The sequence below is a fragment of the Nicotiana tabacum genome, chromosome 17, assembly GCF_000715075.1.
Source record: "Nicotiana tabacum cultivar K326 chromosome 17, ASM71507v2, whole genome shotgun sequence".
Taxonomy (NCBI): domain Eukaryota; kingdom Viridiplantae; phylum Streptophyta; class Magnoliopsida; order Solanales; family Solanaceae; genus Nicotiana; species Nicotiana tabacum.
Genome location: NC_134096.1, coordinates 137,950,409 through 138,022,497, shown reverse-complemented (window position 1 = coordinate 138,022,497; position 72,089 = coordinate 137,950,409). Strand labels below are relative to the sequence as shown.

Below are 72,089 nucleotides of genomic sequence, written 5' to 3'. Positions count from 1 at the left end.
GGCCTTGGATCCACAATATGAGGGCAATCCTTTCGACTCTCCACCAAATGATAAAATCCCTGACATTGAACGGTGTAAAAATAGTATACGGGGAGCAGTATGCTGCAAAGGAAATGTTTGCGATCGATGAGGTAACATCGATATTGACACTATCAACCTCGGAAAGGTCGAGCATCAAAGGTAAACATGAAGTCAAATAGCAATCACAGCCACCGGCCTCGACCGAATCGGGGAAGCAGGAGATAGAAGAAGAAGAGGAGGATTTTCTGACCCCTCGGACATTTATTGTTCCCGAAGATTCTGACGCCACCAAATCAACGGTCGAAGAGCTGGAATAGGTTATATTGATTGAGTACCTGTCCCGAGCGAAAGGTATACCTGGGAACAGGATTAACCCTCGAACTTAGGAAAAAGCTTATTCAGTTTCTTATTAATAGCATAGATTATTTTTCTTGGTCCCATTTAGACATGAGAGGGATCCTACTGGAGATAATGACGCATCGGCTAAGCCTGGACCCTAGGTTCAAACCAGTGAAGCAAAAGAGAAGACCCCAGTCCGAGGTAAAGAACACATTCATAAAGGACGAGGTAACTAAACTACTCAAAATAGGGTCCATTTGGGAGGTGAAATATCCCGAATGGTTAGCCAATGTAGTTGTAGTCCCTAAAAAAGGAAACAAACTTAGAATGTGTGTAGATTATAAAGATTTAAACAAAGCGTGCCCCAAAGATTCTTTTCCACTACCTAACATCGATCGCATGATCGATGCCACGACCGACCACGAGATCCTTACTTTTCTCGATGCCTATTCCGGGTACAGTCAAATCCAAATGAACCCGGAAGACCAAGAAAAGACTTCATTCATCAACAAGTATGGAACATATTGTTATAATGCAATGCCCTTCAAGCTAAAAAATGCAGGAGCTACTTACCAATGCTTAGTAAATAAAATGTTCGAAGAACAAATAGGTAAAACAATAGAAGTTTATATTGATGACATGCTAGTTAAGTCCCTGCGCGCAGAGGACCATTTGGATCATTTGCAGGAAACATTCGAGATTTTAAGGAAATACAACATGAAGCTCAACCCCGAGAAATGTGCTTTCGGGGTCGGTTCGGGCAAGTTCCTTGGCTTCATGGTATCTAATCAGGGGATCGAGATCAACCCCGATAAAATCAAGGCCATCGAAGACATCACCGTCGTGGACAGTGTAAAAGCCGTGCAGAGGCTAACTGGACGAATAACTACCTTAGGCCGATTCATTTCGAGGTCATCGGATCGAAGCCACCGATTTTTCTCTCTACTCAAAAAGAAGAACGATTTCGCCTGGACGCCGAAATGCCATCAGGAATTAGAGGAATTGAAGCAATACCTATCGAGCCCACCACTGCTTCACACTCCAAAGGAAGATGAGAAACTTTACTTGTACTTAGCAGTATCGGAAATCGCGATAAGTGGCGTCCTAGTTCGATAAGAGCAAGGTATGCAATTTTCCGTTTATTATGTAAGTCGAACCTTAGGAGAAGTAGAAACTAGATATCCACACTTGGAAAAATTGGCACTTGCACTGATAAGCGCCTCTAGAAAGTTAAGACCATACTTTCAATATCACCCCATATGCATATTAACCACTTACCCACTTCGTAATATTTTGCACAAGCCCGAACTATCGGGCTGATTGGCCAAATGGGCCATCGAACTCAGTGGGTATGATATCAAATATCAACCCCAGACGCCCATCAAGTCTCAAATTTTAGCGGACTTCGTGGCCGATTTCACGCCAACCCTCATACCCGAAGTTGAAAAGGAACTCTTGTTAAAATCGGGTACATCATCGAGGGTATGGACCCTCTTCACAGATGGTGCTTCGAATATGAAGGGGTCCGGGCTAGGCATCGTTTAGAAGCCACCCACAGGTAGCACTATTAGGCAATCTATCAAAACTTCTAGGTTGACTAATAATGAAGCCGAGTACGAGGCCATGATTGCAGATCTTGAGCTAGCTAAAAGCTTGGGAGCAGAAGTCATTGAAGCCAAGTGTGACTCTTTACTGGTAGTGAACCATGTAAACAAAACTTTTGAAGTTCGAGAGGATAGAATGCAAAGGTATTTGGACAAACTGTAGGTAACTTTGCACCGTTTCAAGGAATGGACTTTACAGCATGTACCTCGAGAACAAAACAGTGAGGCAGATGCACTTGCAAATTTGGGGTCATTGGTCGAGGAAGATGAGATCAGCTCGGGGACTGTTGTTCAGCTCTCGAGATCCGTAATCGAGGAAGGTCATGCCGAGATAAACTCTACAAGCTTAACCTGGGATTAGAGGAATAAATATATTGAATACTTGAAGAACGGAAAGCTCCCATCGGACCCTAAAGAGTCGAGGGCCCTACAAACCAAAGCTGATCGATTCACATTGGCTGAAGATGGGACATTATATAGAAGGACATTTGACGGACCATTGGCAGTATGCTTAGGACCAGGAGACACCGATTATGTTCTACGAGAGGTCCATGAAGGCACTTGTGGGAACCACTCCGGCGCCGAATCACTGATTCACAAAATCATAAGAGCATGATACTACTGGGATAGCATGGAAAAAGACACTAAGGAGTTTGTTCAAAAATGTGATAAATGTCAAAGGTTTGCACCGATGATCCATCAGCCCGGATAACAACTTCATTTAGTCCTTCCCCAAGGCCATTCATGAAATGGGGAATGGATATCGTCGGCCCTCTGCCATCGGCCCCAAATAAAGCTAAGTTCATTTTATTTATGACTGACTATTTCTCTAAATGGGTTGAAGCACATGCGTTCGAGAAAGTGAGAGAGAAAGAGGTTATAGACTTCATATGGGATCACATCGTATGTCAATTTGGGATACCCGCCAAAATAATGTGTGACAATGGAAAACAATTTATTGGCAGCAAAGTGACAAAATTCCTCGAAGACCACAAAATAAAAAGGATATTATCAACGCTGTATCACCCTAGTGGGAATGGACAAGACGAATCGACGAACAAGACTATCATTCAAAACCTAAAGAAAAGGTTGAACGACGCTAAGGGGAAATGGAGAGAAATTCTACCCGAAGTCCTTTTGGCATATCGAACAACATCAAAGTCTAGTACGGGGGCAACCCCGTTCTCCTTAGTATATGGCTCCGAAGCCTTGATTCCATTCAAAGTCGGGGAACCCAGTGCCAGGTTTTGACACATAACAGAAGAGTCAAACCACGAGGCTATGAATACTAGCCTCGAATTATTGGATGAAAAATGAGAAGCCGACTCATTCGAATGGCTGCACAAAAGCAACGAATTGAAAGATACTACAATAGGAGAACCAACCTTTGCCACTTCAGAGTCGGGGACTTAGTCCTGAGGAAAGTCACCATCAACACTCGAGATCCTAATAAAGGGAAGCTCAGACCAAATTAGGAGGGACCCTACCAAGTCCTCGACATCGTCGAAAAGGGATCTTATAAGCTTGGCACGATGGACGGCAAATAACTGCCAAATAATTGGAACATATCGCTTCTCAAAAGGTATTATTGCTAAGGTATAACTTTATCCCCTTTTTTCATGTATATATTCGACACTAACCCACTGCAGGTGTTCGATCGAAGACATCGAGACCTCAAGTTTTAAAGCACGCATTGCACTCTTTTTCCCTTAGATCGGTTTTTATCCCAAATGGGTTTTTCCGGTGAGGTTTTTAACGAGGCAACAATTATGTGCTACCTGAGGACAATTCAATAGTATCCAAGGCTTCTTTACAGTCAACCTCGAAAACTGGGAGGCATCACCCTCGGATTCTACACTTTCGAGGAAAATACTTCGTGTCAAAGGGTCTCGATAGGGAAACTTTGTAATAGGCCAAACGGTCGAATGAACCATGTCCATATAGATAGCCCCGATGGCAAAACATGTACGCATGCATAAATTATACAAAGAAACATTCTTTCTATATCAAACATTTTGTGTCTCAAAGAAAATTTTCTACTATACAAGCTCCATACTTATGATTTTGTGAGAAATAGCTCAAGGGCCAAGTACAAATATACCTCGTACACTCCGGGGACTGCCGTCAACGATCGACATATTCGAGTAATCTAAACTCAAATTCATAAGACCTCAAAGAGGCACCCCTCGATCTATAGGCCAAGGCCATCATTCTCGGGGCTAACACTTCGAACAAGTTCGAAGTGTTATTGGGAAAAAAGCCCAAGAGGCATACCCAAAGGCTGCGGCCAAATTAAGGCGGCTCGGAGACGGCAAGTAATCAAAAGGGCTTCGATAAAATCAGCCCTCGAAAAACCTTAAAAGGTATCAAATTATCTTAATACAAACGTGCTAAGGCATAAAAAGCAAAGGGGTTTCAATCGACATCGAACTCTCAAAACACCCAATGGGTAAAGAATACGTGTTAAGGCATAAAGATTTTTTTTTACTAAGTCTTCTAAGCCGAAAAAGGGAAAGAATAACCATCTTTTAGAGGCCATATCGGCCCAATCTAAAGAGCCTAAGGGCCAATACACTTAGAGTTCGAGATTTTGTTCTCACTCAATTTCGGACTTGAGGGTTCCCCCATTCTGAGTTCAGATAAAACTGACTTGAATATAGCTCGAGGATTCATCATTATTTGATATAAAACCTTAAAGGGTCTGTTACTGTGAGTTCGAAACATACTCGAACTCGGCTATAAAAACAGTACAATTACGGCTTCGATCAAGCCATCCGAAATCAAAATCTTGAACATATTGTTGAGCTCGGGGACTCGCCCTCGCTTAACTAAAAAACCTAAGGGTTTGTTCTACTCTGAGTTCGAGCTATTGCTCACTCGATTATACAGGCTACAGCAACCCAATTGCAACAAAGTTTTCACAAGGCAAAGACAAAACAAAATTTATCATAAATTAGAAATCGGAGAAGAAACGGAAAGGAAAGGAATCTCTCATATATGCAAAGTATTTACAAAGACCACACAGGCTCTTACACAAAAAATAAAAGGAGAAAAAATCCTAAGTGCCTAGTCCACCTCGGGAGTCGCATCTTCGGGAGCTTCATATTTATTTCCTCCGCTCTCGGATCCACTCGCTGAGTCTTCATCATCAGAAAGCAGAGCTCCGGCCTCGTCCTCCAAAACCTTCACACTCTCGATATCAGCCGTGAGGTCGAAGCCACGAGCATGAACCTCCTCAAGAGTCTCCCTTCGAGACTGGTGCCTAGCATGCTCGGCAACACGGGACAATCTAATCTCAGCAATGTCAGAAATTTCCTTTGCCCGAGTGTTAGGGGCTTCAGCATCGGCTCGGTAGGAGGCCACGAGCGCCTCTGCCTTGGATGTGGCCCTTGCAAGCTCAGCGGCCAACTGAGTCTCGAGCTCCTTAACCTTATGGGCTCGGGCCAAGTTCTCCTCCTTCACACTTTGGAGTTGATGCTAAATCGAAGACAGTTGGGCTCGAACCGCATCTTCTCCGAGGCGAGACAGTCCACGTTCTGTTTCCACCCCAAAGTGTCCGCCTCTTTCATCTTGGCCTCCTCACGAAGCTGCTCAACCAATTCAGCCTTCTGCTGAACCTGCAGGATCAAAGTGTTAGTCGCCAATATCAAGTTAATACATAACAAGCTCCCAAAAATTTATATTACCCGTTCAATGACCTCGGTCTGATCTTGATGAGCTCCTGTCAGCTCGACTCGAATACTCACGATCTCCTCTTCTTTTTGCATATAGAGGAGTTTGAGGGCGTCTCTCCTTCGTAAGCTTTTTGAGATCAGCCTCATATCGGGCCAGCTCAGCTCGGTATTTGGAGGACGCTTCTCGATGGAGCATCGTAGCCTGTACAAAAAGGAAGGAAATTAGACTTAGTTAAATAAGAACAAACGCAAGCATGGTAACATGGGCTAAAACTCACTTGGTTCAGAAGTGGCTGAGCCTCATAAAAAATGAGTGATGTGTCCAGGTCGGGAACATCATCGACCCCCGCGAAGCAGCCGCAAAATATATCATCCCCTTCGAGGGTCGTCCCCACATCGGGGGTCCCCATGGACCAGGCATCCCGAAACTGCCCATCAGAGAACGTGTGGCCGGGCGGCGAATCATCAATGTTAATTTCCCCGAGTGAGTCACTTGGGGAATTCTCTTCTCTTTGAAGGGCCTCAGAATTAGACCCTTCGGGCACACCCGCCGGTTGCTCATCATGGTAGGAGGCATCATCAACACCCGATGACTCGGGGACTCTGCTCGGACCTTCCTCCGAGATCACCTCGGTCTACGGCTGAACCTTATTGACCATCACCGGCTCAGCAGTTCTTGCAGCTTCGATGCTTTCCCTCTTCCGAGCCACCAGCAGGCAGTCGACATTTTCTCCCTCCTCGTCTTCATATCGTAGCTCTTGGACTAAATCAGCAGGCAGAACGGCGGGATCGATCTTTGATTTTTGAGCCCTGCTTTTCCTGGGCTTTGGGGTATCTGGAGGCGAGGCCCTTCTCCTTTTCTTGTCTTTGGTCGGCTTCGGGACCTCCTCTTCCCCGGGGGGAGGCGGCCTCATGACGACATTATCTACGAAACCTGTATGAGAAGAAATTAAGTTAAAAAGAAGTATTTCACAGGAAAGCATCAAACATGGACATGGGAACTTACCATAATTTTTGGCCTCCCATCGACCCTTGGACAAATCGTGCCAGCGCTCAACATACGAAGAGGTTGAAACCAGTTGTCGAACCCAACCTGCAAGGTCCGGGACTGCACCAGGAAACCAGGGGGAAGTTGCACCATAAAGAAGAATATAGATGAGAAGAGGTAAAGGAAACATAACAAGTAATCAAACGTTATAGGTGAGGTTTTACTTACGCTTAATATTCCATTCTTCGGGGAAGGGCATCTTCTCAGCGGGGATTAAGTCGGAGGTCCTGACTCGGACAAACCGACCCATCCATCCTCGGTCCTTGTCCTCGTCTATGCTCGAGAACAGCACCTTCGTGGCCCGGTGCTGAAGCCTTATCAATCCACCCCGATAAAGACTGGGGCTGTATAGCCTAATGAGATGATCAAGGGTGAAAGACATCCCCTCGACCTTGCTCGAGAAGAATCTGAGCAAAATGACAATGCGTCAAAAATAGGGGTAGATCTGGCCTAGGGTTACCCGGTATTGGCGGCAGAAGTCGATTATGACAGGATCGACGGAACCCAGTGTGAAAGGTAAGTATACACACTTAAGAACCCTTTCACATGAGTGGTGATGTCCTCCTCGGGGGTAGGAATCACCACCTCTTTATTCTCCCAGTGGCAGTGTTTTTTTACCTGCTCGAGATCATCTTCGGTTATCGAACAAATGTATCTGGACATGAGCTCGCATCGGCCAGGAACTGAAGAGGGTTTTTCGACTTTAAAGTCGGAAGTAAGTTCACATGGCTCGGGGATGCACTCTTCGATACGTGGCTCCACCGGTGTTTTGTCACCGGCCGGCCGCGATGAGGAGGCCTTTTCTTCTTGAGGAACGGTCTTTGATGTTTTTGCCATTGCAATATGAGGTTTAAGGAAGAAGAAGGCAAAATATGTGTTTTAATAAGAGATTGGCAAACGAAAACCGGCAAAGTTGATGAACTTGAAGAAGATAAAAGAGCTTTTGAAGATTAGAAGAAGTTTGAAAGTAAAGTTTGAGAAGATTATGAAGGTGGTCTATTTATAATAGCCACTTTGATGGTTTGAAAGCACTGGTGGCCGACCATTAACTGCGTTAATTAATGACCTTGGGAATTGTGCAGACGCGACGCTTCAATCGCTTTTGTCGCTTACGTCACGATGTTGACGTCATAATTGATTGAGGTATTAAATCGAAGTCTCGAATTCGTTTCTTCTCATTACACTCTAAACCAACGAGGGGACTATCTGTATACGGTAGAAATCGAGTATACCCGATTTCGGTGGCAGAGGAGTTGCCTCGAGGGTAACCTCATAATAGATCGGGCTCGAGCTCGAAGATAGAACATCAAGCCTGGAGATCAAAGTGTTCATTGAGATCGAGGCCAGCAACAATCGAGATTAAGCATGATTGACTTCGAGTAAGGCGTAATAACAGAATGGCGAGATGTCAGTAATCGGTCGAAGATCACGGCGAAAATCTCGGAACAGATCAAATCAAAGCGGTTATTAGTACCAATCATGGGATCTATTTCCGTTATTAGAGTTGTACCTTATTTAGGATTCCCCTATTATATAAAGAGGGATCCCATTCACTTGTAAAAAAATGATCATTATTCACTGATAAGAATATACACATACGCTGCTTTCTTTGTTTTGCTTATTGTTCATCGTTGTTTGTTCCATCATCCACTGTTCTTATTAACTAATCTCGAGACTATCTCGAATCGAGGTCGAAGGCATTGTTTGCAGACCGGTTTGATTTATTTTATTGTCCAATTTATCTATTTAATTCGTCGTTTATCAATTGATACCGGTTCAAATCACATATCCTTAAAACCCCAATATAAGTTTAATTGAAACTCAATTTTTAGGGTAAACAAACGGTCAATCCCAGGCTTTCTTTTATTTATTTACTGTTTAATTTGTATGCATCGATAATATTAAATTAATTTATTTACATAACCAGATCACTAATAAAATATTACAAATAAATTTTTCTGATAAACATAAATTAGTAAAGATAAAAATAGTACTAATTGATTTGCTATCGCATGTTAAAATTCACTAGAAACTTCTTATACTACTACAACTAGTTATGTGTACTGAATGAACAAGCAAATTGAACTAGGAAAACAGGGAAGGGAATGGTAAAAGCGTTCTACTATTAAGCAGCAGTCTTCTGTCAAGATATATGAGTCATAGCAGCTGATTAATAAAAAAGAATATCTACTAGCAAGAATTCTACCCAAGACTCAGTCTTAGGTGTTTTCCTCCCAACTTTGTCCATAAAATTCATCCAAATTTGATTATTATAATATATACATGTAATGTGACCCATTGTGTAAGCAAATGTCATACTCAAAGATAAGTGGAAGTGTTGGAATTAAGCAGCCATAGTGGTATTTAATTACTAATAATTCCCTGTAAAACTCAGTTTGAAAAGCACACCCCTTCACTCTGCTCCCTATAAATAGCAACCTTCTCATCACTCCCAAAACACACAACTTTCATACATATCGCACTGAATTTTGTAGAATAAGAAGAATGAAGTTTTGGGCAGTGGTTTTGTTTTGTGTCTTGTCTGTAACAGGAGCATTGGCACAAGATGTTGGTGCTCTTGTTAGTAAAGACATGTTTGAGAGACTGCTACTGCACCGCAACGATGCCAATTGTGCTAAAGGATTCTATACTTACGATGCATTCATAGCTGCTGCTAGGTCCTTTGGAGCTTTTGGAACTACTGGAGACACCAACACTCGTAAGAAGGAAATTGCTGCATTTTTGGCTCAAACTTCTCATGAAACTACTGGTATGTATATTTTCTTCACATGCATTAGTATGACAATTAACCTTTAGTTATAAATTAATCTTACACAAGATATATACTAATGTTATGTTGATAAATAGGGGGGTGGGCAACAGCTCCAGATGGTCCATATTCATGGGGATACTGCTTCAAGCAGGAACAAGGCAACCCTCCAGATTACTGTGTCGCAAATCAACAATGGCCTTGTGCTCCCGGTAAAAAATACTTTGGTCGAGGTCCCATGCAAATATCCTAGTAAGTGCTCTAGTTTTAACTTGTTAATTTACCAGGTTACCTGCCTTATTTTTTAAGTTATTGAATTGTTACGTTACTCATATGCAGTTATCTTTCGAGTGATCTGATACTGTGAAAAAATCAGTTATACTGTAGGGTGTAGGCTAACTCAATGAGAACTTAACACTATCAATCTATATTTTACTTAACATTTTGCATGGTTACCAACCTTATTTTTCAAGTTGCTAATCTTACTTGTTATGGGCATGGTTAGTTGTAGTTATCTTTTATATATGTGACAAACATCTTCGAAATTTTCAGTTATGGAATCCTAATAACTCAACTATCAATATTATGACATGTAGTAACTACAACTATGGACCAGCTGGAGAAGCCATAGGAGTGGATTTGTTAAAGAATCCAGATGCAGTTGCAAATAACGCAGTGGTTTCATTCAAGACAGCGTTGTGGTTTTGGATGACAGCGCAGCAACCAAAGCCCTCGGCTCACGATGTCATTACTGGTAAATGGAGACCATCAGGAGCTGATTCATCTGCTGGTCGTGTCCCTGGCTATGGTTTAATCACCAACATCATCAACGGCGGAATTGAATGTGGAAAAGGTTCTAATCAAAATATGGAAAACAGAATTGGCTTCTACAGGAGATACTGTCAGATTCTTGGAGTCGACGCTGGCAACAATTTGGACTGCGCTAAACAAAGGCCTTTTGGGCAGTAAATACCTTAGTCTGCTAAGTTATACTTACTATTATATATATAGTTCTCTTTCTACAAATAAGTTGCTACCGTCTATCTATGTACTACTATCATGTGTGGCATCATGAGGTATAAATATAAATAATAAAGTTTGGCCCATCCAAACTAAGATCGATCTCTTGCCTATTTCTCTAAACGTTAAAAAGAGTGTGTGGTGAACACGAGTATACATGGATCGGGTTGGTTCGATTTTTATCACAACCAAATCAAACCAACTATATCGGTTTGGATTGGTTCGGTTTTGTCGGATTTTTTGGGTTTTTTGTTGCATAAATATTATTTCAATCTTACTTTGTTAAATTTTTTATAAGTAAATATATATTTCGTAAACATTGAACAAATTGACAAACGTATGATCTATTAACATATTCTTATAGGAGAATTTTCTTAGTAACATATAGTAGTTATTTTTTTAGTCGTCTGACAATATATAATTTTTCGTTGATGTACACTTTCAAGGTTAACTGAATTTAATAATTAAACATAAAATCAATATGATACCTATATAATAATATGTTCTATTTAATTTTAAATTATCAAAATACCACTTCAAATTCGAAAAAGATATAAGAATATAATAGATCTTGACATATGAATATGGAAGAACAAAGAGATTGACACATATCACTAACATTTGATAAGAAAGTGATCATACAACCCATTATTTAAAGCTAATAAAGATAGAGCACTTCATATTTTACTAAATATTACATCCCATAAGAGAATCTTAAATATTTCTAGACATTTTTTAAAGAAAATTCTATGAAAATTCTTAAAAGTATATATAAAAATTATATATTTATATGTCGGTTTTGTTCAGATTTTTTTACTCAATATCAAACCAAATCAAACCAAACCTAATCGGGTTTTTTAATCGGTTTGGTTTGACTTTTCGGTTTGGTGTGATTTTCCGGTTCGATTTGTACCCTAGTGGTGAATAACATATTCTCTCCAGTATTTTGTGTTTCATGTATGTTCTCTTCCTGTTTTCTTGTCTTGCATCTGAGAATGAGTTAATCATCAATTTGCGGCCTGGTGACTGGTGAGAAATGCATTATCAAAATTAATAATCAGTAATATTTTTTTGTTTTGCTATGTCACACGTATATATTCATAAATCATAATGACCATAAAACGGAATCCTTTTAATTACATGGAGGACAGATATAAAGTACTACCTTTTATACTTTGATACTGTTAAGAAATGTGTTGGTAAAATACCCACCGACAGAATTTTAAAGCACATCACCAGAAATATTTTGGAGATTGCAATGTTTTTGTGAATCCTGTTGATTACCATGAAATATTTTGGCGATTATTATGTTTTGTGGCAAATTCTAGTGGCAGAAGAATTCGAACAATTTATGTAGCAAATCCTAATGAGCACTATATAAAAAATATTTCCACTAGAAGCCTTTCCAAAATTCTCGTAGAGGTTCTTTTCCCAATGTTTTCTTAATAGGGTTAAAAAATAAATAGTGCCATCAAAGTATCCTATTTGCGCAAATCTGCCATGTCCGGGAGGCCCTTTTGAAGGCTTATTAGTCGAAATGGGCTGTTTGCAGTTCAAGAGGCCTTTTAGACTGGCAGTCTAATCTCTGGGCTAAGCTCTTTGACTCCTAAGAAAGACATCCAATTCTGTACTCCGTAGTTCACTTCTCTCCCTCGGCATACATACTGTGTACCTACCGAAGCTCAAAATGCTAAACCCTTGCACAACCCTAATCTAGTCCTTTTAGCAGAAAGAAAAAACTGAAAGAATCTGAACAACAAGCTCAGAGAAAATGGGAAAACTACCACCTTCCTTAAGGTCAGCTAACTTTGCTGTAAACACTCTCATTAAAACTCCATCTTCTTCTGTTCCTCACCCAAAAATCTCATCTCCACCCCCACCACCAACCTCAAAACCCCATTATTTCCCCAAAATATCACAATCACCCAAGAAAAAAACCACATCAGTTACTCAACAACCCCAGCTTCCTTCTATTGTAGCCTTTGATTCAACAACTCTTTCTGATGCTAAAACCCTTTTCAATTCCCTCATTTCCAATCCCCAAAAATGTACCTTCAGACCCTAAATTTTATAATTCAATCCTTCAATCATTTTCCTCCAATTCTACCCTCCAAGATTCAATCTTTTTCCTTAATCACATGATCAAGACTCACCCAACCTTTTCTCCAGACAGATTTACATACCATGTTCTCCTCATCCAATCTTGCAAGTCAGTTGACAATTCTCTATCCCCTGTTCATCAGGTTCTCAATCTCATGACTTCCAATGGTTTCCCACCAAATAAGGTCTCCACAGACATTGCTGTGAGGACCCTTTGCTCTTCGAACCACGAAGAGCAAGCCATTGAGCTGGTGAAAGAACTTTCCTCCAAAGACTCTCCACCTGATACCTATACTTACAATTTTATTGTCAGGCACCTGTGCAAGAACAGGTCTTTGAGTAGTATGAATAGCTTTATTAAAGAAATGAGGGAGGGTTTTGATATAAAGCCTGATCTTGTTACTTATACAATTATGATTGATAATGTTTGTAACAGTAAGAATCTAAGGGAGGCCACTCGGTTGTTGGGGGTGTTGAGTGAGGAAGGCTACAAGCCTGATTGCTATGTTTATAATACAATTATGAAAGGTTATTGTATGTTAAGTCAAGGGGGTGAAGTGTTAAGTGTATACAAGAAAATGCAGGAGGAAGGAGTAAAGCCTGACCTTGTGACTTATAATACTTTAATCTATGGATTGTCGAAATCGGGAAGGGTGAAAGATGCTAAGAAGTTTTTGAGTGTTATGATGGAGGAGGGCCATAATCCGGATGCAGTCACGTATACTTCGTTAATGAATGGGATGTGTAGGGAAGGAGATCCATTAGGGGCGGTGGCTTTGTTGGAGAGAATGGAAGCACGGGGCTGTGCTCCTAATTCATGTACATATAATACATTGCTTCATGGGTTATGTAAGGCAAGGTTGTTGGATAAGGGGATGGAACTGTATGATATTATGAAGAAGAATGGTATGAAGCTTGAGACGGGGTCATATGGGACGTTTCTCAGAGCGCTCTGTCGGAATGGCAGAGTAGCAGAAGCTTATGACGTTTTTGATTATGCAGTAGAGAGCAAGAGTTTGACGGATGTTGCTGCTTATACTACATTGGAGAGCACATTGAAGTGGCTTAAGAAAGCTAGAGAACAGGGACTTGTCATTTGACCTCCATTGCTGGTATTCTGATTCATATGAAGTGTTTTACTTATTCATGGGCATTTTAAATCTTGCTTAGAGATTTGTCAACTCTTCAAATGCTCCTCTATGGGCTTGAGAAGTCTAATCTTCTCATTGTTTGATCCTTTTTATGTACTTTTTCATGTTAAGAAATACACAGGAGAGTGTTTGAATTAATTGTACATATGGCAGGGATTATGTGTTTGATCTAATTGTAAATATGACAGTAGTTATCAAGCCGGGAGAGTGATAGAACATTAACTATTTTCCAAATTATTTAGAAAATTAACACTAAGTTTCTCTTTGTATCCAGAGTACGCCCTGCTGAGCTGAAACCCTTATTTTCATCAGATTAGAAATGTAAAAGGTCATATTAGTGTCTAGAATTGTTTAGCGCTTTTTCATTGGAGCTATGAGAGATGAAAAGACAAACTTCAATATGATATTTTTTCTGTTTGTTGGGAAAAGATTTATTTCCATTTATGAACACAGAGTTGTGTACTCAAGGCTGTTATATTCCTAGGGATCTGTCTCTTGTCATATGTTATTAGTAGTTTGGGTCCTGAAATTTCTCGAACACTGAAGTAATAACTTTTTGGCCTTTCTTTAACATGTTCCTATCTTTTGCCTCTTCATAATTTTCATATTTATCTTCATCAGAAAAAAGTAATGATAATTATAATTTTCATTTTTACCTGAATGGTGCTAAATAAGTATAGCCCCTTCCTTTATCTTTCCTGAGCCGAGGGTCTACCGGAAACAATCTCTCTGCTTTCTTAAAGGTAGGGGTAAGGTCCGCGTACACACTCCCCTCCCGAGACCCCACTTGTGGGACTACACTGGGTATGTTGTTGTTATTGGTGGTGCTAAATGAGTATATATTCCACTGAAGAATAGTTCACAATGGCATGTATCTGAACTTAGATTCTGTAACCAACAAAAGAGTATTCTTTTGAAGCACTTTGCTGTATACTGACCCTTTATTTCCTGCCAGTCGTTCTGCTCTGTTAACCATTTGAATTATGTGAACAGTGGCTCTCTGCGTAAATTAGCTTGGCCTGGCATGAATGGAGAAAGTCCTGATTGAATGAACGCCTTGCCTACTGGTAAGGCTTAGGCCATGTCTTCACAACATTCTGTCCTGCCTGTGTTTGGAAGCATTTCATAAGTTTTAGTTCTGTAAATTGTCCAATTTGGATCTCTGTTGCTTAGAATAACTGTGGATATTGCATGCAAAATGGCAGTGTTATGGCTCTTGGTATCTGAAATTTGCTGCTTCTCAATGTCTTATAGATTAGTTGGGTGAGATAGGATTTCGTGACGGCAAGTATGGCATGAAATCTTTACCAAGTACATGCCATGTAACTTTATAATAATTACCTTATTTTCGTTTGCAAAGTATGGCAGGGTATGTCGTCAAATGGTGTCATGTAAGGTAGTTGGGTGAGATAAGATTTCAGTACGATATGCCATGTGTAACATATTAGCTAGCAAATTTTTGATAAATTAACATGGGCACTGGGCAGATAAAATAAGATTGAGAATTACTCCATGTGATTGTCATTCAACTGTTAGTCTGTTACTTACAGAGAATAAAGCAAGTTAGTCTGAATTAAAATTGCATCATTTTAAACTAGACGAGATTCCAATATTGGATAGGACCAAATCTAATTTTGACATTAAATTCCTATACAGGGTCCAAGGCCCATTGGTTGGAGCAAGCGGCTGATTGGGCTGGATATAGGAGTAAGTCTACAAATGACTTTCGGGCAGGTCAATTTGCCCATTGGTGGCGACACTTAAAAGTTTTAACAATGGGTAAATTTTTTGACTATTGATCTTGAAGATTTGTCATTGGTTGGATCGACTATCCCTTATGGTAGTTTTTTGCATTATGTCCGACCCCCACTTTATGATTTTATTAAAAGGGCGGTCCACATAAATAAGGCTACATCATCCTTGTTGCTCCATTTCATGAAATTCCGATCTCCACTTTAGTGGGAATTCTTATGATTCTCAGTCACATGTTAATGTCTTCTGCTTTTATAGAATTTGCGACAAGAAATCTGCTTGATTGTCTCATTGGTTCCTTTGCAGAACAAGTGTAGAAATTCAAAATTGCAGTATGTACATACATGGATAAGGTTCTATGCTCTGTATTTTCTGACACTGAAATCACATGTTGTGTTAATTATCCTAGATTTCAGTGTACCTCTGTGCCAATGGAGTGTCTTGGTCCCTCATCTTATTTCTTACTAGAGGCAAATTTAAGAACAGTTCGGCAGATTCAAGTATTCAAGACATTACTCTCAGCTCGAATCACCTATATGCATGCAAAATTAATTAAAAAATATAAATATATAATAGATCATATTCGTCCTGAATTTATTGACTCTAAATTTAAAAGTAACACTTTCGCAAATGAAAAGCTGTGATTGAATTAATTGACAAATTGATTCAGTCACAGAAGCATGAATAAGAACAAATATTTAACCTTTCTTTATTTATTCATGTGCTCCATAATCTTTTTAAACCCAGCTCAATTTTCAAGATACGATAATTACGTAAATAAAACCTAAAGTTATTCTTTGTCTACCCAAAACACAACCTATTACCCAATCAAAATAAATAGAGTAATTCTTGTTATCAAAATGTTTTCCAGCTAAATGATACGTGTTCACCTAAAACCCTATGTCTAGGCTCTTTCTCAATTGTAACCCTAGGCTGTTAACCAATCCAAATTTGTTAGAAATTAAGAAACGACAATGGGTTCAGTGTATTTTTCCTGATTCTTTGTGGATTAATAATGTCTAGAAACATCAACATTTCCCTATGTATGTTAAAAAAGGTTATTTCAAAGATACGATTAAAATCCAAAAAAGGGAATCTTGCAGAAAATTGTTGTGAGGAAACAAGGCAAATACAGCTCTAACGCACTCTCTGTAATCAATGATTGAACTCAGAATTCGTTCGATTTAGTAATGAATGCGAAAAAATGCGAAACGTTGCTAATTCTGAGGCCATAAGATGCAGGATATAAAATTATAAAATAATTGCATATTGTTGGTAAAGGATGTAACAAGATTACTAAAAAAATATTTGGTTGCCTATGTTGTTGTCGCATGCAAATTAATTCTACAAAAAGGTCATGTTCCTATAAGTACATTCTTGAATCATTGTTACATCCAAGCATCACCTCAGAAATCAACTAAACCTTTCTTCCAAAAACCAATCAAACCATGGCTAAATCTAAAAATCTACCTTGTCCTGTTAGGTCCATTAGCTTGCCTTCCAGATTAAATCCTAATGGCCTAAAAATTGAAGCTGAATTAGACAAGCTGAAAATCTTGGAAATTCCTGTAAGTGCAGAGAGAATCCAGACTGGTATTCTTGGGCTTGTAGAATTATACAATTGTGTGCAGGAACTAATTCAATGTCCAAACACACAAAAAACTCTTGCCCAACATCAAAGTGGAGCATTAGTGGAAGAGGCACTAGAGGGATCTCTTGAGTTACTTGAGTCATGTGACACTATTAGAAACTTATTTTGTATGATTAAGGAACAAGTGCAGCTTCTTCAGTCAGCTTTACGACGAAAAGGTGCAGATTCAAGCATTGAGAAGGATATTAGCAATTATTTTAACTTCAGGAAGAACATGAAGAATGAGATAGTAAAGAACTTGAGGAGACTGAAGCAAATGGAAAACAGAGTTGGATCTTCTGTTTTCTGGGACATTGAACAACACTTATCGATGGTGATTCGAGTGCTAAGAGAAGTAACATCTGTTACTATATCTGTCTTTAAGGCCCTGTTAGTATTTTTGTCATACCAAGATACAAAAATAAAGCCTAGAGGGTGGTCTATGATTTCAAAGTTGATGATCACTAAATCAGCTTCTTCTCAAGGTGGCCAAATTTTCAGTGACATGGGAAGTGTTGATATAGCTCTTGCCTCACTTCGCGAACATATTAAGTACAATGAAACCAAAGTTGATATTAATGTTGTGCGAAGGAAATTACAATCACTTGATTCGAGCATCGAGTGTTTTGAGGCTGGATTACAGAGCTTGTACAAGCAATTGATCCAAAGTAGAGTTTCATTTCTTAATATTTTGGCAGTTTAATTAGAACAAAATCTTGTACATATATAAGGGTTTGGCTATATATAGGCCAAACACCAAATTTTTGTTATAGTGAAGAAGTATAGTTGGCACGAAGTTATAATTAAATCTTAGCTTAAACTTTTGCACCATACTTGTTCATCATTGAAGTCCAACAGAATTTAATGTTTGGCAGCACTTCTATGAATACAATGGACTTACTCTACATGTTTTCCAACAGATGCAATTGTGAGATCCTTCCATTTTAGTTTCCTCTTTGATCTTAACTTTGAGATCTGACTAGTACGTCTTTTTGAATATCATGTCTGAAATACTTATAGTACTAAAAAGACAAAAAATTAGATGAATATCACTCTTTTTCGTTTAGTTGTATGTATGATTAGAAATTGATAAAAATGTTCTTATAAAACAAAGTTAGGGCTCACCTCGAGATGATGGCGCCCCTAAACTTCTAAGGCAATCATCGGGGGCTAAAATTGTTAGTTAAATGTGAAAAGGTGTCTTTTGATTTCATGGGCTGCATCTATTCTTTGAAGGGTGTAGTAGTTATTTTCTCCACTCTTTATAAATACCAACAGTCTGTCAATTTTCAACAATGAAAACTCTATTCTAGCATCTAAGTATTCCATCTCAAAACAGTTTCTGCAGTGGAAATAAATTCCAGCAATTAAACTATTCCAAATCCTGCACTCTTTCAGCACCCTCTAAATCTTCATACGGTGGTTCTTTTCAAGAATCATTATCTTCATCCCTCCAAAATTCAACAAAAGCAGTCAAGAGATTTTGGAGTTGGTTGGAACTTCTAGCTATTTGAGTGCACACTAGAAGTTCCTGAGTAGTTCGTTGTATTTTTGGAGTAGGACGTCATTCGGCTGTTGCACCAAGGTAGCGGCGGATATCTACTCTGAAGAGAATATATACCTGCCCTATAGCATGCATTTTTCACTTCCTAAACTCTCTTCTTTTTCGGTGAATTGTTGCTATTTGTTCTTCTGTTTAGTTAACCACCTTCACTGTTATTAATTCCAACAAAAATCTGATAGAGTGGAGTGAGCCATTAGCTCATGCATGCTTTACTCCTCAAATTGTTCGTCTCCTACATCCTAAAATTCTCTAAATGTACGTTTTTACGTGTTAGATTATCCGTAATGTACGCTCTATCTATCAGACTAGTGTTCATGGTTCGGTTTGGATCGGTTTTTTCCTAAAAAGAAATCAAACCAAGTAAGTCGGTTCTTAAAATATTGGAACCAAACCAAACCAAACCAATTAATTAAGTCGGTTTTTTAGCGATTCGGTTTTTATCAGTTTTTCGGTTTTTTCGGTTATTTATCGGTTTTTTCTTAAATATGAGACATACACTACCAAACACATATTCCGGCGACTACATTTTCAACGTAACACTATCAAACCAATTGCTCTTTGAGAAATCTATCACTTACCATGATATATTGATGATAATTGAATTGAATAGTGATGAATAATTTAAGTACTCAATTAAAAATCGATTATTTTTAACATAAAATAATTCTTGTGATTAGCAAAAGCAAACTACCAATCAAACTAGAATGTAAAGACAAAAAATTAGATTATTGTAATAGCAAAGAACTAGACTTAAAATACAAACTACTAATATGTACCATAACATTTTAGAAACTTTATATAAAAATATACATATATATAGGTATAATAATAAATTTAAATAGCTACTTCTATAGTCAGTTTGGTTCGATTTTTTCGGTTATCTTTTGATTAAAACCAAAACCAAACCAAATTTGATCGGTTTTTAAAATTCAAAACCAAAACCAAACCAAACCTAAAAAGTATCGGGTTTTTTCGTCGGTTATAGGTTTGGTTCGGTTTTTTTGGTGTTTATGAACACCCCTATATCAGACTATCATTAAGAATATTTCATCAACAAATTTTTATGTAACACATATATTAGTATCCTAGATAGTTAAATCAGTTGAGCTTTTTTCGGTTTTTTACTACATATAATTTTTAATGTATTATCTACATTTTTTATTTTCGTTATATTTTTGTTGTTTACACCTATTAATTAAAAATTATAAAAGTTAATGGGACTACGCTCAAATCACATGATATATCCTCGACCTGCGTCTCCACTTTTATGAAAAAATTATAGTAAAAGTTAATGGGACTAATCAACTTAGATAATATATATTTCGTAGTATTTTATATTTTTTATTCATGTTCCAGAATCCATAAATTCGAAGTATTAATAATTGTCATCATGCTGTAAAGCAAGCAACTCTGCACTGACAATATTGGAATAAGATATACTCCAAGTAGTAGCGAGCAATGCTTCAGAGAGCGAATCTATAATCAAAATTCATTGAATTAAGCTCAAATTACCAACAATTAACACCAAAACCACATGCATGAATTGCGTTGGTTGTTTGTAACAATTTGAGTAGAATCCTCAATATCTATAATTACCTGCTAAAGGACAATGTCTTGTACGATTATGTGAGATGGAAGCTATGGCCAAAAAGAGAAGACAAGATGTTTTTGGTTTAATTATTTTCTTGTCTTGTGGAAAAAATTAGCACTTAACTAGCATTACTAATTGATTACAAATCACAACGTAATCATAGCCACATGGGAACATGGATGACCATTGTTGATAAAACATGTTCAATTGTTTCAGCTTTTTCTACCCAAATTGTTTAAGGTTCATGGTTTACGGTTAATGCCGCTTCATTAGTCGTCATTTTATGTAGGATTAACAATTGGAGGGACAAGAAATGACAATAAAATTTAATTTGCAAACCTGATCAATACTAACACTGAACCTGATCACCTGGACAAAATTTCATCTTTGCAAATCCACTTCTATTAATGGGTTGTTAGATAGAACCTAAGCTATGGTGCTCCCATTCTTTCATAATGACAATGGAGGGAGCATCATTAACAGTAGCGGCAGGGCGGACTTATAGATTATAAGTTACAGATTCATGTGAACTAAATAATTTTTATCCAAACCCGATATATATATTAAGAAACTCCCAAAATATATATAAAAATTTGACTGTGAACCCATTATCATTAAAAATTATATTGAGGTTGTGGTAGAAGCTCATAAACTATAAATCGTGGATCCGTAGAGTCATTGAATCTAATGACAGGGTTAGAAAAATACAAGGATGTTACGTCTGGGATTCAAATTACCCACAGCCTAAAAAGAATTTGAAGATATCTTTTCCACTATACATTAGAAGCTTCTATTTGCAGAAAATTATTCATATCTTATTAGCATAATTTATAATTTTTGGACTATGTGGACCATGTAGTTCCACTCCTCTGTATTACAGTAATGAAAAGAAAAAGAATTTTGCGTCATGAATATCTTTTTGAAATAAAGTAGCCAGATTAAATGCAGGAACTAGGGAATTTGTTTTATAAATAATGTAGAGTGTCGCCTGAAGCAGCTACATCATCTGTAACCACATGCAGTTCATGGTAAAATATTGCCAGTGGCAGTGATCCCTCCAGCAAGTGTATCTTTCCGCATAAAGAGGTCCTAATAAAACTTCTTGGGCCATATTAAGAGTCCTTGCTTGAAGTTGGCTATTCAAAATGCACTGTTTAAAATCTCAACAACAACAAACAAACATAGTGTAATCTCACGAGTCAGGTCCGGGGAGGGTAGTGTGTATGTAGACCTTACCCTTACCTTATGAAGATATGGAGAATGTTTCCAATAGACATTAAATGTAGTAATGGAGAAACCATAGAAAAAGAAACAGTAACAACAACAAAATAATAAAATATGTGAAGCAAAACAAACAACTGGTAGTATTAGAAATCTAAGTATGCACGATTTAAAACCATAAGCCAGCTAGGGATATTAAAAGTTCAAAGTTTCTGTCCGGACAAAATTACAACTTGCTAGAATCTGCCTCTTGGAGTATAGAGTAGGAAATTAATCTTTTCAGTGATGATTGGGGTGGCAAAAAAGGCATTCTTCTGTCCTGTTTCCCTCTGTAGCTGAGATGATGTACCCCAGATTGATTGAATCAATTTGTTAGTAGCCTATTTGGTGACAGCAAGATTTATAAAAATTAAAAAAACAAAAAAAAAAGGGCTGCTTACGGTTGGCAAATGGCTCACTATTAGAGAATTTTACTGTCGCTTTATTAGTTGGCTATTTAAACTTTTATGGTGAGGATTTCATCCCCACATTGTAATTACCTCCCCATTTCCCTTCCAAAAAGAAAAGTGATAACTCATGTGTACTTTGTTTTGATGATTTAAGATACTTCATGTGATAATCGATGGAGAACCTGATATATTTGGTTTCTTCGCGTTAAAAGCAACAAGTTAAAGGTTTGGCACAAGTCTCAATAAAATCAGATAACGAAACAACAGAGGAAAGTTCTTACTGCACTGCACACGTAACAGTACAACAACACTATTGAAGCATTGTGTGTACCGGACTCTTCCTTGCATCAGCTTTGATGACCTCACTTATATATTACCAACATGAGACAAGTGATTACACATACTTGCAAAACCTAAATGGAGTATCATTTCATTTTCCAAAGGCATTAAAGAACAAAACAATAACATAACAAAGGACCAGATCCCAACATTGATTACTTCATGTGTTCTTTAGTATTGTTGTGTCTTTGTTCATGCTATTCACTTGTAACTCTTACTCAGCTTAATTAGAAACATCTCGTAGGACACTTTGTAAACCATAAATTGTGTAGTTGTTTTGACTAGAGTTAGTCAAGTGGTTAGCTTTGTAATAGAATTATTATAAGTAAGTGAGGGAATAAGAGTTTAATTCCTAGGTTAAAATATGTTGTAATCTAAAGCTGCTCAATTAGTGAAGTTGAAATCCTTCGAGTATAGGTCGTGGTTTTTAATCCCGTGAATTGAGAGTTTTTCACATAAATATTGTTGTGTTATTTATTTACTGCTATATTCTGTGGAACTGATAGCGATTCTATATACAGTATCACGGACTCTTAGTTTACGTAAAAAAAAAAAAAAAAAAAGACTATCACTATCACACAAAAACAAATTAGATAGTGGAAAAAGAAAAGGAGACCACAGTGCTTAATTTGCATGGGTTCTGTTTGCTCAATGAAATTGGATTCACAAAAGTAGACCTAAAGCTTCATTTTGTCTTCAGCATTCACTTCATCACTGAGTTATTTTAGTATCCAAATAACTCTAAAAATGAGGCGAAACTAAAATTTGAAGTTTATGTGTTTTGAAATTATCACGGAACCTATACCTCATTTTAAGCTCTTGAATTTCAGTGTCAAGTTAGGTCCATCTGCTTCTTTTTGGGTTAATTTCATCAGACTAGTAAAGTCATAAAATGATTTGTTATCATATTAATGTAACTGAATTTATTTACTTTAATGTTGTAGAGTTTATACAGTTGAGGACTCTGTTGCTTGTATAGTAAGCACTATGAGAATTGGTGTCACAATTTTGGGCTAGCACATCCTATTCGAAATAAAATGCATGAAATTTTGGTGATTCATTATAATTACCACTATGAAGAATCGGAATTCGCCGTGAATTAATAACAGTAGGTCGCCTTTTCTATATGACCTACCTTATTTTTGTAAGTCGCTGGAAAAATGCATTCCAAAAGCTCAATTGTCCATTGTGTGTATCATGTTTGGAGAAAAGCGTTCGTTGAGTTGGATAATCTTCATTAGAGTGTTTAAAAAGAAAATGTTATGAATAGAGCTTTAAGATAGTCTTATCTTCTGTGTTTTAAAATATAATAATTAATATGAAGAATATATATATTGTGGATATTAGCACATAGTTCGTTTTAACACGGCGCCTAAATATTTAATTTTATCATTTTTTACCATTAATTTATAAAATATATTCCATAAAAATTAGAAAATATCAATACAAAGTGAAGAAAAGAAAAACACAACAAAACTTCATAACATAGTTTTTTTTTCCTGATATATTTGAACCATTCTATTGTTTATCATCAGAAATCGGATGTTTTCTGTATTTCTGTTCTCAAATCTAACTCAAAACTAATCATGTCGACCCTGACTAATTTAGCAAAGATAACTTTTCAATCATGTGTGCTGATAATTGCATAAAATAATACTCCTAGCAATTTCTGGTTCAAATTAAAAAAATAAAATACCAATACTGCACTAATTAATCATCGTGAAGAAAGAATTGTATTATTTATTCAACTAAAGTATTTTTTGGTACTTAGCTGTACTGGAGAACATTATCACGTACGGATATAACACACTCCTAAATCTTCTCACCATAATTTAGGAATCAAATGGTATAATGATTAGATACAGATCGTGATGCCAACCCTGGGCTTGATCTGTTAGGGATTATTATTTGGTTCATAGGAAAATATGCAACGATTATAATGCAAAAATATAATACCTAAAAATAATTATTGAATTATTTAATGCATATTCTTCCTTATAAGAAAAACATGACAGTGACAGAGATCAAGACAAGAATGTTTATGGTTGACTAAACATCACCTAATCAGTTTTAGATTCCTGTCCTAATGATGTTTAACAGCTTCAATGTTTAAGCTTTTATTGATTAACGGTTTTAGGAGTTTCATAGCTAATAATCAGATTAGTACTTAACAAGGAATAAAAGACATGCATTAATAGTAAGACAGCTACAAGCAAATTTTTAAACCAAAATGGATGGGTATGAGCAGTAGCCTAGTAGGTATTGGTTCGGCCAAACTCATTAATTTTTTCTTATTTGTATTAGAATAAGTATAATTGTGAAGCCAGTAACTAAGACGAACTATGAGTTCCGTTGCAAATTGAGAACCCATAAATTTTGAATCCCGGCTTCGCCTCTGGTTATGAGCATTCCATCTGACATAGAGCACTATGAACTGAAAATGATTTTTTCCACTCACAGTTGCAACAACAACAACAACAACCCAGTATAATCCCACTAGTAGGGTCTGAGGAGGGTAGTGTGTACGTATACCTTACCCCTACCATGGGGTAGAGAGGCTGTTTCCGATAGACCCTCGGCTCCTTCCCTCCAAGAACTCCTCACCTTGCTCTTGGGATGACTTGAACTCACAACCTCTTGGTTGGAAGTGAAGGGTGCTCACCACTAGAGCAACCCCTCTTGTCTTCCACTCACAGTTGCATTGTACAATTAAGTAAATTAATATCCAGAATGAATAAAATAGATAGAGTATTTGTTGGAAATTGTTCGAATTTTTTTTTTAATGCCTCTGTATCATGAAGCAGCCACAATTTTCTTTTGTCACCAGACATGCAGTTTTAGTTAAAATATTTCAATAGGCAGTGGATTTTGTCGAACGGGTGTTTCTCTTTGCAGAAAAAACCCTTTAAGAACAACTGCAGAGACTACACTGATTGTGCAAGGCTGTAATTGAAGAGCACAAAATCCAGTGTTTCACATTGTATTTTTCCTGGTGAAATTAAGAGTTTACTAATTGGGAAATCTTGGATTTGGGTTCTTTCTATCCAGCAAGAATCAAGAGCCAGCTTGTGTTGTTGAAACTTGTAGAGTTGTAGTAGGAGTAACTACTAAAAGATGCTTTTTTCTGTGGAAGTGAGGCCGGTTTTCACATAATGATTGGGGCGGCAACAATATAAATATATCAGTTTGAAAATCACTATTGGAGAAAAGGACTAGAACTTAATGTAACCTATTTTAGAGCCAAGAAATAAAAGAATTGTAGAATGCCGGCTGTTGGCTACACCAATAAACACCACTACAATCATTGAAAATATAGTGAGATCCAATAATTCCACATTGGCATAGCTTTGATATAAGTAGAGGCAAGGCATCATTCTCTAGCATTCACTTGATCACTGAGTTATTTTCAGCATTAGCTAACATAACAACTCTTAGAAATGGCTAATTCAAGTCATGTTAGGTCTATTAGTTTTCCTCCTCGAACACAGCTAGAGTATCTCAAAGTTGAGATTGAGCTAAACAGGCTAAAAACATGGGAATCCTCATCAATTTCTTCAACAGCAACTCCTCTTAGTTTAAACACCATTCAAAAAGGCATTGTAGGGCTAGCAGAGTTGTATAATTGTGTTCAAAATCTTCTCGAGTCCCCGACAACTCAACAAGCTCTCCTCAAACATCAAATGGGAAGATTAGTAGAAGAAGCTCTTGAGTCGTCGGTTGGATTAATAGACTCGTGTGGCACGACGAGGGAGTTGGTCTTGATGATGAAAGAACAAGTGCAAGATCTTCAATCAGTATTGAGGAGGAAAGTAGGAGATTCAAGCATACAACATTGCGTCGATGCGTATATTAGTTTTAGAAAGAAAGTGAAGAAGGATGTAGCCAAGAGTCTTAAAGCTCTAAAGCAAATAGAAAGCAAGATAGGATCATCTCCTCAAGTAGATTTAGATCAGTCTTTATCTAAGCTACTTTCTTTGCTAAGAGAAGTATCTGTCTTGACCATCTCAGTACTAAGATCCCAACTATCTTTCTTGTCCGCGCCAGCTTCAAAGGCGAAGAAAAACGGGTGGTCATTGATATCAAAGATGCTTGTCACAAAATCATTGGCTTCTAAAGGACATGAAAAGTCAATCAACGAGGTGGAATGTGTTGATTTTGTCCTTTGTTCATACCTTGACGGCAGTGATTTTAAAGCTGATATACCAATGATCCAGAGAAAGTTGAACACATTAAATTCTGGTCTTCAGGGGCTTGAGGCTGGCACGGATAGCTTGTCAAGGCTATTGATCAGAAACAGAGTCTGCCTCCTTAACATCCTTACTCCTTAGAAGATATTGAACATTAGTATTAAGGCATCCGTTTTTGTAAAGATATGCCTATTCTTGAAAACCAATTTTGTAAGATATGGAAGTGAAATATACACGGCAGAGTTCAATCAATCCTTTGTCTCATTCTTTCATTCCTCTTTTCTAATCACTTTATTTTCATTCGATTACCATACTATATGACAGAAGTCATAAGCTAATTTACGTTAAGATCAATTTGGCTGACAAATTTGCCCCAAGGCCAAATGACCCGTCCAACCTGCCCAGGGTTGGGCTGATTATTGACGCGCTCATTTATTAAATGCTGTATAAATATTAAGGACATGATGTACTTAACTTCATGAATGTTGTGTAAATATTAATGACAAAGTGTCCTGTATTTTGCACCTTCCGTTGTTAAACTTTAGGACATCATGTCCTTAATTTCATATGTGCAGTATAAATGTTAAGGACATGACGTCCTTAACTTTATGTGTACAGTGTAAATATTAAGGACATAATGTCCTTAACTTGTATTTGCACCTTCTGTTGTTAAACTTTAGGACTTCATGTCCTTAACTTCATATGTGCAGTGTAAATGTTAAGGACATGGTGTCCTTAACTTCATGTGTGCAGTGTAAATGTTAAGGATATAGTGTCCTTAACTTTATGAGTGTTGTGTAAAAATTAAGGACATGGTGTCCTTAACTTCATGAATACTGTGTAAATATTAAGGACAAAGTGTCCCGTATTTGCACTTTCCGTTGTTAAACTTTAGGACATCATGTCCTTAATTTCATATGTGCAGTTTAAATAAGGACATGACGTCCTTAATTTCATGTGTACGGTGTAAATATTAACGACATCGTGTCCTTAATATTTACACAGCATTCATGAAGAAAGGGTAAAAAGTCTTTTCTTATTAATTTTAATAGAATAGTGGCTATTTTTGCTCATCATTAAAAATAATGGATAAAAACTAAATACCATGTTAAAAAATGGCTATCCCACGCCATTTGCCGTAAATTCGGTCCATCTTGACCTAGTTCATCTCACCCCATTTAAAGTTGGGCTGGTTTTTAGCCCAAATTGATCCATGAGTAACTTTGCCAAAATATCTTAGAAATATTTTTTTTGTTTGATATGTTATATATGACCATAATAAAAGGAAAAAAAGTCTTATTTAATAATTATACAATTCATAAAAAAATAATACATATTAATTAAAGTTTGGTAAGAGTTGGGCGGGTTAGGCTATAACCCAAATTTTAGCCCATCTTGACCCAACTCATATCAACCCAAGTTACTTTTAGGCGGGTTATTTGACCTGCCCATTTTTAAATTCAACTCATTTTGACTCGTCCAAAATCGATCCAGCCCGCCTATTTTACACCTCTAATTTTGACAATGGCTGACAATAATAATGAAGTTTAACTCAGTGCAATTTATCTACTTGGGTGAATTGAGCTAATTCTAACTATCAGTGCAGTATAAATGTTAACAATGAAAGCTGTTACCTTTACACTAAAGATGAAGCAATTGTATGTTATTTTATTGATGACAATGTCTCTATTTATATAGATTACAACAGTAGCAAGAGTCTTATAAATGAATGGGATAGCAACAACTTTCTATACATTCAAAATACCGATAAAAACAAATGAATAAGGATATATATCACTAATATTATTTGGTGTTATTCCTTGTTTTCGGATATTCTGTTATTAAGCATCAATAGAAATAGCTTAGTGGATGGGAGCATAATTTACATAAGTAACTAAAAAAAAGGTAATTGATAAAGGATCTAACATTTCCTCGTAAAATTTGTTTATTATACTCTTGAATCCATGTTAAGACCAATGATTTTGTGCCTTGATTAACAACGAGAACTTGGGATCATGTGGACTGAATGTCATCCTAGTATAATATGGCATTATTGTCGGACTCCGTTTTGGGCGAAAAATTGCAGTGGTGTCCTGTATGGTTGCCCTCATTTGCCTTGTACCCACTTTTTAATTTTTTTTTAAAATTTATACCCACTGTTTAAATAACTTTAGGCCTTTTTCTACTCTTTCTTCTTCTTCTTCTTCTTCTTCTTCTTCTTCTTCTTCTTCTACTAACAATGATTTTATATAGTGTTTATGAACATATTTTAAGGTAGTTTATGATGTTTTATAGTAGTGAGCTGTTATGACACTTTATTTTTTACTATTGTTTAGGGTTTCTTCTTTTTCTTAATTGCAAAATAGGTTCGTTAGATTTATTGTTATTTTGACAAATTGATGATTGGAGTTTGTTCTTGATTTGGAGGTTGTGTTTCAAATTTGAGCTCATTTGGAGTAGATTTAGGTATTAAATCGTATATTGGATTATTAAATTTAGAAAAATAAATTTCTGTTTCTGGGCAAGTTATACTTCAGGTGCATGAAAACGTTGGTTGCACTTCAGACCTTTGGCCTTAAGTGCATCTGAAGTGCAATTTTTCACTTCAGACTTATTAGTCTTAAGTATAGGAAAACGTTTGTTGCACTTAAGGCCTTAAGTGCATGTGAAGTGTAATTTTTCACTTCAGACTTAATGGCCTTAAGTGCATGAAACCATTGGTTGCAGTTTAGACCTACTTGGCCTTAAGTGCATCTGAAGTGTAATTTTTTACTTCACACTTATTGGCCTTAAGTGTAGGAAAACATTTGTTGCACTTCAGACCTTTTAGCCTTAAGTGCATCTGAAGTACAATTTTTCACTTCAGACTTATTGGCCTTAAGTGCATGAAACCATTGATTGCACTTCATGCCTATTTGGCCTTAATTGAATCTGAAGTGCAATTTTTTCACTTCAGACTAATTTTTTTTTAACTTCAGACCCGATAAGTCTGAAGTTAATCGTAAAGTGGGTAGCCTTGAAAATATTTTTGCAAAGTGGTTATAAGTTCAATTGTGACCCTGAAACTAGGTATAGATGCAAAAGCCCCACTTTAGGCTAATGCATAAAAACAATCTATCTAGCTTTTTATATGTTTAAAAGTTTGGTGTATATATTTCTTCCTATTTGTGATTCTTCCCCTTTCGTCAAGCGTAAAATAAGCCTACTCCATTTTTATGCTCTTGTCAATGCCAGACACAGCCTAATAAACATTGAGTAAATCTGTTGAAGCCCAAAAATAAAAGAAGAAATTGTCAAAAGTGGGATTTGAACCCACGCCCTCTCACGAAGACCAGAACTTGAGTCTGGCGCCTTAGACCACTCGGCCATCCTGACCAACTTGCTATTCTGTTTCATCATATATTTATTTATATATAGAAATGATACTCGTGCTTCTCCCTTTTCTTGATCTTTTCTCCAAGCTATTGATTCGGTTTGCACCAAATTGTGCTGGCTTGTATATAAACTGAAACAGACATATTATTCCACAAATATTGAAGTATTTTGTATACAGTCGAAATAGATTTCGACCTTCGTACGATTGATCGAGGTCGAAACATAATGGATCGAAGAAAGACTTCGTAATATCGAGATGGGTTCCGAAGATGGTACAAACGAGCTTCAGATTTCAGGTATAGGTCAAACACCGACTTCGAAGTTATTATCGACCTTTGGTCCGAATCTAACTATGATGAGATGATTTCGAGCTTAAGGGGCAGAGGCCAACCGAGACCGAGTCCGAATCATCACCTGATCCCGAGTCTACATCGAGCTCTAGAAGCAATACCGACCAACACCGAGGCCGATCGAGCTCGAGCTCACAGACAAGAGCCGTTGCAAACACACTTAGGGAGAGAATCTCGGCGAAAATTAGGAAAAAGCTGATTTATCATGGGTTCTCCACTATGTATTTTTAATTATATCTAAAGTAGGACCCTCCACTATAAAGAGGATGGCTATATTTCTGTAGAGGACAACTTTTTTGGCTTACATTGTAACTCAAGCATCATATACTCCTATATTGAAAAATTATTCTTTGAAACTTCATAAATCGGTTCATCTTGCTTAGTCCCAAAAGTCATCTTCTTTCCAACCTCGTTTATTTTGCATTCCTTGTAATTTGTATTAAGTTATACCACGTAACCTTAGAACTACGTACAAATTCAACTCTATTCGTTTTTTGGGTAAACAGTTTGGTGCCCACCATAGGGCTAAGGATAACAGTGGTTATTTGATACGAATCTGCAAAAATACACCGTTTTGCGCTTGTTTCCGAAAGTATCTTGGATTTCGGATTAGCAATGACTAACTATCAATCAAATGGCCTTACCTATCGACAACGAAGCTGGTCTTCAAGATGAGAACAATAACTTGACACCCAGTACCGAAAGACCACTTGCCAACGCCGTTGGAGCTCGAATCGAAGTGCCAAAAGACATCAATTCGCATGTGGCCATTGAGGCGAACCTACATTCTGAACCTGAAAATAGCATTCATGGTGGCACTCGGTCTGCAGCTCGATATACCCATAACGTCGAGGAAAACGATATCAGCTTGCGTATGATTTTTGAAATGTTGCAAGCTCAACAGGCAACAATAGCTCAGTTGCAGAGTCAAACCCAGATACCGAGTAGACCGAAGCCTAGTCAAATAGAGAGTGAAATCAACGGAATCAGCTATAGTGAAATCAAATGAGCAAGAATCAGGGACGAATCCCGAAATTGCTAAGATGTTCGAAGAACTGACCAAACGAATAAAATCGGGAGAAAGGAGGATCGAAGCAAACGACAAAAAGGTAGAGACATACAATTCCAGGGTAGATCAGATCCCGGGGGCACCACCAATATTGAAGGGCTTAGATTCTAAAAAATTCATACAAAAGCCTTCCCCCCAAGCGCGGCTCCTAAACCGATCCCAAAGAAGTTCCACATGCCCGAGATTCCTAAATATAACGGAACTACCGACCCCAACGAATATGTCACCTCATACACATGTGCCATCAAAGGGAACGATCTAGAGGATGATAAGATCGAATCCGTATTATTGAAGAAATTCGGTGAAACCCTGTCAAAGGGAGAGCAATGATATAGTATCATAATTTGCCATCTAATTCTATCGATTCTTTTGCTATGCTTGCGTATTCCTTCGTAAAAGCACACGCCGGGGCCATAAAAGTTGAGACCAGGAAGTCGGACTTGTTTAAGGTAAGACAAAAGGATAACGAGATGCTAAGGGAATTCTTGTCCCATTTTCAAATGGAACGAATGGATCTACTCCCAGTCACAGACGATTGGGTTGTTCATGCTTTCACTCAAGGTTTGAACGAACGAATTCGACGGCTTCACGGTGGTTGAAGCATAACCTGATCGAGTACCCGACTATCACTTGGGCCGACGTGTACAATCAGTACCAATCAAAAATTAGGGTCGAAGATGATCAGTTGGGGTCTGAACTCGTTACTCGAAGGGATATCAATCGAGAACAAAGTCCGATCAGGGATCGATACCGACCATATAACGAAAACCACAGAATCAATGAATCGAGACGTAACCCCGAACAAAGAAACAAAAGAAGTGATCGAGGTCAAGGGTCTCGGGGGCTGATGAACAGAAGTGGGTTCGACAGGCCTACCAGATCTAAGGAAGCGCCTCGGTTACCGGAGTATAACTTCAGCATTGATGCATCCGCCATCGTATCGGCTATCAGACGCATCAAAGACACTAAATGGCCTCGACCCATGCAGACCGATCCTGCCCAGAGGACTCTCAATCAAATGTGTGAATATCATGGCACCCATGGCCACAGAACGGAGGATTGCAGGCAACTAAGAGAGGAGGTAGCCCGGCTATTCAATAATGGGCACCTTCGAGAATGTTTAAGCGACAGAGCGAAGAACCATTTAAAAAACAAGGATTTCGACAAGCAAAATGAACAAGAAGAACCACAGCACGTCATTCACATGATCATCGGCGGTGTCGATACCCCTCAAGGGCGGTGCTTAAACGCACTAAGACATCGATTATGAGAGAAAGGCGATCTCGAACTCAGGATTATGCACCCATAAGAACTTTGTCCTTCAATGATGAAGTTGCAGAGGGAGTCACACAACCTCATAACGATGCATTGGTAATATCCGTACTTATGAATAAAACTAAAGTTAAACGTGTGTTAATTGATCCAGATAGCTCGCCAACAACATTAGATTGAAGGTCGTAGAACAGCTCGGTCTACAAGACCAGGTCGTACCCGTAACCCTGGTTCTAAACGGATTCAATATGGCATGTGAAACAACCAAAGACAAGATAATTCTGCCGATAAACGTGGCCGGGACCATCCAGGAAAAAAAGTTCCACGTAATCGAAGGCGACATGAGATACAACGCCCTTTTTGGAAGGCCATGGATCCACAACATGAGAACTGTACATTCGACCCTACACCAGGTTCTTAAATTCCCAACATCGAGGTAGTCAAAACAGTGTACGGAGAATAACCGGCCGCAAAAGAAATATTTGCCATTGAGGAAGCGAATCTGATATCCTCGCCTTCGCCAATAAAGGGATCAGACTCAAAAGGGGAACAAGATGCCAAATAGCAATCACAGACATCAGCTTTAACCCGACCGGAAAATCAGAAGATCGATGAAGATGATGATCAAAGGATCCCTCGATCCTTCATGCTTCCCGATGATTCCGACGCTACCCGATCAACGATTGAAGAGTTGGAGCAAGTCATACTAATCGAGCATTTGCCCGAACAAAAGGTATACCTATGAACCGGATTAACCCCCAAACTCAGGAATATGATTATTCAATTTCTTATCGATAACATGGATTATTTTGCTTGGTCCCATTTAGATATAACAGGGATCCCACCGGATATAACGACGCATCGGCTAAGCCTGGACCCTAGGTTCCAACCGATAAAGCAAAAGAGAAGGCCCCAATCCGAGGTAAAGCACGCATTCATAAAAGACGAGGTAACTAAACTTCTCAGAATAGGGTCCATTCGGGAGGTGAAATATCCCGAATGGTTAGCCAATGTAGTTGTAGTCCCTAAAAAAGAGAACAAACTTAGAATGTGTGTAGATTACAAGGATTTAAACAGGGCATGCCCCAACGATTCTTTTCCACTGCCTAACATCGATCGCATGATCGATGCCATGGCTAGCCACGAGATCCTTACTTTTCTCGATGCCTATTCCGGGTATAATCAAATCCAAATGAACTCGGAAGACCAGAAAAAGACTTCATTTGTCACCAAGTATGGAACATATTGTTATAATGTGATGCTCTTCGGGCTAAAAAATGCAGAAGCTATTTACCAATGCCTAGTAAATAAAATGTTCGAGGAACAAATAGATAAATTAATAGAAGTTTATATTGATGACATGCTAGTTATGTCCCTACCACAGAGGACCATCTGACCCATTTGCAGGAAACATTTGAGATTTTAAGGAAATACAACATGAAGCTCAACCCCGAGAAATATGCTTTCGGGGTCGGTTCGGGCAAGTTCCTCGGCTTCATGGTGTCAAATCGGGGGATCGAGATTAACCCCGATAAAATCAAGACCATCGAAGACATCGCCATTGTGGACAGCGTAAAAGCCGTGCAGAGCCGTGCAGTGGCTAATGTGACAGATTGCAGTCTTAGGCCGATTCATTTCAAGGTCGTCAGATCGAAGTCACAAATTTTTCTCTCTACTAAAAAAGAAGAACGATTTCGCTTGGACCCCGGAATGCCAACAGGCATTAGAGGAATTAAAACGATATCTATCGAGCCCACTACTTCTTCATACTCCAAAAACAGATGAAAAACTTTGCTTGTACTTGGCAGTATCAGAAATTGCGGTAAGTGGTGTCCTAGTTCGAGAAGAGCAAGGTACACAATTTTCCGTCTATTATGTAAGTCGAACCTTAGGAGAAGCAGAAACTAGATATCCACACTTAGAAAAATTGGCACTTGCATTGATAAATGCCTCTAGAAAGTTAAGACCGTACTTTCAATGTCACCCCATATGCGTATTGACCACTTACCCACTCTGTAATATTTTGCACAAGCCCGAACTATCAGGCCGATTGTCTAAATGGGCCGTCGAACTCAGTGGGTACGATATCGAATATCAACCCCTTACGGCCATCAAGTCTCAAATTTTAGCGGACTTCGTTGCCGATTTCACGCCGACCCTTGTACCTGAAGTTGAAAAAGAACTCTTATTGAAATCGGGTACATCATCGGGGGTATAGACCCTTTTTACGGACGGCGCTTCGAACATGAAGGGGTCCGGCTAGGCATCGTTTTAAAGCCACCCACGGGTAACACTATTAGGCAATCTATCAAAACAACTAGGTTGACTAACAACGAGGCCGAGTATGAGGCCATGATTACAGGTCTCGAGTTAGCTAAAAGCTTAGGAGCAGAAGTCATTGAAGCCAAGTGTGACCTTTTGCTGGTGGTAAATCAAGTAAACAAAACCTTCAAAGTTCGAGAAGATAGAATGCAAAGATATTTGGACAAACTGCAGGTCACTTTGCACCATTTCAAAGAATGGACTTTACAGCATGTTACACGAGAGCAAAACAGTGAGGCTGATGCACTTGCAAATTTGGGATCATCGGTCGAGAAAGGCGAGATAAGCTTGGGGACTGTCGTTCAACTCTCGAGATCCGTGATCTAAGAAGGTCACGCCGAGATAAATTCTACAAGATTAACTTGGGATTGAAGGAATAAGTATATTGAATACTTAAAGAATAGAAAGCTCCCATCAAACCCTAAAAATTTGAGGGCCCTACGAATCAAAGTTGCTCAATTCACATTAACTGCAGATGGAACGTTATACCGAAGGACATTCGATGGACCATTGGCAGTATGCTTAGGTCCAAGAGACACTGACTACGTCCTACGTGAGGTGCACGAGGGAACTCGTGGAAATCACTCCGGTGCCAACTCATTAGTCCGAAAACTAATCAGGGCAGGGTATTATTGGATCGATATGGACAAAGATGCAAAGGAGTTTGTTCGAAAATGTGACAAATGTCAAAGGTTTGCACCAATGATCCATCATCCCGGAGAGCAACTTCACTCAGTCCTATCCCCATGGCCATTCATGAAATGGGGAATGGATATCGTCGGCCCTCTGCCATCGTCCCCAGGTAAAGATAAGTTCATTCTATTTATGACTGACTATTTATCTAAATGGGATAAAGCACAGGCGTTCGTGAAAGTAAGAGAGAAAGAGGTTATAGACTTTATCTGGGATCATATCGTATGTCGATTTGGGATACCTGCCGAAATAGTGTGTGACAATGGGAAATAGTTTGTCGGCAGCAAAGTGACAAAATTCCTCGAAGATCACAAAATAAAAAGGATATTATCAACACCGTATCACCCCAGTGGGAACAGACAGGCCGAATCAACGAACAAAACTATCATTCAAAACCTAAAGAAGAGGCTGAACGACGCTAAGGGAAAATGGAGAGAAATCCTACCCGAAGTTCTTTGGGCATATAGAACATCAAAATCTAGTACTGGGGCAACCCCGTTTTATTTAGTGTATGGCTCCGAAGCCTTGATTCCAGTCGAAGTCGGGGAACCCATTGCCAGGTTTCGATATGCAACAGAAGAGTCAAATAACGAGGCTATGAACAATAGCCTCGAATTATCGGATGAAAAACAAGAAGCTGCTCTCGTCTAATTGGCCGCCCAAAAGCAGTGAATCGAAAGATACTATAATCGAAGAACCAAGCTTCGCCATTTTAAAATCGGGGCCTTGGTGCTAAGGAAAGTCACCCTCAGTACCCGAAATTCAAACGAAGGAAAACTAGGACCGAACTGGGAAGGACCGTATCAGGTTCTCGAAAACGTCAGAAAAGGATCATACTGTCACGACCCAAATCGATGGGCCGCGACGGGTACCCGGTACCTTAATCAACCGAGTACTAACATAACCTATCTTTCATATTAATCTATCATATGTAAATGAACCGAAGAAAAGCATGGGGGAAAACAAACTTATACATATGACATGTGGGCCTATAAGACCAAAATAACCACTCATATACTGAACATAGGCCGACAAGGACATACAATCTTTTACGTATATGACATCTGTCTACAAGCCTCTAAGAATACATAATTGTCATAAAGGTCGGGACAGAGCCCCGCCATACCAAACAATACACATCAAAATCATACTGACTAAACAAGCAACTCCGGAGCAAATGAAGTGCACCAACATCTTCCACTGAGCTGATCGCCTACTTGGAGGACTCTCGACCTGTCTATCGAGACCTGCAGGCATGAAACGCAGTGTCCCCAGGCATAAGGGATGTCAGTACAAATAATGTACCGAGTATGTAAGGCATGATGATCAATACATAAGAGACATTGATGAAATATGGAATAAAGAATTCCGCTTGTAAGTCTAAATAACTTTGTAAATTCTGAAACAATTCTAATGTCATGCACGTGCGTATAAATGTCGTGTCATGCATAGGTATAGGTGTACATAACATCATCAAGCCTCTGAGGGCATCCCATCATATCATCTCGGCCACTGTGGGCAAAATCATCAATATATAACGATGTAACCTTTTCCCATATCCCATATACATATAATATACGCGTATATAACGCCATCTGGTCATGGGTCAATGTACATATATAAATACATGAAATGTATAAGAAATACGTTAATAAGATCTCTTGGAATGCCATTGGACCATTATGCCTTTCATTAATGTCATGAAATAAACTTTAGCAACTTACGTATTTTTTGAGACCCATGAACAAATGATAAAATAATAGGATACATGGGGAATCAAGAAATATAGACACCCCTAGTATTTCTATGAATAGAGTCATTTATGAAAGTTGCATATTTTTCTCGTTTCATTTGTACATTTGGATCATGCCAAAAGGAAAGAAGGGATAGCCTTAACATACCTAAACTGATTCTCTTGACAATCCCTCTAACACACGTTAATTGCGATGAAACACGTGACGACGAGATCAAAATAAGGAACAATCTGTATGATATTCTTGAGAAAGATTGTACCGTACTCCCTTAAAATTGCAAATCCCACGTTGCTATAGTATTAAGTAGTCTTTGTATGGAACATTTGAAGCAATTACGTTGCCATTTGAAGTTCTGTCACGTTTTGCTATTACATAATTCCAAATTGGGTTGCTGCTACCTCCATGGACATCATGTTAATACTAATTCAAGAATGGAATTATATGACATCATAATCATTCTCACAGTGGCTTTCATCTGTTAGCAAGGAAACATAAGATCTTAATCTTAATGATATGGGAAGGTGTTTTAAGATCATGGTTTGTGGCCCCCACTTTGGATTACTTAGTCACCAAATTCTTCTTAATATGTGCTACCTTTTTACATGACTTAAGAGTCATTTCTTCGCTTGATTCTTGGGCTGCCACGTTGAGCATAGGGATTTCATTAAGCTTATCCAACAATTATCCCCTTAATTCCTTAATTACATGGTAATCTCCCACTAACAATCAATAACCAATTATTCACATAATTAGAAATTATCTCAAATTACTTAAAATACTACTTGTTTTTAACACACTTTCTACATCTTACTATCATGGTCATGTGGTACCTTGTATGGTACTAGTCCATAAATACCGGGTATTTTAGCTCGGGCCGTATTTTATCCCAAAATGTCAAACTTCGATGAAATTTATTTTTTTGATTTGCTTACCCTCTCACCTTCACGAATTTACTTATCACTTGTTTGAAATAGCATAATCCTTATAATCCCAAAATAATCTCATTCCCGAACTTACGTCGATTAACTTACGACGAAGCTTTAACGTACGAAAATGCAGAATGTAACATCTCATTTCCAAGTTTACATTAATTTACTTATGGCGTACTTCCACGTACAAAAATATGGGGTGTAATACATACAAGCTCGGTATCATAAACGACAAACAACTATCAAGCAATTGGAATGTTTCGCACCTAAAACGATACTACTACTAAGGTACGACCCTCCCATATTCGTTTACCTTTCGAAACTAACCCCTGCAGGAGTCCGATCAGGAGCTAGGATGGATCCTTCAATACGAAGGCCTAGGTTTGAAAGCACGCACTGCACTCTTTTTCCCTTAGACCGGTTTTATTCCGAATGGATTTTTCGGCAAGGTTTTTAATGAGGCAACCATTGATCGTGCTAACTTAGAAATAAATCGACAGTATCCGAGGCCTCTTTACAATCGACCTCGAATATTGGGGGGAATTATCCCTCAAATATATCAAGTTCGATGCAAGAAAGTTACTTCATAACAACAGGGTTCTGATAGGAAAAATTGTAAGAGCTAAATGGTCAAAACGAACCATGCTCATATAGTTGGCCCGAGCCCTGACACAAAACATGGACACATGTACAATGACTTGCAAAGAAAAATTTCTTCTTTACCGATATCTTATATCCAAGAAAAATTCCCCTATTTCGAGATTTATTATGCAAACAGGCTCAAGGTAAATCAACGAGTTCGAGCAACACTCACTCAACTATTAAACCTACGGGCTACATTACTTCGAGTTCGAAATCACTCACTCGACTATTAAGCCTACGAGCTACATTACTTCGAGTTCGAATCACTCACTCGACCATTAAGTCTACGGGCTACATTACTTCGAGTTTGAAATCACTCACTCGACTATTAAGACTACGGGCTATATTACTTCGAGTTCGAATCACTCACTCGACCACTAAGTCTACGAGCTACATTACTTCGAGTTCGATATCACTCACTCGACTATTAAGCCTATGGGCTACATTACTTCGAGTTTGAATCAATCACTCGACCATTAAGTCTACGGGCTACATTACTTCGAGTTCAAAATCACTCACTCGACTATTAAGCCTATGGGCTACATTACTTCGAGTTTGAAATCACTCACTCGACTATTAAGACTACGGGCTACATTACTTCGAGTTCGAATCACTCACTCGACCATTAAGTCTACGGGCTACATTACTTCGAGTTCAAAATCACTCACTTAACTATTAAGCCTATTGGCTATATTACTTCAAATTCGAAATCACTCACTCGACTATTAAGTCTACGTGCTACATTACTTCGAGTTCGAAATCACTCACTCGACTATTAAGCCTACGGGCTACATTACTCCTAGTTCGAATCACTCACTCGACTACTAAGCCTACGGGATACTTTTATTTCGAGTTCGAGCAAGCACTCACTCGATCATTACGCCTACGGGCTACATTACTTCGAGTTTGAATCATTCACTTGACTACTAAGCCTACGACTTACTTTTACTTCGAGTTCGAAACATTCACTTGGCCAATAAGCCTACGGGCTACTCTTATTCCGAGTTCAAGCAAGCACTCACTCGACTATTACACCTACAGGCTACATTACTTTGAGTTCGAATCATTCACTCGACTACTAAGCTTACGAGCTACTTTTATTTTGAGTTCGAGCAAGCACTCACTCGACCCTTACGCCTACGGGCTATATTACTTCGAGTTCGAATGACTCACTCAACTAATAAGCCTAAGGGCTACATCATATCGAGTTTGAGAAATCACTCACTCGATTAATAAACCTACGGGCTGTTTTACTTCAAGTTCAAACAATCACTCAACTCGACTACTAAGCCTATGGGCTACCTTATTTCAAGTTTGAGTAAGCGCTCACTCAGTTATAGGCTACTCGGTTATAAAGGTTGCGAAGTCCAAATTCGATCAAATTGCCTAAATCCTTATGAAAACATTCATAAGGCATGAATAAAATCTTCATAAGGTAGGAAACAAAACAGAAGCAAGTCGGTAAAAGAAAAAGATATTTTTATATATATATATACAAGATTGTTTACATGATTGATTACAACATAGAAACTAAGGGCTAAGTTTCTTGGTTATCTCCGGGAGCGGTCTCTTCTCCACCGGGCTCCCCCATTCTCGGACCCGCTCTTACTCCTATCATCGTCATCATTATCATCATCTTCTTCATCGGAAGCCAAGGCTTTAGCATCGGCTTCGAGTTCTTTAGCCCTTTTTATCTCTTCAGCGAGATCAAAACCTCGAGCATGGATCTCCTCGAGGGTCTCCTTCCGAGATCGGCACTTAGTAAGTTCAGCGACCCAATGTGCTCGAGTATCGACGGTCTCGACTGCCTCTCTTGCTTGGACCTAGGCAGCTTCAGTATCGGCCCGATAAACGGCCACGAGTGCATCTGCATCGGCCTTTGCCTTTTCAGCGTCAGATTCGGCCTTGGCAAGTTCAGAGGCCAACCGAGCCTCGAGCTCCTCTATTCTTCTTTCTTGAACCGAGCTTTTCTCTTTCACACTTTGAAGCTTGTTTTCGACCGATGATAATTGAGCTCGAGCAGTCTTTTTCTCTACAGCGAAGCGATCCATACCTATTTTCTACTTCAAGGACTCCGCTTTTATCACATCGACCTCCTTACAGAGTTTCACGATCATCTTAATTTTCTGCTGCAGCTGTGAGACCGAAATATTAGCCATCATTCCGGTATCGAGCCCATAGGCTTTTAAAAGTATTATTACCTGCTTGGATAGATCGGTCTGATCTTGGTGAGCCTTGGCCAACTCAGCTCGGAGGTCTTTGATTTCCTCTCCTCTTTGCCCTAAGAGGAGTTTAAGGGAGTTCCTCTCCTCCGTAACCCGTTGAAGGTCGGCCTCGTATCGATGCAACTCAGTTTGAGACCAAGAACATGCTTCTCGATGAACTGCTGTGGCCTGCAAAGAAATAAAAAATGAATTAGAAAAGAAAACCAAGCATAAAAGCATTACCAACAAAGTGAGTTAAGGCTTACCCGGTTCAAAGCCTGTTGCACTCCGAGGAAACGATCCGATACATCACTAGTATCGACAGCGTCCTCGATATCGGTAAACAAATCATGAAAAAGATCATCTCTCTCATGAGATTCATCTACCTCAAGGGCCCCCAATGCTTGGGCTTCCCGAATCGCCCCTCCGGAAAAAGCAGGGAAAGTGGGCGAGTCTTCGATTACTACTGCCCCAAGTGAGTCGCTTGGGGCGTTCTCTTCGGTTCGAAGAGAGTCAGGAACGGCCCCCTCAGGCACATCCACGATTCCCAACAGCTCGGGGACTCTGCCCGAATCTTTCTCTGATGTATCCTCAGTTCGAGGTGGAGCCTGGTAAACCACCATCGATCCAGCTGCCTGTGGGGCATCAATGGTTCTTTTCGTTCGGGCCGCCAGCGCAGACCCATCGTTTTCTTTTTTCTTCTTTTTCTTCTTTTTCTTCTTCTTCTTCTTCTTCTTCTTCTTCTTCTTCTTCTTCTTCTTCTTCTTCTTCTTCTTCATCCCTTAGACGCAAAACTTATTCTACGGTCAAAGGAATGGTGTTTTTGTTCGGCTTACGAGCCGTCCTCTCCTTCAGTTTTGGATCTTCGGGAACTGAGGCCCTTTTCCTATTATTATCTTTCACCGGCTTTGGGACAGAAGCCGAAGCCTCTTCCTCGACGGACGAGGGCCTCAAAACTGCATCTTTGCCCACACCTACATACGAGAAATTTTATTAAAGTATATGGAAAGCAACTTGTTCGAACTACCAAAAAATATGAGAAAGGGGCTTACCATGATTTTTGGCCTCCCATCGCCCCTTTGACAAGTCACGCCATGAGCGCTCGGCGTATGTGGAGGTCGAAACCAGATCCCGTACCCAGTTCTTGAGATTGGGAACTACGTCGGGCATCCAGGGAACCACTGCATCACAAAAAGGGGGATATCGGTGTGTAAAGAAATGAATGGACAAAATAGCAGGAGATAACAACAGAATTACACTTACGCTTTATGTTCCACTCCTCGGGAAAAGGCATCTTTTCAGTCGGAATCAGGTCTGAAGTCCTTACTCGAATGAACCTGCCCATCCAGCCTCGATCCATATCCTCGTCTATGCTCGAGAACAGAGCCTTGGTAGCTCGACGCTAAAGTTTTATTAACCCTCCTCGAAAAAGGCGAGGACGGTACAATCGGATGAGATGATCGAGGGTGAAAGGCATCCCCTCGATTTTGTTCACAAAGTATCAGATCAAAATAACGATCCGCAAAAAGAAGGATGGATTTGGCCTAGGGTTATTAGGTATTTATGATAAAAATCTATGATAACAGGGGCGAGGGGACCTAACGTGAAAGGGTAAGTGTACACACTTAAAAACCCTTTCACGTGAGTAGTAATATCCTCTTCGGGGAGACGACACTACCACTTCTTTGTTCCCCCAGTTACAATCTTTTTTTATCTGCTCGATATACCCCCCCGGTTATTGAACAAATATATCTCGATATGGGCTCACATCGGCCGAGAACCAGCGAACCTTTATCGAGTTTGAAATTGGAGATAAGAACACACGCCACCGAAACACACTCCTCAGGCCGTGGATCCACCGATGTTTTGTCGGCGGCAGATTGGGAAGAAAAAGTTTTTTCTTTTTGGGGGACGGCTTTTGATGTCTTCACCATTTTTTGGATTTAAAGAAGGTGACAAAGATTTGGTGGTTTAGAAGAAGAATTTTGCAGAGAAGAATCACAGATCAGTGAATGAACTCAGAAAAGCCGAAAAAGAACTTAGAAAATTTGGAATATTGAAGTCGTAAAAGTGATAAATGGTGGAAGGAAGGGCTATTTATAGATTGAAGCAATGACTGTTCAATAGCAGCGGTGGACGACCACCGTCTGACACGCATTAAATGCCTCGGTAAGATAAGCCGACAGACAGCTATCACGAACGTCATGGTCGGGCTCGATGCAAACGTCATCGCATATCAAATCGAGCCATTGAGAAATCATATCATTTCTCATCACATCCTTCCCGAGAAATGAGGGGACTATCTGTATACGGTCGAAATAGATTTCGGCCTTCATACGATTGATCGAGGTCGAAACATAATGGATCGAAGAAAGACTTCGTAATATCGAGATGGATTCCGAAGACGGTACAAACGAGCTTCAGATTTCAGGTATAGGTCAAACACCGAGTTCGAAGTCATTATTGAGCTCGGGTTCGAATCGAACTATGATGAGATAATTTCGGGCTTAAGGGGCAAAGGCCAATCGAGACCGAGTTCGAATCATCACCTGATCCCGAGTCCACATCGAGCTCTAGAAGCAATACCGACCAGCACCGAGGCCGATCGAGCTCGAGCTCACAGACAAGAGCCGTTGCAAACACACTTAGGGAGAGAATCTTGGCGGAAATTAGGAAAAAGCTGATTTATCATGGGTTCTCCACTATGTATTTTTAATTATATCTAAAGTAGGATCCTCAACTATAAAGAGGATGTCTATATTTCTGTAGAGGATAACTTTTTTGGCTTACATTGTAACTCAAGCATCATATACTCCTATATTGAAAAATTATTCTTTGAAACTACATAAATTGTTTTATCTTGCTTAGTCCCAAAAGTCATATTCTTTCCAACCTCGTTTATTTTGCATTCTTTGCAATCTGTATTTGATATTTTTATTTATCCTTACGATTTGTATTAAGCTATACCACGTAACCTTAGAACTACGTATAAATTCAACTCTATCCGTTTTTCGGGTAAACATATTTATATTCTGAAATTTTCTCCATCTTAATAATTACTAGTTGCGTTGAATCAAATGTGAACTCAAAAACAAAACAAAACAGAAGGAGTAATCTTTTGACGTAGTTAGGTGTGTACATGGATCGGGTTGGTTCGTTTTTTTTATTAAAACCAAACCAAACCAACTATATCGGTTTGGATTGGTTCGGTTTTGGCGGGTTTTTCGGGTTTTTTGTTACTTAAATATTGTTTCAATTTTACTTTATTAAATTTTTGATAATATATTTAGTAAAAATTAAAAAAATTGATAAACATATTATCTATTAAATATTCTTATGGGAGAATCTACTTAATAACACATGATAGTTAATTTTTTAGTCGTCTGACAATAATTTTTCGTTGTTGTACTCTTTCAAGTAATTGAACATAAAAATCAATATGTTACCTAAATAATAATAACCACTTCAAATTCGAAAAAGATATAAGAATTTAATAGAATTTGACATATAAATATGAAAGAACAAAGAGATTGACGTATTTTAGTAATAATAAAGTGATCATACAACCCATTGAAACCACATTCGACTATCGTTTTCAAAATAATGTGACTAGCACTTAAGTTGTGTGTTGAGGAACAAAAGAAAAAATAAATGAAAAATGCATTGTCAGAAGTGGGATTTGAACCCACGCCCTCTTACGAAGACCAGAACTTGAGTCTGGCGCCTTAGACCACTCGGCCATCCTGACATTGTTTGCTGTTTGCTTATTGTATTTATAAAACACCGCAAAAACCAGGAATGAAATAAAAATAATGAAAACCTGAAAAGAGCTAGAAAGATGGCCTATCCCTATTAAGTAGGAAAATTTAGGAGGAGAATCAACTGTAACATATGCTTAAAAAAATAAAAGAAGTTCAATGTACCCTCCTAATGGATCAAATCCAAGCCCATCATTCATGGTATTCGTTATGAGAGAGGAGCATGTGATGTTTAAGTGTAAGTGTTGCATTGTGTCACCCATACCTCCAGAGAGGCCCATATAAGCATTCACTAATTTCTTTGCAAACAATTGATTCATTAGTTTCACAAATCAGAGCACAGCTTATGTTTTGCACGTACATTTGCATAAGAACGAATCTACAAAAAATTTAAATTAAATAGCGTAAATATTACAAAGTCAGGTTAACTAAAAGTCAACTGCAGGTAAGATTGTGTAATAAGTATAGGTTAGTAACATGAAAATTGACGAGTAACATGCTTGAACCATTCAAATTGCCTCAAATAGAGTGTTAGGAGAGTAGTAAGTAAAACTAAAGTTCATATAAAACTTTTGGTATTAGTCCTAACAATTAATTTTCTCTAATTGTATGAATATGTAGATAAAAAATTATGGATCCCACCCCCCCTCAACTGCCCACACCAGGCATTCGTGTATCTACATATCCGCAACTTTCAGACGTAAAACTCCCATGCATGGATAACATGATCAGTACGTGCTGACCTGAATATTTGAATTGGTTATAGCTAGGTTCTTTGAATAGATATTAAATTACTTATACTGCTTATTTAATGACACATATCCATTCCGTTGTTCAGTATTTCCTATGTTAAATGCTTTTGTCCTTCATGCTTATATCAAGTTTATACATTCAGCAATTTTCATGGCGACAGGTGCAATTTATAACAACTTTTTCTATCATCTACCTTTCAATGAGTTTATTTTATTTCTAACATTAGTTAGATTGACAATATTCTTAAAACTGATTCCCGTCCATTTGAAATATTAACGACGAAGGAAATGATACATGATTAATAAAACAACACTTAATTAAGATGAGTCATAGTATATCGTGGCTAAACCTCGGCAAATCTCCATCAAAATGGATAGAATCCTTAAGTTTAAACAATTAACGTAAGAGGAGAAGGTAAACAACAATCTATACGTGTTCCACATATAATATTCACCTCGCCACCATTGCAGCACTCGTGTTCCTCCCTTCAATTAATATTTTTCTAAAAAGTTCCTTTCAGATTTTCCTTTTGAAAAAGTAGTACGAAAATCTTCCAAAAAAGATCCTCAACTCAATTTAATACTGGCGCTTTGCTGTTACCATTGACAAAATTTGGGTCCTCCAACCAAGACAGCACTAACACGTATTTGCTGAGACATCTTTCAGCACTTAGAAGCAATAGAGTAAAGCCACGTGGCAACCTTTAGAGGACAACGACATCACTAATGATTAAAGTTGTGTTTCTTGAAGCGCAACAAGCTCGCCGAACTCTTGGGGAATGCCCACTCTCACATCACATGGCGCGCAATCTCAACGCTATTAGCAAACAAAGCCCGCATCTTGTCGCTTTCTATACAACTTTAATTTGTGTATAAATAAGATGAGTTTTGAAGGTATTAGTTAAACATTGAATTAATTCCAAGAACTTAAAAGGAGAGATAAAAATGGCCAGCTTTTCTTCAAAATCCAATACTAACAGATCCATCAGTTTACCAAGCAGATCACATCCAGCTACCCAGAAAATTGAAGAGGAGCTCAGTAAGCTTAAGAATTGGGAATTCTCGGCTTCACCAACTGCAGAAGCTGTTTACAATAGTTTACTTGGTTTGGGAGAAGTGCATAAATGCATGAGTGATCTTCTCAACTTGCCCCTGACTCTTCAAACCCTTTCCCAATGCCAAGACAAAAAATGGGTCGATGAAATCTTGGATAAATCTGTGAGATTTCTTGATATTTGTGGGACCACAAGGGAGATAGTGTCACAGTTTAAAGAAAATGTTAAAGATGTTCAGTCTTTATTGAGAAGAAGAAAGGGAGATTTAAGCATGGAAGCCAGCTGCAGCATTAACTATATCTCTTTTAGGAAGAAGATGAAAAAAGATGCCAAAACCTTAGTTACAATTTTAAAGAAAATGGATCATGAGGTGGTTGAAGTAATGGAGGTTGATCAACTTGTCTTAGCAGTTATCAGAGTGCTAAGAGAAGTTACCACAATGGGAATTTCAGTATTCCAAATGGTGTTGGTTTTCTTGTCAGCCCCAAATTCTAGGCAAAGCAAATGGTCTTTGGTTTCAAGATTGGTAAACAAGGGAGATCAAGACAATGTAAATGAGATAGAAAGTGCTGATGTTGCATTAAACAACATTTTCAAGTATGGTTGTAATGAAGTGGAGAAGATCCAGTTTGTGCAAAATCTGGAAGCTCATTTTGAATGCATTGAGAATGGCCTGGACAACATATTTAGATGCTTGATCAGATCAAGGAGTACACTCCTGAATGTTGTCTCTTGCCACTGAAAGTAGTCTTGTATTAATGCATAAGCATCCGAATATTGTAGGATATGCTTATGATGAAAACCTTGCTGTAAAGGAACAAATTTGTAATTACACATATACAGAAAAATATAGTTATACTCACAAATTTTGCCTCTCTTTCTCTCTTGTTTATCTTTAATCAAATAAAAATATGACAATGAATTTAGATATACTTTGGTTAAATCCACGAAAGTCTTCCTTGAATGAACAAGTTAATTACTTTGTCGTTCCCTTCACATATACAGAAATGAGATGTTTAAATAACATAATTTTCTAGCGAACAACGAACTCAGCCCATGTAATCCACTAGTACTCCTCATGATTTATCAATAAAGTACTACAATATAATAAAGGTACATTAAAAATGTCCAAGGCACTTGATCTTTACAAGTGCAAGTAAAGCGTCATGGCGGAGATGATCTGATGATGGTATATATTATGCTGCTTACATTCCAATTAATTCCACATGATCAGTATTTCTTTGAGCTAACTGATATTTGGATATCATGGTACGTTTAAGAAAGATGAAGTAACTCGCATTGAAGTCCACTGTTCCTAGCTACTACTATAATCTATCCTACCATTATTTTCAGAACATCTGGGCTTCTTAGCATGTTCCCAAGAATGTTCTTTATTGAACTGGGAATGTCACGTAACGTTCCAAAAACTATGAGTAGTTTTAGGACTGGTCATAATTCAGTAAAAATTGAATCGATCCAAACAGATGAACACCCCTAATTAAGTAGTAGCTTTGTTCTCATCAATTTTGAAAGAATACCGAGGGAAAATGTTAGAAACAAGAGAAGGGCAAAAGGTAATTTTATGATAGTACCTAAAATTATACTTTTGCATGAAAATCATTCCCAATTCGATCGGATTCAGATATTGGATTTAAATAAAATGAAAGACAACTTTTTGCATTAGGATTTGCAAACTAAAAGGATTAAGAAATTGGCTGGATTAAGCAATAATTTACTCACCTTCAACGAGGATTCTCTTGGTAGAAAACATGGAGGAAACATCAAGGCAACAAGCCACTCGTGCACACCTAACTAAGCCATATTCGTCGCTATCTTCTAGTTAACCACCGTATATGTTTATTGATTACTGAAATGAAATATCGAGATTCGTGATGTGTTTAGATTTAAATTCTTGAAATGGTGACCTATTATATTCTTGGCTGGAGTTGAGCATAAGCTGCCCAATCTGTTGCTGATGCAGGCACATTCTACTTAACATGCCCATTTGATATATTTCTTTTGTAGTGGAATTTTTAAAAATTATTATTGTTCAGTATCTATTAATTTTTTATAACTATTATATATACATAATTACTTTTTATAGCTACAATTCAATTATACGGTAATGTATTCGCACTGCTATATTCATGAATACAGCAGCAAAAAGGGCCTAAAATTCAGGGCAGTCCACCTGTATGTATTCACATATATTCGGGCCATGTATTAATGAATACAGTAACGACAACCATCTTAAAACTAGGTTTGTCCAGCTGTCTAATAACGAAAATAATATCAATTAGCGTGATACACTCCTAATATAACTCAACAAAATTAATTCTAACATGCCTCATACCCAATTAATTAGAATGATTTTTCAGTTGTATATTACTGTTGTATTTAACTTTTGTATTTAGTGTGTTTCAAATTTTTTTACTGTTGCATTCATTAGATTCAATATTTGTATTTATTGTATTCGCTATTTTATATTCAGTGTATTCAAATGTATTTGTATTAAAAATATTTTAGTTTTTCCTAATACATCTTATTACTACTGTATTCGGTAAATTTCATTGGTTGTATTCACTATATTTCTATTTGCATTCAGTTTATTTTACTGTATTTTAAAATAAATGTATTCACGGTTTATATTCTGATTTATTTTAATATTTGTATTCGGTGTATTTTAATATTTATATCATGTATTCATGCATAATGTATGTACAGTATGCATGAATACAAGTGTATTCAGTTGTATTAAAAATACAGACCTTCTAAATACACAAATACAGGCAAAAAAAAGTATATTTATACAAAAATACAAGGTGTTTGAGTGAATTTGTACAGAATATAATGTATTTGTATCATTGTATGTGACTAAATAGCAAAGAAGAGAAGAAAGTTTGTCAGAGATGGTGTTTTCCGAATCATCTATTCACAAACAGAAACAATTAGAAGATAAACATTATCGAACAATCCATATGTTCCCATCACGATTATATCTCCTGCTTTCACCGGAAAACTAATCTTCTCTGCAACACTAGGATCATTAGAAATTTTGCTATTCCCCAACTGAAAAGGACAGTTGAACCTCGACTACTTGATCTAACAGCGAGCGATCATTGTCTTCCTTCTCATCCACTCCTCCAAAAATTCAATTGTAGTAACCCTAAAGGATTCAGCCTATTTTGCTCGAAGAGAGAGAGAGAGAGAGAGAGAGAGAGAGAGAGAGAGAGAGAAAGAAGAAAAATTCTGAGTGAGAATCGTGTGTTAATTGAAAGAAAGAGAGAGAAAAAATAAAAATAGCATATTTATGCCTCAATGGTAGTATATACCATAAATATCTATTTTGCTATAAAATATAAAAGGTAGCTATAAAAAATAATACTATAAAATGATTTTGGTTTATAATAAATAGGTGTATACCTTTGCTATAGGAGAAAAATTTCCTTATTTGTAACGGCCCACTTGTAATAATGAGGCCCATTTTGTAATAGTCATATTAGTCCGGTTCTTTCATTAGTTAGTTGATTCTTTTGTATATAGCCATTTAATTGGATTTTTCTAGAATATAGAAAATATTTTTCTTTTAGGCAGAGTAATGAAAATATCTGTTTCTCTCTTCTTTCTCTCTCTCGTTTATTCTTCAAACCCTAGTATAAATCTTGATCGATTCATGAAAATCAATGTTTTCACATGGTATCAGAGCAGAGATTCCGTTCTTGCTTCTCACTAGCTTCCTCGCGATGTTACCCTCGCCTATTTTCATCCAAGAATTTTTTGTTCGTTGAGAAGTTTGGAGCTTTCTGATTCCGCTGAGTTTTCTTCTGCAATCGTTGCTTCGACGACTTCTTTCTACCGGAATTTCATTGGATTGGCGTGGAGATCAATCGGCTGCTTTAATTTTCCCTATCCAATAGTTAGGGTTTGCTTTGTTCAAGTTCAAGGTCGTTACCATTTTTGTTCTCGTTATCTAGCTCATTTTGTTGTATGTTAGAATCGAATAGTTCTTAATTGTGGTAGAGGTATACAGTTGCATGTGCTGTGGTTGTTTCCTATGTGATTTTCTGACTATTTAACTCAAAATGGTGAATGTCGTTGACGAGTCTACATCTTCTAATTCCCCTATTAGTTTCATCCATGATCCTTCGAGTCCACTCTTTCTTCTGTCTTCTGATGTTCCAAGGGTTTCTCTTTTCAGTACTCCTTTTTCTGGAACTGAATTTAGGGGGTGGAGACAGAATATGATTGTTTCCCTTTCTACTAGGAATAAGATAGGCTTCATTGACGAAAAAATTGTTAAGCCTCGTGAAAATTCCCCTCAATTTAGGCAATGGGATAGGTGTAATAATATGGTCATCTCTTGGTTGACCAACTCCCTTACACCAGACATAGCTGAAAGTGTTTAGTATTCTGACACTGCCCAAAGCATTTGGACTTAACTTAATTAAAGGTATGGTACTGTTAATGGAACCAATATTTTTGAGATAAAACAAGAGTTGGCATCTAGCAGTCAGGGGTCTCAATATATAGCATCTTACTTCAACAAACTCAAGAAATTATGGGATGAATTGGGTTTCATGCGTGCCTCTCGTGGTAGCTCTTGAACACATGCTGCTAAATCTGAGCTTCAAAGAGAGGATGATGAAAACAAGTTGCATCAGTTTCTCATGGGGATTAATGAGACTTATGTTAGAGTTAGGAGTAATCTGCTCATGATGCAACCTCCTCCATCTCTAGACATTGCCTACAACATCTTGCTTCAGGATGAAAGACAAAGACAAGTGTCCTCACCATCCCATTTCCGTATTGATTCTGCTTCTTTCAATACCCATCTCACTATCAAGTTCTCAGGGACACTTGCCCTCCCAAACAGTTCACTCAAAGGGTCAATTTTAAATACAACAAGTCAAATCTGGTGTGTAAATATTATAATAAGCCTGAGTATTTGGTTGACAAATACTATAAGCTACATGGGTTCCCACCAAACTTCAAGTTTATCAAGGGTAAAAGGATTGCTGCAAATGTTGAGGTGCAGGGTCATCAAAATTCTGCTGAGGTTTCTCACTCTCCAATTGAAGGGTCTTCTAATTCAGAGTCTTTGATCCCTGGGTCAACCAAGGATCAATATTCCCAACTCATGATGTTGCTTTAGCAGACACAAATATCAGAATCACAACCCCAGTCCAGCCTCATGGCATCTGCTAACTTTGCAGGTATTTTCTCTTCACCCAGTTGTGTAAACAATGTATCTTATGGTGCTTGCATGTTACCTAAAATAAATGAATGCATTTATATTATAGACTCTGGGGCTACTGACCACAAGACCTCCAATAAAGACCTTTTTTTATATTAAACCCTTAATCATACCATACTTAGTCACTTTACCAAATGATTATAATGTTAAGGTAACTTGTACTGGATCCATTCAATTTCTTTCTTCCAAATTGCATCATGTCCTCTATATTCCTAGCTTTCATTACAACCTTATCTCTATATCCAAACTTGTTTTTTCTAGTTGGATTCTATTGTCCTATTTGCTAAGTTTTCCTATTTGATACATGTCCCTTCACTGAAGAGGCCACTGAAAATTGATAAATTGGATGATGGACTTTACAGGCTTGTGCAATCTTCCCCTTCTTTTTAATCTCATGAAATTGCATGTCAATCTACTTCTATGAGTGCTAATTTACTTTTTGAATTTTTTTCATGTAAATACCATTCTCCATTAGTTGTTGATTCTGTTTCTTCTTCTCATTGTATATATAATTCTAAATTGAATAAAATTGAGATGTTGTGGCATAATAGACTGGGACATATACCTTTTGTTAGAATGAGAGAAATTTCTTATACAACAACAACAACAACCACCAGTATAATCCCACAAGTGGGGTCTGGGGAGGGTAGCATGTACGCAGCCTTACCCCTACCCTGGAAGGGCAGAGAGACTATTTCCGATAGACCCGCAGCTAAAGCAGGTGAAAGAAGCCCTGATAGCAAGTAATAACAAGACAAATAATTAGAAAACTAAATTGAAGATTGCAACAGAGAATATGAAAGAGGTACTGATAACAAATAATAGCAAGATAATATATTTAGAAAACTAAATCCAAGGCAGCAAATGAGAATATGTACGCAGTACTGCTAGCAAGCTATGAAATTACCGATGTCAAGTAATAAAGGAACGAGACATGCGAATATAGCAAACTAAGGAAAAAGGGTACCGTACTAGCACTAATACTATCGAACTAGAGAAGACAAAGGGAAACACACGACTACCTACTAACCTTCTACCCTAATCTTCAACCTCCACACCCTTCTATCTAGGGTCATGTCCTCGATTAGCTCAAGTTGCGCCATGTCCCGCCTGAGCACCTCTCCCCAAGACTTCTTTGGCCTACCTCTACCCCTCCTCTCACCTCCCAAGGTCAACCTCTCACATCTCCTGACTGGGGCCTCTGTGCTTCTCCTCTTAACATGCTCAAACCATCTCAACCTTGCCTCACGCATCTTTGCCTCCACAGGGGCCACTCCCACCTTGTCGCGAATAACTTCATTCCTAATTCTATCCAACCTAGTATGCCCACACATCCATCTCAACATCATCATTTACGCTACTTTCATCTGTTGGACATGAGTTTTTTACTGGCCAACACCCTGCCCCATACAACATAGTCGGTCTAACCATTACCTTGTAGAACTTACCCTTAAGTCTCAACGGCACATTCTTATCACACAAGACACAGGAAGCGAGCCTCCACTTCATCCACCCTGCTCCGATACGGTATGTGACATCCTCATCTATCTCCCTATCCTTCTGAATTATAAATCCCAGATACTTGAAACTCTCTCTCCTAGGAATGGCTTGCGTATCGAGTCTCACATCCCCGTCCGCCTCTTGGGTAACACTGTTGAACTTGCATTCCAAGTATTGTGTCTTGGTCCTGCTCAACTTGAAACCCTTAGACTCCAGAGTATGTCTCCAGACCTCCAGCCTCTCATTAACGCCACCTCACATCTCATCAATTCGGACTATATCATCCGTAAATAATAAGCACCAAGGCACCTCCCCTTGAATGTGACACGTCAAAGAATCCATCGCCAGGGAAAACAAAAATGGGCTAAGTGTTGATCCCTGATACAACCCTATCTCAACCGAAAAGTAGTCAGAGTCTCCTCTTGCTATCCTAACCCGTGTCTTAGCTCCATCATACATGTCCTGAATCACTCTAATATACGCTACATGCACTCATCTAGCCTCCAAACATCTCTATAGAACCTCTCTCGGGACTTTGTTATAAGCTTTCTCCAGGTCAATGAACACCATATGCAAATCCTTCTTCACCGTCCTATACTGCTCCACCAATCTCCTCACAATGTGAGTGGCCTCAGTAGTCAACCGTCCCCGCATGAAACCAAACTGGTTCTCAAAAATATACACACACCTCCTCAACCTCCCTTCAATCACCCTTTCCCACACTTTCATCGTATGGCTTAAAAACTTGATACCCCTATAGTTGTTGCAGTTTTGGAGACACCCTTGTTCTTGTACAACGGGATCATCGTACTCCGCCTCCACTCTTCGGGCATCTTCTTCATCCTAAAACTGATGTTAAACAACCTAGCAAGCCATTCCAAGCCCTCCTTACCCACGCTCTTCCAGAATTCCATCGGGATCTCGTCCGACCCAGTCGCTCTACCCCTACTCATCCTGCGCATAGCCCCTACAACCTCCTCCACTCGTAAGCGTCTACAGTACCCAAAATCTCGCTACCGCTCCGAGTACTCCAATTCCCCCATCACAATGCCCATATCCCCCTCTTCATTCAAGAGTCTATGGAAGTAAGACTGCTATCTCTGCCTAATCTGTGCCTCATCCAATAAAACTCTTCCCTCCTCGTCTTTTATGCATCTCAGTTGGTCCAGATCCCGGGCCTTCTGCTCCCTCACCTTCGGTAGCCTATACAACTTCTTATCCTCACCTTTATCCCCAATTTCTTCGTATAAATGACTAAACGCCGCGGTCTTAGCCGCAGTATCCGCCAACTTCGCCTCCTTCCTAGCCTTCTTATACCCCTCCCTGTTAGCACTCTTCTGCCCTTCGTCTATATTCTCTACTAGCTTCAAATATGCCGCTTTCTTGGTTTCCACTCTCCCTTGAACCTCTTCGTTCCACCATCAGTCCCCTTTATGGCCACCAGAAAAACCCTTTGAGACCCCTAACACCTCTCTCGCTGAGAGAAATTCCTTATACACCTTATAAATTATCTTCTAAACAGCCCTTCACCTGTACTGTTTGTCCATTAGCAAGGCAGCCTAGGCTACCTTTTTCTGATAGTTCAATCAAAACTGCACATGTTTCAACTTATACATGTAGATACTTGGGGTCCTTATGGAAGCCCTACCTATAGCGAGTGTAAATACTTCATAACCATAGTTGATGACTTTACTAGAGCTACTTGGACTCAACTTCTAGTAAAAACACAATTCAAGTCTGTTGTATTACTAGACCAATATAACGAGTCTGTTGTATTGGTACATGGTCAAAACACAATTCAAGTCTGTTGTACAAATTCTTAGAAGTGATAATGCTTTTGAGCTTGGGTCTAGTAATTGTGGCAGTGAATTCTTTATTGCAAATGAAATAGTTCACCAAATTTCTTGTCCTCACACACCACAACAAAATGGTGTGGTTGAAAGAAAGTATAGATATCTTTTAGAAACCTCAAGAGCCCTACTTTTTCATTCTTACTTACCTATTAGATTCTAGGGAGATTGTGTGCTTACTGCTACATACATTATAAACAGATTCCCTTCTAAGCTTCTTAATAACAAAACACCTTTTGAACTACTGTTTGGGCAATCTCCTTCTTATAATCATATTAAAACCTTTGGTTGTCTCTGTTTTACTGCAGTTCCTAAATGCCATAGGGACAAGTTTCAGCCTAAAGCTGACCCTTGTTTTTTCTGGGATATCTGTCACGACCCAATTTCACCTATAGGTCATGATGGCGCCCAACATCACAGGTAGGCCAGCCAACTAGTAAATTAAACATATATTTATTCCTTTAAAAATTATCCGAGTAATTAAACTCTTCTTACTTGCAAGCTTTGAGAAAATTATGAACGGTTCTGATTAAATAAAAACCAAGAAAAATAATTCAACCCCAATTCTACCAGTGTGTATGCCAAGACCTGGTGTCACAAGTGTATGAGCATCTAGTAGATTATACAAACTTATAACCACTGTCCGAATATGAAATAGACAAAATACAAAATACAAAAGAGAGACTCAAGGGCTGCAGAATGACTCAGGAAGCAGCTCACCACTAAGTCTCAGGATATTTGGCATATGCACTGGTAGGACCACCTGTCTTACCTGTCTCAGGTCCTGCACAAAAAGTGCAGCAAGCATAGCATGAGTACGTAAACAACGTGTGCCCAGTAAGTATCAAGTCTAATTTCGAAGAAGTAGTGATGAGAGGTCGACTTTGACACTCACTATGGGTCAATAATATTAAAATAGAATTATTTAAATAGACATGATTTATGTGAATAACAATAATTATTTTAACAAGCGGAAATAATTAATTCTTTCAAATTCAGCAATTTCCAATTAATTATTTATCTTCACAAGCTGTAATAGAATGTCAAGGTATCGTGTAATTATTATTATTAGGTACGATTTCTGTTGACCCACTATCGTCAAGGCCGACACAAGAGCAACTCTTATGTCAGAGTTCAACTAAGTTTAGGCAAATCCCGGTTAGGCGGGGCAAACCTCAATGCTGAGTCTAGGCGAATTCCATGCGGTGGGGCAAACCTCAGCAAGGATGCTGAGTCCATAAGATAGGGTGTATGTAACACCCCAGACTTTAGACAGAGTCCCACATCGGCAAAATACAAGAGGGGTGCTGGGTATATAGGTTAACAAGCCTTAGACCCTAGTGATGCGTTTTAAACCCGTGAGGGCCTAGGTCCAGAGCGGACAATATCACTAGCGGGATGGGCTATTACAGTTACCCATAATCTCAAGAACTTAAATATATAATTTTCATCCCATTCCATAACCATTTTCGTGGTTAAAATCTCATTTTTATCAAAACCTAGATTTTTCATCTAAACCCTTGATTTTCACGATTTACATGTTATAATCTACCCTTAATCTATGTATTTAACTCACAATAGGTAGAATTAACTTACCTCCAAGTTGTTAGGTGAATACTCCTCTCAAAAAGCTTCAGAATCGCCCAAGAATGAAGAAAATGGGCTAAAAAATGGCTGAGCCCCAACTTAAATGGCGTTATGCCTTCTGTGATTTCTGCATGTGCAGAAAGGGCCTTGCAGATGCAGTTCTCCCCTCGGCTGGCTTCGCCTACTTCTGCGGTCAGTGGCTCACATCTGCGAGACCGCTTCTGCGGTGCATACGCCGCACCTGCGCCTCTCATCCGCACCTGCGTTGCCTTTTTCACACATGCGCCCCCGCAAGTGCAGTTCCTGTCTCGCATCTACAGTGCCCAACGACCCCTCCTCTTTCTGCTTCTGCGGCTTGTGGCTCACTTTTTCGAGCTCGCACCTGCGGCTAGCCAAGCGCAGGTGCGATTGCGGTAGAAGCTGGATGCTTCAGCTGCTGCTCCAATTTTAAAATTGATCCGACCTCGTCCGATGAACACCTGGGTCCCCCGGGGCCCCGCCCGAACATACCAACCAGTTTAAAATCATAAAACGGACTTGCTCGAACCCTCGGAACGTGTAAAATAATATCAAAACTAAAAATCATACCTCAAACCAAATTGATTCAACTTGAAAATTTTAAATTCTTCAAACTTACTCCGAACGAGCCGAAATATACTTATACTACTCGGAATGACACCAAATTTTGCGTGCAAGTCTTAAAGCACCATAAGGAACTATTCCCAAGCTCGAAATTCCAAACGGACCTCAATTACTTCAAAACCTACTCCAAACCAAATTTAAAGAACCTTAAACCTTTAAATAGTTGATTTTCACTATTAAACGCCGAAATGCTCCCGGGTTATCCAAATACCGATTCGAATATACGCCCAAGTTTAAAATCATCATACGAACCTATTGAAATCGCCAAATTCAGATTCCGGGGGCGTTTTCTAAAAGTGTTGACCGAAGTCAAACTTGACCTTTTAAAGTCAAACTAAGGAATTAAGTGTTCCGATTTCAACTAGAACACTTCCAAATCCCGAGCTAACTATCCCCGCAAGTCATAAAACAGTAAAAGCACATACGAGGAGTCTTATTTAGGGAAATGGGGTTCTAAAAGGCAAAACGACCAGTTGGGTCATTACATTCTCCACCTCTTAAACAAAATGTTCGTCCTCGAACGGGTTTAGAATTATACCTGTAGTGCTAAATAAGTATGGATAGCTGCTCTGCATGTCTTCCTCGGCCTCCCAAGTCGCTTCCTCGACTGGTTGGCCCCTCAACTGGACTTTTACCACAAAAATCTTCTTGGACCTCAACTGGCGAACTTGCCTATCAACAATGGCGACTGGTTCCTCTTCCTAACCCAAGCTCTTATCCAGCTGAACTATGATGAAGTCTAACACATGTGACAGGTCGATATGATACTTCCAGAGCATAGACACATGGAAAATCGGATAAACTCCCGATAGACTGGGAGGCAAAGCAAGCTCGTAAGCAACCTCCCCAACTCGTCTCAACACCTCAAATAGGCCTATAAACCTTGTGCTCAACTTGCCCTTCTTCCCAAATCTCATGATTCCCTTCATCGGCGAAACCTTCAAGAGAATTGCTTCACCCACCATAAATGATAAATCATGCACTATCTGATCCGTGTAACTCTTCTGTATGGACTATGCTATACGAAGTCGCTCATGAATTAACTTTACCTTTTCCAAGGCATATTTCACCAAATCAGTACCATATAACTTAGCCTCACCGAGCTCAAACGATCCGATGGGCGAACGACATCGCCGACTATGTAAAGCCTCAAATGGAGCCATTTTGATGCTGGATTGGTAACTGTTGTTATAAGAAAACTCGGCCAAAGGCAAGAAACGATCCCACTGACCTCCAAAGTCAATCACACATGCCCTAAGCATATCCTACAAAATCTGAACTGTCCATTCTGACTGACCGTCAGTCTGCAGATGAAAGGCTCTGCTGAGCTCTACACGGGTCCCCAATTCACTCTGTACTACTCTCCAAAAATGTGAAGTAAACTAAGGGCCTCTATCTGATATGATGGAAATTGGCACATCATGCAATCGAACTATCTCCTGAATATAAATCTGGGCCAACCTCTCTGAAGTATACGCAGTCACAACCGGAATGAAGTGTGCCGACTTGGTCAACCTATCGATAATGACCCAAACTACATCAAACTTCCGCAAGGTCCGTGACAACCCAATTACAAAGTCCATAGTAATGCGTTCCCATTTCCACTCTGGTATAGTCATCTGTTGAAGTAGGCTATCTGGCTTCTGGTGCTCATACTTAACTTGCCGGTAATTTAGGCACCTAGCTACATACTCAACTATGTCATTCTTCATCCACCGTCACCAATACTGTTGCCTCAGGTCATGATACATTTTTGTGGCACCCGGATGAATAGAATACCTAAAACTGTGTGCCTCGTCTAGGATTTTTTCCCTCAGCCCATCCACATTAGGAACACATAGACGACCCTGGAGTCGCAGAACACCATCTTCGCCGATAGTAAGCTCCTTAGCACCACTTCATAGTACCGTTTCTCAAAGAACCAATAAGTGTGGGTCATCAAACTGGCGAGCCTTGTTCCACTCAAATATGAAGACTAGGCAACAACACATGCAGGAACTTGACTGGGCTCTGAAATATCCAATCTCACAAGTCTGTTAGCCAAGGACTGAATATCCAAAGCTAATGGCCTCTCCTCTGCTGAAATAAAAGCTAAACTACCCATTCTCTTCGCCTTTCTACTCAAGGCGTCTGGAACTATAATTGTTTTGCCCGGATGATACAAGATAGTAATATCGTAATATTTCAGTAACTCAAGCCATCTGCGCTGCCTCAAATTTAGGTCCCTATGCTTGAACAAATACTGCAAACTACGATGATCAGTGTAAACCTCACAAGACACCCCATAAAGATAATGCCTCAAAATCTTAAGAGCGTGAACAATCGCAGCTAACTCCAAATCATGTACCAGGTAATTCTTCTCGTGAGGCTTTAGCTGATGTGAAGCATATGCAATAACTCGCCCCTCCTGCATCAATACGCAACACACGCCAACACGTGAAGCATCACAATACACTGTATACATCCCTGAACTGAAAGGCAACACTAACATTGGTGCAGTAGTCAGTGCTGTCTTGAGCTTCTGAAAGATCACCTCACAATCATCGAACCATCGGAATGGAGCACCCTTCTGGGTTAATTTGGTCAAAGATGCTGCAATAAATGAAAAACCTTCCATGAATAGACGATAATAACCTACTAACCCTAGGAAACTCCTGATCTTAGCCACCAAAATAGGACGATGCCAATTTTGAACTGCCTCGATATTTTTGGGATCAACTTTAATACCTTCGCTCGATACAATATGCCCCAAAAAATGCTACAGAATCTAGCTAAAACTCACATTTGGAGAACTTAGCATATAACTTTTGTTCCCGCAAGATCTGAAGCACCACTCTCAAATGTTGTTCGTAGTCCTCTATACTACGTGAGTAGATCAAAATGTCATCAATAAAGAAAATTACAAATGAATAAATATATGGCCTAAACACCCTGTTCATCAAATCCATAAACATTACTGGGCGTTAGTCAAACCGAAGGACATCACCAGAAACTCATAATGACCATATCTAGTCCGGAAAGCGGTCTTCGGAACATCCAAATTCCGAATCTTCAACTGATGGTACCTCGACCTCAAGTCGATCTTAGAGAATACCCTAGCACCCTGCAACTGGTCCAATAGATCATCAATACGCGGCAATGGGTACTTGGTCTTAATAATGACTTTGTTCAATTGGCGATAATCAATACATATCCGTATAGTTCCATCCTTCTTCTTTACAAATAATATCGATGCACCCTAAGGTGATACACTCGGTCTGACGAACCCTTTGGCTAGTAACTCCTCAAGCTGTTCTTTTAGCTCCTTCAATTCTTTCGGAGCCATGTGATACGATGGGATAGATATAGGCTGGGTATCTGGAGTCAAGTCAATACAGAAATCAATATCACGATATGGTGGCATGCCTAGAAGATCTGAAGGAAATACATCAGAGAACTCTCGAACTACATGCACTGAATCAATCGCCGGAGTCTCTGCGGTAGTATCACGAACATAGGCTAGATAAGCCAAACAACCCTTCTCGACCATGTGTGGCGCTGACAGACAAACCCTTCAATTCCAATCTAGGTAACACTGTAATTGCCAAGGTAACAGTCTTGGTATGGCAATCTAGGATGGCAAGATATGGAGATAACCAGTCCATGCCTATGATGATCTCAAAGTCGGTCATCTCAAGCAGCAGAAGATATGCTCTAGTTTCATAACCATAGAATGTAATAGTGTAGGACCGGTAGATCCGATCCACAACAACAGAATTGCCCACAGGAGTGGATACATAAATAGGAGTACCCAAGGACCCACGAGAAATACCCAGGAAATGAGCAAATAGAGATAACACATAGGAATATGTAGACCCTGGATCAAATAATATGGAGGCATCTTTGCCGTAGACAGAAATAATACCTGTGAACACTGCAGCTGAGGCCTTTGCATCTGGTCTGGCCAAGAAAGCATAAAACCTAGCTGGAGCGCCACCTGGCTGGCCTCCACCTCTAGGACGGCCCCTACCCACTTGCCCTCCACCTCTGGGCGACCGGACGACTGGTGGAGAAACTGGTGCGCATAGGCTGCTGACCCTACTGCACTAGTCTACCCCGAAGCCTGGGGCAGAATCTCAGTGCGATGGGTTACTGACCTGAAGTTTGGCCCTGGTGACCTGAATACCCACTGGAAGAACCCTGAATAGTCGGTGGGCAATAAGAACCCTCTGGCATAGCACTAAAATAAGGTCGCACTGGAGCATCCCGAGGAGGTGGTGGTGCTGGATATGGGGGCATGCTGGACTGCCCTCTCACGAACTAACCTCTACCCCCAGACGGAGCACCTCTAAACTCTCCAGAATATCAAAACCGCTTATCTCTCATAACCTGCTCTCGGCTACGCTAACTCACACCCCCAATCCTCCGAGACATCTCCGCAACCAACTCATAAAAAGTCCCCATCTCGACCTCTCGGGCCATAGTGGCCTGAATGCCAGTATGCAAACCCGCAACAAACCTCCGTACTCTCTCCGCATCAGTAGGGAGTATCATAAGTGCATGACGAGATAACTCAGAGAACCTCACCTCATAATCAATTAGTGACATCTGACCCTACTAGAGTTGCTCAAACTGAAACCGCAACTCTTCCCTATGGGAGGATGGAATATACCTATCCAGGAAAATATGGGTGAACCTGTCACAAGTCATGGGAGGAGAATCTGCTGGTCTGCCACGAAGATAGGACTTCCACCATGTACGGGCCCTGCCCTCTAGCTGGAAGGTATCAAAATCTACCCATGAGACTCCAATATCCTCATGTTGTGCAGTCTATCCCCGCACTGATCAATGAAGTCCTGGGGATCCTTATGTCGCTCAACCTCAAAGATAGGAGGATGTAGCCCAGTCTATCTGTCCAGTTGCTTTTGCGGCTCGGCGGTCGTAGCTTGTCTGGGCTCAGGTGTAGCTGCTGCCACTGGTTGGGCTCCACCCACTGGTAGTGCACCCTAGGTATGATATACAACAGTTGCCTGCCTATTGGCCTCTGCGGTAGGGGTCTGTGCTCCCTCGCCCGCCTGAGATGTGGCTGGGTCTGCTGGAAATAAACTGGCCTCAATCGTAATGTCCATGAACCGCAACATACGGCCCTTGACCTCCTAAAATCCCGGTGCGGATGTGAAATCCCCCGGAGCTGGATCGACTGCGGGCACCTCGTCCTGTTCCTCGATGATAGGATCCTCCACTGGTGGCATAATTGGAACAACTCTGGGACATCCTCGTCCTCTACCACGGGCTGGAGCCCTCCCTCAGCGTCAGCCTCAGCCTCTAACAACTGAGGGAGCAGATCTTCCCTGGTGTGGAACCTCATTAGAGCGCGTTCTCACCATCTGTGAGAGAATAAGAGAAAGATACTTAGTACTACATCAACTGCATGATAGAAGATAAAGAAAGGTAGTTTCCTAATACTCTATAGCCTCTAGAAGATAAGTACAGATGTCTCCGTACTGATCCACAAAACTCTATTAGGCCTGCTCATAACTTGTGATACCTACGTGAACCTAGTATTTTGATACCATGTTGCCACGACCCAATTTCGCCTATAGGTCATGATGGCGCCCAACATCACAGCTAGGCCAGCCAACTAGTGAATTAAACATATATTTATTCCTTTAAAAATCATCCAAATAATTAAACTCTTCTTACTTGTAAGATTTAAGAAAATTATGAACGGTTCTTATTAAATAAAAACCAAAAAAAATAATTCAACCCCAATTTTACTAGTGTGTGTGCCAAGACCTGGTGCCACAAGTGTATGAGCATCTAGTAGATTATACAAACTTATAACCATTGTCATATGAAATAAACAGAATACAAAACACAAAAGAGAAAGACTCAAGGGCTGCAGAACGACTCAGGAAGTAGCTCACCACTAAGTCAGGATATCTGGGGTATGAACCGGTAGGACCACCTGTCATACCTGTTTCAGGTCCTGCACAAAAAGTGCAGCAAGCATATCATGAGTATGTAAACAACTCGTACCCAGTAAGTATCAAATCTAATCTCGAAGAAGTAGTGACGAGAGGTCGACTTTGACACTCACTATGGGTCAATAATATTAAAATAGAATTATTTAAATAGACATGATTTATGTGAATAACAATAATTTTCTTAACAAGCGGAAATAATTAATTCTTTCAAATTCAATAATTTTTAATTAATCATTTATGGACACAATCTGTAATAGAATGTCAAGGTATCGTGTAATTATTATTATTAGGTATGATTTCTGCCGAGGTCGTTCGGCCCGGTCCAGAGTGTCGTGTACACTGCCGATGGACGTGCGACACTATCCATAGATGCATCTATACTGCCGAGGTGTTCGGCCCGCTCCACAAGAAAGGAGGACATTTTCGTATGAACTTCCGGAATGAGAAGTTATCACAAGGCTAACACATAAGGATGTATAATTTCTATTAACGATCAAGTAATTTGCACAAAAATTCAAGTATGTGAAATTGCGGTATTTTATTATTTTCTCTAACAATTTCAAATATAATTCTAGTACTTTAATTAATAAATGATGCAATTATTATAATTAACTCATGATTTTAGTCTTAAACTACCCAGACATAGCATAATTAGTAGCTACGCACGGACTCTCGTCACCTCGTGTGTACGTAGCTCCCACAATTAGCAATAATTATTAATTTAAATCACATATAGTGTAAATTCCCTCTTACAAGGTTAGACAAGAGACTTACCTTGTCTCAAAATCCATTTTCCGATCACAACGTCGCGTTAAAGTCTCAATTCGATGCCGAAAAATCCAAAATTATCCAAATGTTATATAAAATAATTAATACATGCTCAATAATTCAAAATTAGACTATTAAATTAATTACCCAACCCAAAACGGTAAAATTCCTAAAATGCACCCCGGGCCCACTATAACGACCCGATCGGTCGTTTTGAGCTTTTGCACTTCGCTCGATAGTTTACAATCGTGAGTAGCTCCGTATGATGTATTTTGACTTGTGTGAATCGTCGATTTTGATTTTCAGGTTATTCGGGACTGATTTGGAGGAATGATTCTCAACTAGGGAGCTTTAAATTTGAAAGAGTTGACCGGGTTTGACCTTTTAGCATTTGACCTCGGATTGGGGGTTTGATGGTTCCATTAGCTCCGTTGGATGATTTTGGACTTAGGTTCGCGTCCGGATTGTGATTTGGAGGTTCGTGGTTTGAATTTGGCTCGAAATGGCGAAAGTTGGATTTTTGGAAAGTTTGATCGGAAGTGAACTTTTTGATATCGGGGTCGGATTCTGATTCTGGAAGTTGGAGAAGGTCCGTAATGTTGAATTTGACTTGTGTGAAAAATTTGAGGTCAATCGGACGTGATTTGATAGGTTTCGACATCGGTTGTAGAAGTTTGAATTTTCTAAGTTCATAGATTTCGAGTTTAGGTGTGATTCGTCATTTTGATATTGTTATATGTGATTTGAGGCCTTGAGTAGGTCCGTGTTACGTTATTGGACTTGTTGATATATTCGTACGGGGTTCCGAGTGGCTCGGATGAGTTTCAAACGAAGTTCAGATCATTTCATTTCATTTTGGATTTTTGCTAAGCTTCCGGTTCTAGTGTTCCGCACCTGCAGTTGGTTTGCGCAGGTGCGATGGTCGTAGAAGCGCTAGTGGAGTTGCAGAAGCAAGAAGAGTCTGGGTGAGGAAGACCGCAGAAGCAGCTTTTTGTAGTGCGCCTGCGTGCACGCAGATGCGAGATTGGAAGCGCAGGTGCGAAAATCTTCACAGAAGCGGGATTTGATGTTCGCAGGTGCGAGGGTTGCTAGGCAAGGCTCTTTTTGCAGAAGCGAAGTTTTTATCGCAGAAGTGGTGGTCGCAGATGCGACAATCTGTCCGCAAATGCGAAAAATCTGGGCAGAATGTTATAAGTTCGAGGGTTGGTCATTTCTATCACATATTGAGTTATGGACTTCGGAATGAAGCGATTTTTGGAGCAATTTTCATCACACGGATTGGGGTAAGTGTTCTCTACTTGGTTTTGGTTATGTTTCATGAATCTACCTTCATTTTTGGTAATTGGATTGTGAATATTAAAGAAGAAATTGGGAGTTTTGGCCTAAAGTTTCATAATTTGAATTTTTGAGTTTTGAACTTCGAATTGGAGTCGGATTTGAGTGAAAGTTGGTTGGACTCATAATTTAATGGGTTGTTGGATTTTTTTAATTTTGTCGGGTTCTGAGGTGAGGGCCCGGGTAGGGATTTTGGCCTATTTTGGGCTTTTGATTCAAGATTTGATCTTTTTTTGATCGGGATTGGTTCCATTAGCATTGTTTGATGTATTTGAGTTGTTTTTGGTGAGTTTCGAGCCGTTCGGAGGCCGGAACGCGTAGGATGGCATTTTGGAGCATTGCTTGGCTTTCTCGGTGTTGGAATTGGCTTGTTTGAGGTTATTAACTCTTCTAATCTTGGAGCTGAGGGTATGAAATCCCAAAATACGTGTTATGTGATTAGTGTTGAGGTGACGCACATGCTAGGTGACGGGCGTGTGGGCGTGCACCATGTGAATTGAGACTCTATTGTTCCCATGGCACTGTATAGTGGTCCTACTTTGTTGATATCCGTGTTTTCACTATGTGATAAAGTAGTTAAGCTATAAATCTTGCTAGCTATCATATTTAGGCATTATGCCGATACTGTTTGGACCTATAGTTGTCGTTTCTTACTGTCATCTCATTGATTTCATTGATATTTCATACTCAGTTATATCCATGCATTCATACCATATCTCAGTCTCAGTTATTATTTATTGATACATCATATCATTGTTATCGGGCTAGTTTCATGACATTGTGAGCCTATGAGAGAGAGACTGGAGAGATTGATGACTGAGCGAGGACGAGGGCCTGAGTGAGAGTGATATTTTGGGATCGGGTATCGATTACATTCTGTGGATTGGGTTGCACGCCGCAACAAGTTTTATGGCTATTTATGGACTGTGGATCGGGTTGCACACCGCAACGAGCCTTATGGCTACTTATGTGATTAGGTCGGGCTACACGCCGCAACGATATAGCGCTTGGGCTGAAAGGAGCCCCTCCAGGAGTCTGCACACCCCCAGTGAGAGCAGACTATAAATAGGAATCGGGCTGCACGCCACAGCGGGTATGATACAACATTGTGTAATTAAGTGTGCTGAGCAAAGTGAGAGAGAATGCGAGATAATGATATTGAGTACTCTGAGAGTGTGAGTACATGAGGTCATCATCGATATGCATTGCATTTGGTATAGCTTGTTCAAACTTAAATAATGTGTAGGATGCGAGATTCAGATCTTATAAGAAATTCCGAATGTTGGGGAAAATTGGATTCTAAGGCTTGTTGTGCTAGTTTGAATTAAGAAATTTTAGTTATGGGGTGTTATCAGACCTATATGGGATAGGGTGACGTGGAGTCACCCCCGAGTACGTGCGTGGTAAGATGGAATAGTGATGTGGTGGCTTAGAAACAAATCCTGGTACGTTCGAGGACGAACAAATATTTAAGTGTGGGAAGATGTAATGACCCGACCGGTCGTTTTGAGCATTGGCACTTCGCTCGATAGTTTACGGGCGTGAGTAGCTCCGCATGATGTATTTTGACTTGTGTGAATCGTTGGTTTTGGTATTCAGGTTATTCGGGACTGATTTGGAGGAATGATTCTCAACCAGGGAGCTTTAAATTTGAAAGAGTTGACCAGGTCTGACTTTTTAGTATTTAACCTCGAATTGGGGTTTTGATGGTTCCGTTAGCTCAGTTGGGTGATTTTGGACTTAGGAGCGCGTCCGGATTGTGATTTGGAGGTCCGTGGTTGAATTTGGCTCGAAATGGCAAAAGTTAGATTTTTGGAAAGTTTGACCGGGAGTGGACTTTTTGATATCGGGGTCGAATTCCGATTCCGAAAGTTGGAGCAGGTCCATAATGTCGAATGTGACTTGTGTGCAAAATTTAAGGTCAATCAGACATTATTTGATAGGTTTCGGCATCTGTTGTGGAAGTTTGAAGTTTCAAAGTTCATAGATTTTGAGTTGAGGTGTGATTCGTCATTTTGTTCTTGTTATGTATGATTTGAGGCCTCGAGTAGGTCCGTGTTACGTTATTGGACTTATTGATATATTCGTACGGGGTCCCGAGTGGCTCGGGTGAGTTTAGGTCGAGGTTTGGATCATTTCATTTCATTTTGGATTTTTGCTAAGCTGCTGGTTCTGGTGTTCTGCACCTGCGGCTGGTTTGCGCAGGTGCGATAGTCGCAGAAGCGCTAGTGGAGTCGCAGAAGCGAGAAGAGGCTGGGTGAGGAAGACCACAGAAGCGGATTTTTGTAGCGCGCCTGGGTGCGCGCAGAAGCGAGATTGGAAGCGCAGGTGTGAAAATCTTCGCAGAAGCAGAATTTGATATCCGCAAGTGCGGGGGTTGCTGGGAAAGGCTATTTTCGCGGAAGCAAAGTTTTTACTGCAGAAGCGGTGGTCACAGATGCGACGATCTGTCTGCAAATGCGGAATATCTGGGTAGAATGTTATAAGTTCGAGGGTTGGTCATTTTTATCACATATTGAGCTATGGACTTCGGAATGAAGCAATATTTGGAGCAATTTTCATCACAAGGATTGGGGTAAGTGTTCTCTACTCGGTTTTGGTTATATTTCATGAATCTACCTTCATTTTTGGTAATTGGATTGTGAATTTTAAAGAAGAAATTGGGGTTTTGGCCTAAAGTTTCATAATATAAATTTTTGAGTTTTGAACATCGAATTGGAGTCGGATTTGAGTGAAACTTGGTTGGACTCGTAATTGAATGGGTTGTTGGATTTTTTAAATTTTGTCGGGTTCTAAGGTGCGGGCCCGGGTAGGGATTTTGGCCGATTTTGGGCTTTTGATTCAAGATTTGATCTTTTTCGATCGGGATTGGTTCCTTTAGCATTGTTTGATGTATTTGAGATGTTTTTGGTTAGTTTTGAACCGTTCGGAGGCCGGAACATGCGGGATGGAATTTTGGAGCATTGCTTGGCTTGCTCGGTGTTGGAATTGACTTGTTCGAGGTTAGTAACTCTTCTAATCTTGGAGCTGAGGGTATGAAACCCCGAAATACGTATTATGTGATTAGTGTTGAGGTGATGCACATGCTAGGTGACGGGCGTGTGGGCGTGCACCATGTGAATTGAGACTTTGTTGTTTCCATGGCACTGTATAGTGGTCCTACTTTGTTGATATCCGTGTTTTCACCATGTGATAAAGTAGTTAAACTGTCAATCATGCTAGATATCATGTTTGGGCATTATGCCGATACTGTTTGGACCTATAGTGGTCATTTCTTACTGTCATCTCACTGATTTCATTGATATTTCATACTCAATTATATCCATGCATTCATACCATATCTCAGTCTCAGTTATTATTTATTGATACATCATATCATTGTTGTCTGACTAGTTTCATGACATTGTGAGCCCATGAGAGAGACTGGAGAGATTGATGATTGAGCGAGGACTAGGGCCTGAGTGAGAGTGATATTTTGGGATCGTGCTGCATGCCGCAACATGTTATATCGATTATATTCTGTGGATCGGGTAGCACACCGCAACAAGCTTTATGGCTATTTATGGACTGTGGATCGAGTTGCACGCCGCAACAAGCCTTATGGCTACTTATGTGATTGGGTCGGGCTGCACGCCGCAACGATATAGCGCTTGGTCTGAAAGGAGCCCCTCCAGGAGTCTGCACCCCCCCAGTGAGCAGTCGACTATAAATAGGGATCGGGTTGCACGCCGCAGCGGGTATGATACAGCGTTATGTGATTAAGTGTGCTGAGCATAGTGAGAGAGAATGCAAGACAGTGAGATTGAGTACTCTGAGAGAGTGAGTACATGAGGTCATCATCGAGATGCATTGCATTTGACATGCGTACTTGAGATACATGCATAGAGGTGCATTTTCTTTTACTACCCAGTTTTGGGGACATTTGTGATTTTACCTGTATCTAGACATGTAGGCATAGAGAAGTACTTTCCTCATGCTATATGAAAATGAAACATCTTACTATTTGTTGAAAGGATTTTTGGGAAAAAAATCACAGTTTTCTAACTTGCTCGTATTTTGGCTTTTTCGGTAAATGATTTGGATTTTCAACGAGATACTTGAAATGAAATGCCTATTTTTCTGGAACTGTGAACGGACTGAGCCTTTTAAATTCTGTGATACTCTTTTGTTACGTGTTCTATGCTGTTATGAAATGTTGTGGGATATTGGTGTTAGACCCGACCTTTTTGTTAGCTCGTCACTACTTTCAACCTAAGGTTAGGTTTGTTACTTATTGAGTACATGGGGTCGGTTTTACTCATACTACACTTCTGCACCTTGCCTGCAGATGTTGGCTGCTGATGTTGATGTGTTCGATGGGAGCTGGATTTGAAGATATACCTGCATCCTGGTTGTAGCTGCCTCTTGTTCGTGGTAGCCTTAGATCTATAAAACTCTGTTCATGTACTTTTCAAACAGACGATGCATTTATTTCATTTCCGCTTTGTAAACTCTATTCTTAGAAGCTCATAATTTGTACTACCAGTTCTTGGGAAATGTATAAGATTCAGATAATTCCGTTGTTTAATTGTCTTATTAATATTATTGAAATTGAATAGTTATTAGTTGGCTTACCTAGCGAGATGGGTTAGGTGCCATCACGACTAGTGGATTTTGGGTTGTGACACCCACGTGCCCGAATTCCAAAAATTTTAGCAGGAAATCGTTACCCATAATCTCAAGAACTCAAATATATAATTTTCATCCCATTCCATAACCATTTTCATGGTTAAAATCTTATTTTTATCAAAACTTTGGTTTTTCATCTAAACCCTTGATTTCCATGATTTACATGTTATAATCTACCCATAATCTATGTATTTAACTCACAATAGGTATAATTAACTTACCTCCAAGTTGCTTGGTGAATACTCCTCTCAAAAAGCTTCACAATCGCCTAAGAATGAAGAAAATGGGCTCAAAAATGGTTGAGCCCCGAATTAAATGGCGTTCTGCCTTCTGTGATTTCCGCATCTGCGGAATGGTCCTCGTAGATGTGGTCCTTCCTCTAGCTGGCTCCTTCACTTCTTCGACCAGTGGCTCCCATCTGCGAGACCGCTTTTGCGGTGCATACGTCGTACCTGTGCCCCCCGTCCGCACCTGCGTTGCCTTCTTCGCACCTGCGCCCTCGCAGGTGCAGTTCCTGTCTCGCATCTGCAGTGCCTAATGACCCCTCCTCTTTCAGCTTCTGCGGCTTGTGGCGCGCTTCTACGAGCTCGCACCTGCGGCTGGCCAAGCGCAGGTGCGATTGCAGCAAAAGCTGGAAGCTTCAACTGCTGCTCCAACTTCAAAATTGATCCGAGCCTCGTCCGGTTAACATCCCCTACCCGAACATACCAACAAGTTTGAAATCATAAAACGGACTCGCTCGAACCCTCGGAACATGTAAAACAACATCAAAACTAAAAATCATACCTCAAACCAAATTGATTCAACTTGAAAATTTCAAATTCTTCAAACTTACTCTGAACGTGCCGAAATATACTTATATTACTCGGAATGACACCAAGTTTTGTGTGCAAGTCTTAAATCACCATACAGAACTATTTCGGGGCTCGAAATTCCAAACAGACCTCAAGTACTCCAAAACCTACTCCAAACTAAATTTAAAGAACCTTAAACCTTTAAATAGTTGATTTTCACAATTAAACGCCGACACGCTTCCGGATTGTCCAAATCCCGATTCAAACATACGCCCAATTCCAAATTCATCATATGAATCTATTGGAATCGTCAAATGCCGATTTCGGGGTCATTTTTTAAAAATGTTGACCAAAGTCAAACTTGGCCTTTTAAAGCCAAACTAAAGAACTAAGTGTTCTGATTTCAACCCGAACTAACCATCCCCGCAAGTCATAAAACAGTAAAAGCACATACAAGGAGTCTTATTTAGGGAAACTGGATTCTAAAAGGCAAAATAACCAATTGGGTCGTTACAATATCTATTGGCTAAGAAGGGCTATAATCTATACAATTTGAAAACTAAGCTTACCTTAATATCCAGGGATGTAGTTTTCCATGAAACTGTTTTTCCCTTTGCTACCTTTTTCAATCACCCCAATACTTCTCCTCCTCCTCTCAATCCTTCCACTAGTTGGAGTATACCTATTGACAATTCCTTCTCTAATCCTCCTTATCCTCTTCTAGCTCATGTGCCTTCACCTTCTACTTCTCTTTTACCATTTCCTCCTTTCCAACATCTACCTCCATCCTTTTTCAACCATCTACCTCCTCTTCACACACTCCACCTGCTTCCAGGAGGTCCAATAGGGCTCATGTTTCTCCTACTCACCTGCAACAATATGTTTTTAATCTTCCTCCATCCCTGTCTGGCCCCAGTTCTTCTTTTGCTTGTCTTCATAGTTTAATTAACACTGCTGAGATTGAGCCTGCTTCATATCATCATGCAACATCCATTCCTGCATGGTAGGACACAAGGAAGGAATTTGAGGCCTTAGAGGCCAATCATACTTGCTCCATTGTTCAGCTACCACATGGCAAGAAACCCATTAG

General features: G+C 39.3%; 5 protein-coding genes and 2 non-coding genes across 7 annotated transcripts; 5 read left to right on the top strand and 2 right to left on the bottom strand.

The window, feature by feature from the left end:
• Positions 1 to 9,135: 9,135 nt before the first annotated feature.
• LOC107822201 (basic endochitinase-like) lies at positions 9,136 to 10,568 on the top strand. The gene is made up of 3 exons (XM_016648720.2): positions 9,136 to 9,456; positions 9,555 to 9,708; positions 10,053 to 10,568. The coding sequence occupies exons 1-3, from the start codon at positions 9,192 to 9,194 to the stop codon at positions 10,423 to 10,425; spliced, it is 792 nt and encodes a 263-aa protein (XP_016504206.1). The 5' UTR covers positions 9,136 to 9,191; the 3' UTR covers positions 10,426 to 10,568.
• A 1,501-nt stretch (positions 10,569 to 12,069) lies between these two features.
• Positions 12,070 to 15,899, top strand: LOC107822197 (pentatricopeptide repeat-containing protein At2g17670). The gene is given in 3 exon segments (XM_075235183.1): positions 12,070 to 12,519; positions 12,521 to 13,688; positions 15,384 to 15,899. Coding segments are annotated over 2 exon segments (1,428 nt in total). The 5' UTR covers positions 12,070 to 12,247; the 3' UTR covers positions 13,677 to 13,688; positions 15,384 to 15,899.
• A 1,028-nt stretch (positions 15,900 to 16,927) lies between these two features.
• On the top strand, positions 16,928 to 17,812 carry LOC107822199 (uncharacterized). Its single transcript, XM_016648719.2, has one exon. It carries the CDS (start codon positions 16,928 to 16,930, stop codon positions 17,810 to 17,812), a length of 885 nt encoding a protein of 294 aa, XP_016504205.1.
• A 7,898-nt stretch (positions 17,813 to 25,710) lies between these two features.
• LOC107822196 (uncharacterized) lies at positions 25,711 to 26,601 on the top strand. The gene has a single exon (XM_016648715.1). The coding sequence runs from the start codon at positions 25,711 to 25,713 to the stop codon at positions 26,599 to 26,601; it is 891 nt and encodes a 296-aa protein (XP_016504201.1).
• Positions 26,602 to 29,751: 3,150 nt separating this feature from the next.
• TRNAL-CAA (transfer RNA leucine (anticodon CAA)) lies at positions 29,752 to 29,835 on the bottom strand. The gene has a single exon. It is a non-coding gene; the product is annotated as a tRNA-Leu (tRNA).
• Positions 29,836 to 44,734: 14,899 nt separating this feature from the next.
• On the bottom strand, positions 44,735 to 44,818 carry TRNAL-CAA (transfer RNA leucine (anticodon CAA)). Its single transcript has one exon. It is a non-coding gene; the product is annotated as a tRNA-Leu (tRNA).
• Positions 44,819 to 46,498: 1,680 nt separating this feature from the next.
• On the top strand, positions 46,499 to 47,485 carry LOC107810538 (uncharacterized). Its single transcript, XM_016635333.2, has one exon. The coding sequence runs from the start codon at positions 46,526 to 46,528 to the stop codon at positions 47,375 to 47,377; it is 852 nt and encodes a 283-aa protein (XP_016490819.1). The 5' UTR covers positions 46,499 to 46,525; the 3' UTR covers positions 47,378 to 47,485.
• Positions 47,486 to 72,089: the final 24,604 nt, after the last annotated feature.

What these genes read in the sequence shown, in the direction of transcription:
- LOC107822201 (XM_016648720.2), top strand. Translation starts at nt 9,192, where the DNA reads ATGAAGTTTTGGGCAGTGGTTTTGTTTTGTGTCTTGTCTGTAACAGGA. An exon ending in AACTTCTCATGAAACTACTG is followed by an intron (nt 9,457 to 9,554) that starts GTATGTATATTT and finishes GTTGATAAATAG; the next exon opens with GGGGGTGGGCAACAGCTCCA. An exon ending in GGTCCCATGCAAATATCCTA is followed by an intron (nt 9,709 to 10,052) that starts GTAAGTGCTCTA and finishes TATGACATGTAG; the next exon opens with TAACTACAACTATGGACCAG.
- LOC107822199 (XM_016648719.2), top strand. Translation starts at nt 16,928, where the DNA reads ATGGCTAAATCTAAAAATCTACCTTGTCCTGTTAGGTCCATTAGCTTG.
- LOC107822196 (XM_016648715.1), top strand. Translation starts at nt 25,711, where the DNA reads ATGGCTAATTCAAGTCATGTTAGGTCTATTAGTTTTCCTCCTCGAACA.
- LOC107810538 (XM_016635333.2), top strand. Translation starts at nt 46,526, where the DNA reads ATGGCCAGCTTTTCTTCAAAATCCAATACTAACAGATCCATCAGTTTA.